At 41.5% G+C, this 62111-nt stretch overlaps 1 protein-coding gene across 1 annotated transcript; it reads left to right on the top strand.

Annotated features, from left to right (window-relative positions):
- Nucleotides 1-26440: 26440 nt before the first annotated feature.
- On the top strand, nt 26441-54505 carry PTPRJ (protein tyrosine phosphatase receptor type J). The gene is made up of 24 exons (XM_085063806.1): nt 26441-26494; nt 27698-27716; nt 28740-28904; nt 29665-29922; nt 30468-30734; nt 33133-33399; nt 33983-34249; nt 35346-35612; nt 36818-37084; nt 37833-38099; nt 39874-40164; nt 40416-40550; nt 43105-43315; nt 43468-43583; nt 44135-44222; nt 45481-45522; nt 46465-46552; nt 47628-47718; nt 48537-48610; nt 48753-48887; nt 49296-49415; nt 49764-49924; nt 50386-50521; nt 51227-54505. Exons 1-24 carry the CDS (start codon nt 26441-26443, stop codon nt 51383-51385), a joined length of 3945 nt encoding a protein of 1314 aa, XP_084919932.1. The 3' UTR covers nt 51386-54505.
- The last annotated feature ends 7606 nt before the right edge of the window (nt 54506-62111 follow it).

Below are 62111 nucleotides of genomic sequence, written 5' to 3'. Positions count from 1 at the left end.
ATCCATCATTGAGTATCGAGCCATACTGCTGTTGTAGGATGCATCTCTTGAGTGATTTTGGTGGTTCTAAGCCTATCATTTGCTTTGTTTGTTTCTTGGTGTGGATGGGGAAACAGCAGAGTTTGTCTCTCTTGTATTGTCTGGTTAGTGTGTGTGAAAGTTAATGAGTAGCTAAGAGCAGCAGAGGCAAATTGTGCTGTAACACAGCAAGTTCACTTGGTGTTTGCTTTTCTTCCTTGACTTTTCAGTTGTGGATGGGAGGAGGAAGGCCTATTACTCATTAAACAAAACCAGTTCTTTACAGCTTTGAGCATTTCCCCCAAATACCCAACTGCCTGCCCTTAGTCTTTGAAAGTAGCACCTGTCATGCAGTACTCTGTAAAAGGAATTATAATAACCAGGGATTGCAATGCATACACGCTGCAATGAGCCACATTTCCTTACAAATCTTTATGAAATAAAACCTAAATTTGAGATTAAGGCATGGTCTGCTCTCACTGTGCCATTCATCCTGGGATATGTGCTCTAGCTTTCAGTATTGATGTGTTGCTTATGAATGTTTAGTAAACTTTCCTTCCTTTTTGGATATATAAATATATACTCTAAGTTCTTCTCCATTTCACTTTCTGCTTCACTTTTCCACACTGGTCTTGAGAGGTTTGTTTAATACAAGTGTGTATATAGGAAGAAGAAATGAAGGTATTGGTGGCTGTTGTAACCCTTTATCTTTTTGTAGAAAGGCTGGATCCATGTCAGAAAAATTTCATCTTCTGGGGGTTAAAAATGGCCACTTAATGTAGTCTGCTGGGCATTCTCTGAGGAAGGTTTAGGCAGTAAATTATCCTAAATTCTTCTAGCACCTAATCCAGCAGATATGATGAAGTTGTGAAACAGCAGCTCTTCTGCTTTTGTTGTTTTTTGAATGACACTTTTCTGCTGCTGAGACCCATAATATGATGACTGCTGGAAATTTCTTAAAAAGCAAAACCAGCCCCAAAATGATCATCCTTTTTTTGTTCATCCTGCAGCTTTTGATGGTACTTTGGACAGGTCAGTGTTTCTTTTGTTCTCGGTTTTCGGTCCTGTTGCATGTGGCAGACACAAAACAGGGAAGGAAAAGGTACTGTAGGTGAACAGTAATATGTGTCTGTAAACCCAGAAGTCTTCCTAGGTTTCAGGAACTGTGCTTATCCCTAAAAAATACCTTCAACTGATAAAAACCAGAGGAAAAAAAAATCTAATTAACAGTGCAACCTTTAAGTTAAAATTCTGGTAATGCTGAGCTCAGTGACTCACACTAACTTGCGTTTTTCCTTTATCAGTAGAGAGAATTAAAGGCAATGTTGATAGAAGGATTACAGTAGTACGATTTGTTTGGCATGTACAGCAACAGAAATTCTGCTTTTCTCCTGCTGCTCATCAGAAAAGCTCGGTGCACAGGTAGTGCATTGTTTTGCACTGAGCTATCTGTCTAATCTTTCAATGAATATGTGGCATTTTGCATTGCTTGAACATATTCTGTGATTATACATAATGGGTTTCATTATATGCAAAAAGCACACCTTAATGGTGGTTCTTGCAATTGTTTTGAGCATCCTGACTTTTATGCAGCTTTCTTGTATGACTTCTTTATATTTTTTAAACTCACTTTATTGAAACAATAAGGAAAATATTCTCAATCTCACTAAGGAAATCATGTTACACATTTTTGACTGGCTGTGTAGACTTCAGTCACCATTCCATAAAATGCCACTCCAAGCTGTGAAGGGCTCCAGGGTCATTATTTCTCCCACCCTCTTGTTCTGACTCCCTTGTAGATTCCTCTTGGAATCTGTTCTTCCTCTTGGAATTTATATTTTTTCAGCATCACCACTTGCCCCAACTGAAAATTCCTCCCCTTCCAAAGGAAGATGGGAGGTCTGGTTGTCTAGTGAAGTGAACCTTTATGCCTTTTGCTTGTTGATGATGGGAAGTGGAGCCAATGACCACTTAACTCTTCTCACATCTCACTTGCCTGTTCCCTTTCTATGCCAAAGGAAATGAATTTTTTTTTTTGTGCTGCTGGCTTTGCATTTCTGCATGTGACCTAATTTTCTTTTTTTGCTAAGTTGGAGGTTTTTAATTCTCAACCTTGGTCCATTGGATTTTAGTAACTTTCTTGAGTTTCCTTGCCAAAGAAGCAGAAGTTTGGAAATAATTTATCCCTCCCTGTTTTAGAATTTATCTCAATCATTCCTACAGTTTGTGCCTTCCATGTGCAGCACAAAAGGTGATTATCTGGCTGAGTCTTTTCTGGATCATGAAGTAGTTACACTGGGTGAGTGCTGTAGATTCATCTTTCAAAACACATGTTGTGGCAAATAGAATTAATGTTTTGTGCTGGGGGAAAGGGATAAATCCTTGGCAATTACAGACTGCTCTAAACACCCTCCTGTATGGCTGTTGTTGGGTTGAAATGACAATGGGCAGGAGCTGGTTTTGCCAGATGTGAGCAGAGTTCTTAGCAGAATGGTGTCCTGGTTGCTGTTTCTAGGTGTTACTGGAGTGCAAATATATGTGATTTGCATGAAGAGGCAAAATAAAGGGTGGTAAATTTCCCCCTACTTTCTTCAAGTTCTGCTATTTCAAGCTGCTGTGTTTGTGTTCTCCACTAATATTGCACAGAGGAAGGAGAACAGTTTATTTAAAAACAAGCATTTCATAGCAGTTAATTTGTTCAGTATTTATAGTAATTACTTGGAGAGCACATGGTGCCTCTTCTGCTGTGAATAAAAACTGTACTAACCTCTGCTAGGGAGTAGTGCAGGTTATCTAATGAACACTGTTGCATTGGGGCTCCCAACTGCTTCATTCATTTCATTGTTGGTGCTGGCTGAAAGATGATTTGTTCCTGCTGTGTGAGAATAATCCCTCTGCAAGTGCCTTGTGCATCTCAGTAATGGCAGTGATAAAGTAGCGTGCCTGGAATAGAGAGTGCTTTTGAAAACAGCCTTTCTAAAAGGATGTTCTCATGTCCAGAAATGTACTCTGTTAAGGCAGAAGGACCTTAATCTGTGTGTTTTTACTGAAGGAGTCACTTGCCTGTGTTGTGTCTTTCAACTAGTTCACGTGGGCAAAAGACAGGAAAGTGAGGCAGGCAGGGAACGAGTGGATTGTAGAAGAGATACTTTTGAGATTCCTGTTCGGAAGAGAACATCCCTTATTTTGTAGGCTGCCAGTAGAGCTTTCAGCAGGAAGAATGATAGGCAAATGATTATTTGTTTTACATAACTGAAATATGTCACCGCTGTGAAATATCTGTTGTTGGCAGAAGGTGAACATTTTCTTGCCTCAAATGCCATTGAGATGGGTGTTAGATCTTTATGTCTGAAAGAGGGTGAGGCCTTATGAAACAGCTGAGCCAATCTAATGGCCATCTACTTCCCTGTGCCACCCAGTGACGTGAGCTGCTCCCTTTCGCTCTGCTGGCCCGTGTCTGACCTCGTGTTGGGCTGGGTGAGATAGCTAAACTAGCAGAAAGTTATTCCCCTTATTCTGGAAGAGAAGTTCTCTGCCAAATGAGATGCTTTAACAAATTCATGGTGCAGTCAGGTGGGTGACCATGCCTCAGTGAGGGCAGCCTGAGGTGAGGAGGAATGGGCAGAGTTGGGTAGGGTCAGCTACATACTGCAGCAGCAGTAGTAAAAGTTATATTTGTATTTTAGTTTCTTATGCAGTATCATCATCCATCTCTGTAAACCTCAAATCAAATGCCAATTTCAGAGCTAAATGTGTGAACCATTTTAATGGAGCAAACCAAAGCCCAGCGTGATGGTAATGGCAATATGCTGATGGTTGATGAGGTTGTTTCAGCATTCAATTTCTTCTATGGCTGCAGAGACAATGTCTTCCAAACATAAAAATAAGTTTTTCTTTTTAAAATAATTTCTGAACCTGTTTTTTTCAAGAAAATTGGAAGTAATGTGGTAGTAATGTTGCACACTGCTGTAGCAGAAGCAAGTTATTTTCTATCAGCCAAAACAAAATAAACTTATGAGCTTTGTCTGCTGCAAGCCATGGGATATGAGAAAGAAGGCATTAGTGTATGTCTGCGCCTTGCTGAACCTGAGGTTAGTGACAAAGGTTAATTTCTTCATTACTTAGGAATAATCCTCTTTTAATAAAAATATGCAGTGTAATATAGACACTGTAATCTTACCTTACTCCCATATTTCTGCCACTTTTAAGACCAGCTTGTCCACACTAATTTGAGTAGTTACTGCTTGTTAACACTATGTGAGGGCAAAACACCTACTTTGCTGAAGATCTGTAACTTTTCTGCTGTGTTCAGTGGGTGCAGTTGGGCTTTGTTACTTATTTCATCATCAGCGTAAAAAATTCTCATGTTCAGGTCCCCTAAAATAGTTTGAATATTTGTCTGTCAATGCACTATCTTTTGGAGTAGATACAGATGGTTACACTAACACTAACTAAGCTGGGGAATCATTAGCACTGGGTTGTGATAGATTATCCAGTATGTTGCAGTTCAGAATCAAGCTGTTTTTACCTTGAACTGATAATGTAGCTAACCCCCAAGGCATACATGGATTTTGGGAAAAAACTTGCAGCTGGGCCTTGGTCCCCAAGGCATGTATAGGTAAGTCTGTGACTTGCAGTGTTCCACCTATAATGGTTGCAGTGAAGTATTTTGGTGATTTGCAACAAAATGCTGCAGCTTTATGCAGTGTAAGTTTGGGGTTTTCTTCTTGGGTTGACTTGTGTCCTGCTTGCTTAGCAAAAGTTGGAAGGACTGGGATCCTTCAGTATCTTCCTATGCACTTTCCTTTCTTGTTGCTGTTAGAAATTGCAGACTGGTTACTTAGAGTTCATGCAGAGGTCAGAACATGGGAATCTACTGGCAAATATTTTTTCTTCCTCCTCCAGTTTACATTAGGGAATTAATTTTTGTTTCTTAGTTGTTTATTTTAGCCAAAGGCTCTTATCTGTTTCCCCAAACACATTTTATTTCATTTGAGGCTTAATATTCATATTGTGTAAGATGCTTTTTACACTTTTTAACAAGAAAGGTGATTTTTAGACTTTTCTTGTAGTCATGCTGGTAAGGAATTACTTCTGCTTAGAAGATTGAGTCTAAAGCCTATTAGTTGTTACCAGGAAAAGCTCCAAAGCAGGCTGAAGTCCTCTCTACAGCTCTGTCAGTTTTGAGCTACTGTTGCCAGATGTTTTCACTTGTGAATGTTATGCCCCTATGTGTGCACTCCACCTTTATTTTGTGTTTATTTGTACTTATGAACAAGTCTCAGTGAAAATGGTGATGTGAAAATAGATAGAAATACTGCGGACTTTACTAAATTCGATTTTTTTTTTGTGCCTTTGAATTTTTCTTTTTGCTTCCATTGGCAGCATGACACTAACTGTTTGAACAAAAGTGGTAGGGAAAACCCACCATGGGTTTTGGGTCTTGTTTTCGTGGGAGATGGTTAGAGAGATACTAGGTGAGGTGAACCTGGAGCACTTTTTGTGGTGCAGTTTCTGCTCTCAGGTTGTTGCAGGTGACTCCTGAGCTGGGACTCATGTTTGGGCTACATTGGTCAGAGGAGTCCAAATCTCTTAAGGGTTCAAAAGGTCCTTTGACAAAATTTACCCTGAAAACTTATTACCTGCCTTGCCTGGCAGGAACTGGATTGCTAGCTTGACTCAGTGATGTTTCAGATTTCCATAGTGTAACTTGCCACTTGTCATCTTGCCTGCATCCTGCACCTGAAAAAGAGCAGCAATCAGCAGAGCAGAGGTTTGCAAAGGGCACCGTGTGGGTGGGCAGGAATTTGGACATGGCTGCTGGAGCACCAGGCTGTTGGATAACGGCGATTGTAGAAGTGTAGGACTGTAGGATTGTGATCAGGAAAGGGAGGAAAGCTTTCCCCTTGTCTGTAGTTCCCCACAGAGTGAGGATCTTCTTTCATTCACCCAGAGCAGACCTCAGAATTCGGACTTGGTCCTTTTAGAGAGGATCAAAATAATAATCACAGGTTGGAGTGGAAAGAGCAAAGCTAAACAAAAGTTCTTTTTTCCCATTGTCACTTGGTACCTCTTCCTGCTCTAAGTGCTCAGCGAAAGCATTAGTACTGAGCTGCTGCAGAGAAGGGCTGTGTACAGTTGTTCAAAATATAAGCAGGCTCTTTTTATGCAGTTGTATGGATGTAGGTTACCTGTTTTCAGCTATTTGAGGTGTTGATCATATTTCATTTGAGTTTCCACGTGCAAAAAGTAATCAGAGAATAAAATAGTCTATGCCCCATATTTTTTAGGCTTCCAAAATAAAAGAGAATTTTAAAAAAAGCAGCAAAACCCTCTCTAAGTATATGCAGATGAAATGTTCTGATATAAGCAAGTTTACACGCAAATCTAATGATGAGGATCAGTTAGTCATACAAATGTTTGGATGTTTACCCACAACCAGGGAAGCAAGCAGCAAACAGTTCCCAGCTCTGCTGCAGCTCTTTTCTTATCTAACTCTTCCTCTTGTTTGCTGTTGCCTTATGGTGCTTTGGGAAGAAAGAGAGAGCTTGGCATTCCTTGGTGTATTTTGGGAATTCTTGTGCTAAAACTACTGGTGTTCTGTTCCATGTCATCTCTGTCACCCACCCTCCTCTTTTTTTTTTTTTTTCCCTCTCTCCTCTGTCATTGCCGCTCTTAAATTCATAATTATTTTGAAAGTGCTGAGCTCCCATCCTCACTTTGCAGCAGAGACAATGAAAAAGGCAGGATTGTGTCTAATGACCCATGAAATCAATAATCCTTGTAAGCAGTTGGTTGGGAAAATGAGTCACATGTTTTTATTTTCAATGTCTGGAGTGTTTCAGAAAGCAGGCAATAGAAGAAAGTCTGTCAAGACAGGACTTGCTGACACCCATGTGTGCATCAGAACCTGAGCAGCTGATCTGAGAAAATGTTTGGAAGCTACTGTCAGATCTGTTCTTCAGTTTCTGTGGGGTTGCAGTAACTCCCCACAATGTGCAGTAATTATCCTTCAGCTTTTTTATTAGTGTGAAGTTTTCTTTTTCAGTGTGAAAGTTTTCCCAAGCTGTATGTTCAGTAAAGTACTCCAAGCTCAGTAATAGTTTTACAACTGGTGTATTGTGTGGCTTTCTTGCTGATCTTGGAGCTTGTCAGGAAAAATAAAAGGAAAATGTTACAAGTGCTGCTCCTGATGTCGTTCATTTCCATAACTTGTCAAGGTATGAAGGCATATTGATTTGTGGTTGCTGATTAGAGTGGACAAACAGGTTTTAAGTTGTTAAATTGAAAGGTCAGAGCAATTAATATATATGGATGTATTTTCAGAGGCTTTTTTTGTATTTGCAAAGATAAGTTTTGCGTGTTTCTGTACCAGCAGCGATAGAAATCTTGCTTAAATAAACTGAAATAAAATACAATGAAGCCTTTAAAAACAAAGCATGGAAGGAAGGGGCAGCAATTTATTGGCTCATTATGTTGATGACATGCTAAATACACAACTTGAGAGGGCTTAGCTCAGAGTCTAGTTCAAAATCTTTTAATTTGTGTGTTATGGTGTCCTTGAGGAGAAGAAGTTCTTATGTCTGGAGACTGGCTTGGAGACCTTAGTGCTAAGAACCATTCTTTATCTGGTTAAACACAGTTGAAACTGAAAGTTTTTAAAATAGTGCGAGGTGGTTTTACCACGATGTTAACTGAAGCTGCTTTGCATAAGGATCTCCGTGGCTTCAGTATGTGGCTGTGGTCAGCAGGCCAGTTAAATATATTTCTGCTTAATGCATTTGCTGCTGTGCTTATTTTGAGTAATCCCTTCTTCCTGCACTAGAACTGTAATATTTCTTCATGTAATTTCTAACAAGTTATGCTTTTGTAGGCAAGAAGATGAGAAGTGTTCCTAAAAGCAGTCCAGTGGAACTGTTAAGTGAGTTCAAATTGCAGATCTGAAGTCATTAATTAAAAAGCAAAGCAAGACAGAAAACCACAACCAAGTGAGGTTGAATAGAGTAACACTGGCAACTTGTCTTGCGAACTCAAGACGCAATAAGGTAGAAGCTGTTGCACCATTTGTAGCAGCCTTAAAGACCTTTGTACTCAGGGCTGTACAGTAAATCCTGCATCTTTATCACAGGGAAATATTTTCCTTTTACTATGAGATGTTGCTGTGTTGTGTTTCAAATAATATGTGTACTCTAAATCTTCCTGTGTTAAACACAGGCTGCAAAGCTTTTTTAGATTTCAAAATTGAAAATAATTTGATATAGTCCGTTGCAAAAAGCCACTAAATTAGCAGATCAAATAAAGAGGAAATAGTGTTGGCAGGTTCCTTTTCCTTACCAAAATGATTAAAAATACTGGCTTGTAAAAAGGTCTGTAAGAAATTATTATAAAATGCAGCAAGAGAACTTGTGAAAGAAAATCTTCATCTGTCCTCTTGGTTATTATGTGCACCTGGTCAGGGACTGAGTGGAAAATCCTTCTACAATAAGCTCTGAATTATAAGGGAAATTAATTGTATTAGAGAATATACAGGTTTTGGGAAAGGGAAAACAGAAACAATACTTGAAATATGACTAAACTCAGGGTCCCAGAATTTCAGGCGCTTTATTCCTGGTGCAGTCTTCTATATGCACCTTATTTCATTTTAAATTTTTTTAAATTTTTAGGTCTTGTCTAACATCGTCATAGTTCCATGGGCCTACTACTGGCTGCCTGCTGTGCCTCATTCCTTACTCAGTGCAACAAAAACTTCACTAACTCCCACTCATACAGTGCCTGTATGTGTTCAGCACTGCAGTTACTGCCTCCATTCCTTTGGTTCTCAGGCATCATAAGGAGGATGAAATGTTTCTAGTGTGTAGTACTTTCAGCTGGTTATTTTATTATCATGTTGCTTTGCTCCTCGCTCAGAGGGATAATATATTCCCAGGTCCCAGTGGATCAGGGTTGCTTTAAGGCAGGCTGTTCCTTTAAGCCAGACTTCTTATTGCTACTGTCCAAAGATATAACCCTTAGAATTACAGTCTGTGTGATATTGTGTTCAATACTGAAACTGAGGATCAGGGATGTCCTTTGCAGAAGGATTCCAGAAAATGCCACTTTTGCATGGTTCCCTCTCTTGCCCCTGCGAAACTGAAACTTGCTTTAAGAGCTGCTTTTGTCCCCATAGTAGAAATACTACAGAGAGCTTTAAGGGAGTTTTTAGTATTTTCTGCAGAAATATGCACAGTGAAGAGTTTTGGTGCCTAGTCCAGTCCTATCACAGAGATGTTTTTTTTTTAAGGGATGATGTTTGCAACAGTGTAAGACTGAAATAAGTGTACACTTCCGTATCTTGTAACATTTGTTGAGACTTACGGTTTGGCCCACAGGTCATCTTGTGAAGATGAGTTAGGATTTACATGTTCTTTTACTGGTAAAAAGAAATGGTGACTTTAAAAAAGAATGCACTTTTTTAATGCTGAATCCAAGCTTGACTTGGACTCAACTGTGTGGGAATCAAAGCCCCTGCTTGGCCCTTATCCACCCTCCTTGTTGCTCTCCCTAGTTCAGAGCCACTTCTGGCCAACTTCAAAGAATTCACTTCAAAGGCTTTGGGCAGACACAGAGCAGCCAGGCTGAGGTTGGAGTTTGCACTGCTGCAGGGTGAGCAGAGTCTCTGCTTCTCAGGGAGTCCTGTTCCCTTTTGCTGTTCTTCACTCAGGGCACAGCACAACGTGAGCTGCTTTTGTGGGGGGCATGGAGGCTGCATTCACCCCTCACTTAAATTGTGCAGCAGGAGGGGAAAGTGCCAGTGAAAGGTAGATACTTCCAGCTCTGGCAGGAAAAAGGAACCTCATATTCACCTATGGAGAGAGATTCCAGGTTAGTTCTCAACCTCCTCTGAACGCAGAATTTGCATTGTAACTGAATTGCAAGGTTTAATCCTGCCCTTAAGAAATCCATTTTTTTCTGTTTTAGCAATCTTATTGCAACTCTTCCGATTCTTGTTAGTCCCCCAAAGATCTGGTTCCTCTTCTCAGCTTCCTGAGATCTTCTCGGCAACTTCCTATAACTATAATGAAAATGTGCTCCACAAAAATAGTGCACATTGCCTGGAAATTTGCATTTTCTGTTGGGCAGTGTGGGACCTTCTGGGTGTCCAGTGTGCAGTTGCATGAGGGGACACTGCAGGTCCTGCTGGTGCAATTGCTCTGGAGACCTGGAGCAAGGTGGAGGCTGAGGCAGCCACGTCCCTCTTGGTTTGGAGTGAACCCCTCTGCAGCAGCCTGGTCATGCAGTAAGATGTACATCTTCCTGCCTTAACATCCTGAAAATCTGTGTATTGGCTTTTGGAGGGGATCCCTCTCCCCTCCAAACCCCAGAGCATGTGTTCTGTTAGCCACTGTTCTTGATTAAAAGCTGTCATGGCTTCAGGAGGAGCCAAGTAACAGTGGGGCTGGGAGAGCTGCCCATGAAAAATAAAAGGAGGGTGTGGGGAGAGCACCTGGTACAACATTTTCATGTGAGGTACTTGGTGTTCTTCAAAAGTAGATACAGAAATATGTCAAGTGCAACCCTTATCAACTTCTCCATGTCCCATTCTGAAAATTAATTGTTTTCTTTAAGACAGGGGCCCTGAGATGGTGTGTGGTTTATACTACAGACTTGCCAGGTTATTTATATTTTTAAAGCCTTGCTCTTGCTAGTGGGGGTTAGAACTGTGGAAAATGCTAATTTTTTTTTTTTCTTCCCCTATTTTAAAGCAATTGTCTTGCATATGGAGAAACAAGACATCCATAAAAAAGAGAGGTTTGTTGCTTGGATCAGAACACTAATCCAGAATCAATACTAGAAAAGATCTCTCAAATACTGATTTTTTTCTTTTGGTTAAACCATACAAATCCCTTCTATACGTAGATAGTAAACATATATATGTATATAAAAAATACTTCTCCACACATGCTTCTTTCTGCAGTAGCTGTTTCGAGAGTGGAAATTGGGAAATAAGACTCTTGGTACTGCCAGGCACTGGGTGTCCTTCCAGTTAGAGCTGTGAATGCCTGGAGCTCTCCACCCCAGCCTGGCATGTGCCACTGGCTGGGAGTTGTGTGCTGGAAGACATTATCAGACAGGAACTTTTGATTCATTTGTGTGCACATTAAAAAAAAAAAAGGCAATTTTGGCTCCCATCATATCACTGAGATCTTTCATTGTCTTGATCTTGTTTTTAGAAAACTTGAGGCTGAGTGGTGATTGAAAAAGCTGTGCCGCAGGGTGGAGGCTTTCCTCTGCCTCTGTCTGATCTCCTGTGCCAAGTGGCTACTGCAGCAGCCGCTTAGGACTGGCAAGTGGGGCTGGGAAGAAGGTCCTGCCAGTGTGGCCAGGTGTCAGAGCAGCAGGTAGGAAAAGCAGTTCACAGAAGCTGTTCTATGGGAGAAATGCAAAACTCGGTTTGACCTCAGCACCTAGCCTCTCTTTCATATTTATTTCCTTTTTATTATCATCAGGAGAGACTAAAGTTGCAGATTAATCATAAAGATGCAAGAGATGGGCACGCTTGGGTAAATGGGGCAGCACTTCCAGCTGACTGCAAGTTGTGTCCAAAGCCATAGAGCTGGAAGCATCCCATCCCTTGAGTAATCACTAAGGGGCATCCCTGCTGGGACTCAATTTGGTATAATGCCTCATTAAAGCTGTGTGGGTACTAAAAGAGTAGTTTTGTGTATGAATGGCCACTTTCTAGGTTCGCCTGCAACACAGTACTTTTTCTCCAGTAAAGATACCATAATCAAAGGAGCTGTTTGGGCCTAATTCAGAAGGCTGGAATGCTGCAATTACAGCATGTATTAGAACACAGATGCCCAAAATACCCCAGGCAGGAGAATCTTGCTTTGCTGTGCATACATGGTGTGAGTCAGAGCATTGCATTATGATTTCACTGCGGCCACTTCATAATGTTGTCCTGCTTATAATTAGATGACTTTTGGGTCTAAGTTTCTACTATTTTTGCCTATCAACAAAGCTGGGATTAAATGTTTCAGATCCTTCCTTCCCTAGGCTTTTAATTTTGGTGGATGTGTTTTAGATGTCTCTATACAGGCTTGTTGAGGAGATTTAGTCCCACCCTGAGCAGGAGAAAATAACTAATATTATTCTTACCATTGTGCTCTAACTGCATTTGAATGAGTGGCCTCTGAGTGAGGAATTTAATGCTGTTCCCCAAATTACTGCTATTTAGAGGGATTATGCAGAAAGCTAAACAGAAAAGAAAAAGAATAATTTATGTCATTAGTGCTCTGCTGCCGCCCCACCCTGGCGTGCAAACAAATGCCTTTCCCCTGTGCTTCTTTTTAATGTTTATTTATTGTTTTTACAGAATTTTCTGCTCCCAGAGCTGTTGGCTTCTAGGTGCTTATAAAATGTGAATGTGTCCCAGACTCACCCTCACTGAAGTGCACACAGTTCTGCAGTGGCCAGGTTTTTTTTTTAGTACAATATGAAAAAAAATCTACATCTTTATTTCTGCATTTGATGGCGTAGATATAGGAAAATATCTTTCCCCCCAAAACAACCATTTTCAAAGGGAAAACTTGTGGCTATTCAACTATATAGTGGGGATGGGGGTGGAGGCTGGGAGCAAGGGGGAAACTCTTAGAGCAACACAAACCCACAATTTGTGTAGTTTAGAGTAATTTGACTGTTTGGTGTGACCTCGTGTTAGAGTGGTTTACCTTGGGCTTCTTTTTTGCCTGTGTGGTTTGTATTTAAACCCAAGAGCCCCAGGGGAAGGAGTTGAGGGAAAAACAGCGGGAGAAAAGGGGTAGCCCGTGTTTTTCCCCGTGGCACATCCCTGTGTGTGTTTTATTGAAGCTTTTTTCCTTCATTAGGGCTTGACCTCGGGTCTCCCTCGAGCAGGAATGTGTTCCAAGCTCGCCAGTAATTAAGGACAACTGGGCACACGGTGAGGGCAAGTCTGAGTCCGGCTGGCAGCTCTTAGAGCGGGAGCTGTTCCCCCATTCCCACTTTGCCCTTCCCTCTGTGCCCAGGAGGAGATTCCAACCTGGGGATGCTGTGTGCCAGCTGGGTGCTGTGACCATTTGGCTACTGGGAACCACTTTCACCGTATTGTGGCTGAATGTGGCCCTTTGTTGCCGTGGCTTTTGTTCTCTGTGCTCAGCATCTGAAGGTTTTTGTCAGGATCGAAATAGTTTGTTTCGATCTCCCGCCTTGGTTTCAATGCAAGTCGGAGGGGGTTGTCCTCGAGTGAACCCTTCTGTAGATTCAGCCCAAATTCATGAATAGTTTAGTCTTCCCTGAAACTGTGTTTCTTAATGAATAAATGATTGAGCAAGGGAAAAAACCTCTTTCCATCCAGAAGCAGCAATATTAAAATTTGCTAGGCCTGTTTCTTTATTGTTATATAGACTTAGGGTTGTTGTGAGCAGTGTAGATCCAGTTCAGCTGATAAGCAAACCTGACTCCTGAAATCAGGGGAAAGCTTTTATTTTACTGGGGTTTCTTTTGGTTTTTCTTACAAGGCTATAACTTTAAAGAGAGAACTTTGCAGCCAAAGCTCTTGTACTGCAGTAGAAGGAACCAGCTTATATGGTTAGACAAACAAGGTATCTAAGAGGCAACATAAACTCTATATAAAGAGAGGAAACTATGATGTGTTTTAATCTCCTTTTTCAAAGGTTTTCTGTATCTTGGATGTCTGATCAGTGTTTGAAATAAGGAAGAAGCTCTGGTGCTTTACTGGGAAGGTTTTTTCTGCAGAAGATGAGCTCTGTTGGAAGATGATGTTTTGGGTCTATTTTGGGTTGTGTAGCTATGCAGATACTCTGTTTCTGGGGTGACTGAGCCACCATGTACACCCAGCTTTTCTGATGGCTGCTATAAATACACTGTGCTATGTCGATGGAATTGCAATAAAATTTATACTAATGAATTAATTGAAAACTTGAAGGGTTGCATATTATAGGGGATAAGAATTGATAGATGCATGAAGTGTTCCTGTGACATGGGAGGGGTATGTGAAAGAACAATGTAAGAACTTAAAATGTTACTGTGATAATAGCTGGGAGTGGGGGATCTTCATACAGTATGTTTTGAAATGGGATAAGAGGGATATTAGGAAAATACCTTTCAGGATGCAATTCCAGATCAATCAGGATAAAGAGTAGAAAGAATAATGTTCTGTCCCCTTCTTCAGATTTTTCAATCTCCAGTTTCCAGTGTGGGTAGTTTGAATCTAGGATATAAAGAATGTAAATCAGATGAGACAGTTTTGGTTAACCTGTAATATGAATGCTTTGAGTTAAAAATACCATAACTCCAGTTCATTTTCTTTCTTTTAAGTATGAAGGTTAAATTCTGATAAGTCATGCCATCTAGCATAAGTTTTTGAGAAATTGGCTAGGAAATACCCAGTAGTAGGTGATGAATCAAAAAATTCACAGATGTTACCGTAGAATTTCCTGTTTAATTATTGTCTTTTATCGTAGTACTTGCTCCTTTCAGTGTAGGATTACCCCTGGGCTGACCTCTCTCAGTAAAAAGGCAATTCTTTTGGTTTCTTCTGTGCTTGGGTTGTCTCTGCTAGTGCTGCATTCCTGGCACCAGAGTAGTAGTGTTTGAATGAATAAAAGTAGGTAACTTCATGTTCTCTTAGTCAATAATGAAACATGGTTGTTTGAAGTACATTCAGTGCAAAATTTTGTGGTTTTTTTTTTTTTTTTGGCAGCTACAAACTCTACCTTTTGCTTCTTCTAGAAGGCTTTAACCTTGAAATATTTCTGTAAGCATTTTTGATTTTAGAGCTGTGCCTGATAAGACATTATAGTTGGTTGAGGGTTTTTTTTTGGGTAGTTTTGTTCAGTGTGTTGTTTTGTTTTTTTAACCCATGATCTTGAGACATAATTGATGCTGTGTCTTCCCTCTTACCTGCAATAATGTCCTACATGATCAGAGCTCTTCATTTTGGCTGCCTGCATCTGAACCCCCTGGGTGTCACTGCGGGAGCACACGCTTGCTGGTCTCTCCTGTATTTTCAAACAAGAAGGAAACCCCTTATCCAAAGTTATCCAAACACTTTTCTGTTTGGCTTGCTTGTAAGGAATGTGCTTTAAGTGTCTTCGAGAGGCAGAGCAGGGACTGGGCTCTAAATCTTAAAGTCTGCATTTAAAGTGGGCTCTGAACACAGACTTCACAATGTGCAGTTGTTAGAGGCAGCATAGATGTAAAAACCACTGTATGGCAGGGGAAAAAGTGCTATAACAGTGGTTTTTAAAAGGTTCTGAGTCATGCAGACTGGATATATCACTAGAAAAAAAAAGGAGAAAATGTCTTATTAGAGATATTCAGCCCTTAGGGGTTGTCTAGACATCTGCCTTCTTGCCTTTTGGCATCTGGAGGCTCATGTGTCCCAATACATGACAGGAAAAAAGTCTGTGGGTACATTTTCATTTTCATAGCTGTAGTCAGGTGGTAGATAAGGCATCTTTCTAAACTAGGGCTTTGTGTGCACCAGTGTATTCAAGCTGATGTGTTTCTCAGTCCTTTGAAAAGTGTTTTAGCTTTGCAGGGGCAGTCTGGGTGCAGTAAACAGTGGTCTTTAGTCTCACTTGGCTTGGTGTGCCCTCAGGCTCATTTGTATGTGTCTTCTTAGCCCAGTCTTCCCTCTTGATGAAACTCTTCCTGGTTAGTATCTGTAAGATTCCTTCTCACTGCTGCTGAAGCACAGAGTGGAGGTGCTGCCATGCAGGGCAGGGATCAAACCCTGCAGGAGTGTGGATCAAACTCTGCTGTCACCTCTCGCCGATAAGGCAAATTGTTCCAAAGTACTTTTTCTTATTAGTTTGTTTTCTGCAGTTGAACTGTAAGGAGGAATAAAGCAGTACCTTCTAGAGCTGGGAGAGGCTGCCATAGCCTGTGAAGGATGCACTACTTTGTTCTGGTATGTAATCATTCTTATAAATGTTTTACATTCTATATTCAAACCTGTTCTTCAGGTAGTCACGTTTCTGTCAGCATTATATAACTGTGACATTTTGACTGCCTCTGTTAGAGGTGCAAAGGAATCCAGCTTGTGAATCACTCTCGGTTTAACCCTTGTTGGAAGGTGGGGAAAGAGCCTGAGGCCACTTGAGGAGCAGTTCAGGAAAGGTGATGCGGAAGGCTGCAAAACCACATCAATTAAAAGGTACAAAGTTAAGGAGGTTTTAGCAGCTGGAATGCAATTAACTTCCTCTTCACTCTTATCTTTCTCTCCTACCTTCACATTTCATGCAGGTAAACAGCCATGTGGTGGGTAGCAAAGGTCAGTTGTTTATGTCATCTGATATGAGGCTTTGACTTGTGACTCAGCACCCTCAGTTTGCATGTAATTTTTATTGTGCTAAGTTTACAGATACACCAAGATCCCACCAGCATGGTGGTGCAGAGCACTCAAGGTTTGTGTTATTTCTGCTTTCCAGGTTTTGCTGTTGGCAAGCAGCAGTTTATAGGTAGTTACAAATATGTATGTCATCCCCCTAATCTGAGGGAAATCTGGCTATTGTATGAGCAAAGACCGTAAATGATTTAGCCTTCTGTGACTTGCACATAAAACATGATGCAAGGCATGGAGGAGTCAGTTCCATCTTTGTCTTAGAGCTGGTTTAACGTGGCTTGAGTATTTGAGTGGGAGGATGAAGCTTTGCCCCATGTGTGCATGGTGAAAATGCATCACAGTGAACTGAAGGGTTTCCTCTCTAAACTTCCCCAAAGCTCTTGCTCCAGACATAGACATATTTATGTGGGTTTTTTATTCAGAGCTTTGGTGCTTGTCAGCCTTAAACGCACCGATGAGAAACTTCAGAAGCCTATTTTTAGCAGATAATTCAGAGTTCTGTTGACTAGGTGTGTTTTAATGCAATACTTGAGCATTATTTTTCACAGTCTTACCTGTTTGTGAACTTTGTTTGTTTTGTGGGTTTTTTTTTTTGGTGCAGTGGGCATTGTTTTGGTGATTTGGGTTTTTTTGTTTGCTTGTTTGGGGGTCCTTTTGGTTTTGGGGGGTTTTTTTGCAAATAAATGATAGCAGTGAATGTGTTTTAGCTAGCTGGTTTTGGCTATGTCCTTGTTTCCTCCCTGAATAAGTTTGAGCTGTTATGCTGTAGTTACTGCAAAGTATAAAAAATTGAACAATAAACATCAGGCCAGAATGAAATGTGACTGGAAATGATGAAGTTCTTGTCATTCAGGGTTTTCCAGGCCTTTTGCAGTGGTGCAGGGAAAATCTTTCTATAGTTTAGCTCAAGGTTAGAAACTTTCTAGAGAAGCAGTGATACTTTTCAGCTTTTGTGTTTGTGGTCTTTTGAGTGCAGAGGAGCAAAAGAGAACACATCTACTGTTTCAAAGATACTGAATATTTAATCTTGGTGAAATAAAACAAATCTACTCTTTTGACTTTCAATTTGAGTCAAAGAATAATTAATTGAAGCAAGTGTTAATGTGTTGTTCAAGAGCAGCAAATATGAAGAGGAAGGATGCAGAGTTGTGACTGCTAGTAGTACCTGCTACTCATCTTTCACACTAGTATTTTGTATGGACATACTAAGAGACACTAAAATACATAGAGGATACCTTAGGGACATCCTTCCAGTTGAATTTCTAACTGTCCCAAATATGCTTTAAAAAATGATTAGACTTAAAGGGTTAATAGCATAGGTAGGAAAAAGGGAAATACTGATTAAGTCCTCTCTTCCCCCTGTCTCTTTTGCAGAGTCAGTGCCTGACTAGTGTTAGTACTTTTTAATGTCTGACTTTTCTTCCCTTGGCCATAGTTGAGGCAATAGTTGCTACTACGGACTGTGCCAAAGAGAGAACCTGCCAAAGTGCTTGGAGGGTGGTACTGCACTTGTTGCTGCCCCTTTCTGCTTTTCTGTTAGGGTAACACTCGGATGCCACGGAGGCCTGTGTGACACAATTATTCTTAATAGTGCTTAACCTGTGCTTCTAATAAAACTTCAAAGTGCATTTAATGCATTTTGTCAAGGCAGTCTGTGAAACAGAAGGCTGCCTGTATAAAATATGTATGTATGTGTCTTCAGAAAGAGAACTTGTATAGAGATTTTAAAATCTTGCATGTTTAAAATTTGCAAGAGCCATCATCAACTGGAAGGGGAGTTTCTGATTGAAATAGTTGTGCTTCATCATTAAACTCACTGGTAGTGGATCTTCATTCAGTGGTGATACAAGAAGTTTGGGTAAATTCAATGAATTTTGTCTTTTATCTTGTTTGTCTTTCACTTAATTGCAGCTTTTAAAAGGTTGTTTTTGGTAGCCTTTTATAAAGACTTTGGACTTGTCTGCCAAGACTATGCAATAGAAAGGGTATGTTTTTGTATTCTGGGTTGTAGTGTAGGTAGAAGAAAATCTGTAAGTGTATGGAGATAGCAGAATCTATGGGAAGCCATATCAGTGGTACTATTTCTCTAAGCAAAGGATGACCAAAATGTTGGGGAAATTGCCTCTTAGTTTTAAAAGCTTTCTATGTTTGGTTTCTTTTTTGAAGTGGTATACAAGGCTAGGCAAACACTGCACAGTGTTAAAATGTGCAATTTACTTGTAATGAGCATGTTTCAAGACTAGTAATAACACAAACATCTTCCTCTTAAAATAAGAGTTTGAAATGAACTGCTAGCTGTTTGATCTGTACCAGAGCTATGCCAAATATACAGATCAGCAGGAACTCAGCAACTCCTTCATGTGTCTTGGAAGGAGAGAGAAGCCATGGATATTAATTTCGTAGAACAAAAAGATTGCAGCTGGTCAGGCTGCAGTGTCAGTTTGATCTCTGGTTGTGACCCTGCACCATCCAGCCTTTTTCCACCATAGCCAGTCCTCCCAGATGGCCATGAAGTTGACCTTTGATAGACATGTCTGTTGGCTGGTAAATGAGAGAGAGCCCATGTTGTTGTCAGTGAATAACTTCTCATGCAGCCTCAATGTATTCATAGAGGCGAGTCTGGCGATGGGGTGATGGCAGAGCCAGTTCTCATTCCAGCTTCTATTCAGCTTCTGTTCAAAGAGGAGGAAAAGAGAGGCTCTACCAGAGCCCCAGATGAACTTAGTGGAGCTGTACAATGACATCTTTTGTTCCCTCCCAGGAGTACTACTACATGTTTTGAACGCTTGCAGTCCATTTGTCTTTTGCTACAGTTTAAATTCATTAAAGGATTAAGTGGGCTGACAGTTGCAGGCAAACCCCAAGGGTATCCCTGCAGCCCCATGGTGCTGCATGTGAAAACAGCATACGGGAAAACATTGTTGAATTAAATTGTTTGTGTTTGTGATAGTCTGATCCTTGTAGATCAGCCAGATCTCTGGCATGTTTTGGAACTCGACAATGTTTAACATCACATTTTTTGCTATGAGGCAATTTGCATTTGTTTTGAGGGAGTCAGGCTACTTTGCTTCTAGGTCCAATCAAAAAATGTAGATTCACTTCAAACCAGTGCAGGTGAACATGTGATATGTTGTAAATAAGCGCTGTGAAGAAAGTCTAAGGTCCAGCCAGTACTTTATTGCATGAAATTGCTTTCCTTGTGACAGGTTTATGATGCTTGAAGATGCACTGGGCCTGTGCAAGCCAGCTTGGCATGGTGTCATTATCTCCCACAATCTGCGTCTGAGGCGGTGCTGACATCTGCATCCCCATTTTACACTCTTAATGTGGTCATCCTTAGCCTTGTGCTTTCCAGAATGTCAGCTTTTATGGGAATTCAGGCATATTTCCCTGCTGTTAGTCACTTGGGCTGAAGTTAGATGGTTTTACTGGGGCCTCTAGTGGTCTCAAACTGCATTACTCCTCCAAAGCTGCTGTTCGGGGATGGAGAGGAAGAATTGCAATCCTCCCTCCCTTTGGATGGATTTACCCAGCTACAGGGCAAGGGCAGTGCCATACAGAGAATTTATTTGGATTCTAGTGGAGCGTTTCACATAGAGTTAGAACTGAATGTGCTGAAGGAGCATAAATGAATGGTAATAAACAGTAACAGAGCGTGAAGGAGGAGATGAAGGTTAGCCTAAGAAGGCTGTGTTGGGCACAGGCTGGTTTCTCCCACCTGCACAACTCACAGATTTTGGGATTAGGAAGTTTTCAGAACCGTAGTAAGGGCAAAAAGGTAAATTTTACTAAGAAAAGTGTAGATGTAAGGCACAAAAGAGCAAAACATTCATGTACCAGCATCAAGACTGCCACAAAAAAAAGTGTGTGTACAAGACAGTTTTGAGCTCTGAGTGAACAAGCTTGAAGGCTTTCACAGACCATGTTTCTGCCACCAGACAGGGTGTCATAGATAAAAAATCTGGTCCTTTTTGTCAGTATAAATAATCTTTCTTGATGTAGTCTTTGAGCTTTAGTGTAAGTTTTAAAATCCCTTTACAACTAGTTTTACTTGGAAAACTCTCAAACCAAGTCCAGCTCAGTGTTATTTTCCTTGTAAAGTATTTTTTAACACTTCCCTGAGCAAAAGCTCTGCAGCATCCAAAGTGTCTGGCACAGGAAAGTGAAATCTACTTGTGATAAGAAAAACTTGAGAGTCCTGACTGCACTCAGCTAAGCAGATCTGAAACAGGGCTCTGTCAGGAAATGCTGCTCCTTTTCGTGCCTGTGCTGCAAAGGCTGGGCAGCTGCTGGCTCTGGTGAGCGTTTTCCATGGTGCCTGGGTGGCCAACCCTGCTGACTTGGCGACAGTGAGAGTTGTGTCATTGCCACCCGGGTATTTTTTTTTCTTTCTCCTTTTTTTCATTCTATCCTAGTTCTTCCAGGGTGTGCCTGAGTAATGACTCAGAGTGAAAAAATAGTGCTCTTGAGCTGCACGCAGGAATGCGGCTTGTTCACATAAAATAAAGGTTGATGCTTCCTCAGTTTTGAAAAAAAAAAAGACTGGCAGTGTTAACTGGAAGTTCCTCTTAGAAGAGGAGGTTTTTTTCAATTCAGGCATTGCTCTTGCACATCCAGCTGCAGTTCCACCCATGTCAGTAAGTGTTGTGCTTTAACCCCAGCCAGCAACTAAGTACCAAATCCAAAACATAGCCCCACGCCAGCTACTGTGGAAAAAGTTAACTCTGCCCCAATTAAACCAGCACAGTGTGACATGGAACTTGAGTAGGATAACAATTTGGGGTTTAGTAAGTAGTTGTTTTAAGTATTACTCTTTGTCATTGTCAAATAAGCACACTGTTCTCTTTATCAACTCCTTCAGCAGGATCAGCTCTGAGAACACATTACATGTACAACTTACTGGGTTATGTGAATTATCCAAGCTTGTTGAAGTTTTTCAGCCTTTCTTTGGGCTGAAGTTTTGCTGTTTCCTCAGTTGGAAGGGTGATCCTACTAAACTGTGAGGTGGTCTGCAGCACTTTAATCAGGACCAGGGGTTTTGGGTGAAACAGAAGTGCTACTGGACTGCATGGAAACATTTTAAACTAAAGTTCCATCTGGAAGCCATTGGAATTAAGTCTAATGGTGTACTCTGGGATCAGTGGTAAGAGAGCTACCAGTTGTGATGCAGTCATGGGTGGGTTTTGGTGTCTATATTTTTTTTTTGGATATGTTGCCCAGAAAATTCCTTGCTCCTAGGCTAGCCATCTGAAAAGCAGTTACAGGTAAAACTTGGAGAAGAATCTGGAGAGGAAGAAAGAACTTGATCCCGTATGTGTCATCACAAATTTTTATTTGGTGTCTCATCTTGGTTTTCTTACAAGGCTTTGTCTTCTGCAGCATTTTCAGTTCATTGGAGGTGCTGCACAAACCACAATGTCCTCATATGTTTTCATAAAAGCCAGTGGGGGAAAAAATTATATTTGGTCTCTCTTTGCAGAAAATCTTGCTTCAGGGAAGTCAGAATTTAGAAATGTCAGGGGGCAAAATATAAATACATGCAAAATGGAAATAGTCTTTCCTCTTTCACATAACAGCATAACAGCTCAAAATAGCCTGTGCATGGTTGTGTATGGCTGTTTCAGGGTTCTGCATAGCTTCCTAATACAACAGGGTGGCCTAGGACAATCCAGCCCCTCCCAGTTCATAACAAACATCAGCTCATGTTTTCTTTCTTCCAAGTTCTGCATCTCCATCTGGTCCTGTGCATGCTCATTAGCAGAGCTGCTAATTTAGGGTTAAAAGAAGAGGAGACTCCAAACATCTCCAAAAAACTTAGTGCACTGTTTCCAAAATTAGAGCTTTTTTTACTCCAGGGAAAATGCACTTATAGAAAACATTCTATGAAATGGTGTTTTGTGTATGGGCTGTGAGTACCTGTATAAGATAGCAGAGGGAAAACAGGTGGGACTGACAGTTGCCACAGCATATTTTCCATTTTTCACTGGAAGTGAATGCATCATATTATTGAGATCATCTGGAATTAATTTGAATGAAAAAACCAACAACTATTGCAGACTACAGTTAAAGTGAATTTCAGAGTAAATGCACACTAGAAAAGGGGGTAAATAAGAATCAACCCCAGATGCTAGCACTGAATCCAGAAAGTAATCAATCTTCAACGATACTATATAACATAATTAAATGTTAGCTTCTGTCTTAGCCTCCTGTTGATTATTTCCTCCTTCAAGTAGTAAGGACATGATACTGGATGGCTGAGTGTTCACAAATTACACTGGAATTGATAACTGAACTGTTATCTTAGCAGTCCTTCAGCACACAGGCTTTATCCACATTGTCTTTTTTTCTTGCTGGACAATAAGCACGGGGAAAACACCTGCTTTTCTTGGCTTGGCATATCTTTGTGTAAATTAAAGGCTGTCTGGATGCTTTCAAGACGTGTCTGGATGTAGCACTTGGGGATATGGTTTAGGGGTGATTATGGTGCTGGCTGGGCAGTTGTAACTGAATGATCTTGAAGATCTCTTCCAACCTTGATGATTGTGTGTTTTGTAATAGTGTAATGACTTGCACTTGAAGTTTTCTGCTTAAATGCAGAGAAATACTTTGCAGTTGAAAATTTGACATTTTATAAAGAAATTAGAAAATAGGCAGTGTTACTCAAGTATATTTAACTTATTTTCCAGTATGATATTTTTTCCACCCCAGAACCCAGACATTGTCCAGATAGGGCATGTTACTTGAACTAGTTTCATACAGGTTTAAACACATAGCTTTATGCCCCAATTCAGGTAATCTCATTCTTCTTGCCCAGTGCTGTAAGCCTACCAACTTCATTAGTTTGGAAATAATATGGAAATGAATGAGATGGAACAGCCCTAAGATGGGTTTCAGGAGATGGAAACATTACATCTTTCCAAAACCCACCTTGGTCTTCCTGCAGGACAACAGTCTCCAGCAGAAAGGTGTCACTCTCTGCTGATTTAAACCTTGCACTCCCAGGGAAGTAGAAAGATATCCCCAGGGGGAATAGCAGTCAATGCCCTAAAAGTCCTAGAAAGTCAGCAAGTGTTGGAAAGTTTTATCAGTCTGTGGATGCAATACCTGGGCAACCCCATTTCCATTTCTGTGGGGCTTCCTAATGGCATTTCTGGGTTTGATTTTCCCTTACTCTGTGTGGCCTTAAGTAAAAGCTTTCTTTGGGAGTGCTTCCTGAGTAAATCTATGCTAAGTACAAAATCTCAGAGGTGGTAGAGAGGTCTGTAAGTGGCCAAGTCACTGCATCTTTGCTGGTTAATACTTGTTGGCTGAGTGGTGGTGACTGTCAGCATCAGCAAAACCAAGATTGTAGTCTTAAAACCATCATGATGGTGCTGTGTGGTGGCTTGTTGTGAAACCCATAGTTATGTATGTGGGATACCTAATGGTAGGTGGACATAGAGGGGCAAAAAAAAAAGATGTGAGGTCAGGGTTGCTGCCTAGTGTGGGGCAGTGATCTTAGTTATGCTGCCTCTTTGGTGAAAGGGCATTGAGAAGCAATTTGGAGACCTCTGTGATAGCTTGGTGGTATTGTGGAACTTCTCCAAACATGAGAGGATGAGTGGGTGGAGAAGGTAAGGTCTGAAGGCACACACTTAGAAGTTCATTGGCTTTGAGAGGGGTGCAATTAATTCCCTGGCTTTTTGCAGCTGAGTCACAAGGCACACACTGGTGAGCACACCAGTAAGCAGCAACCTCAAGAGGTGTTTTTGGAAAGGATTTGTGGTTAAGGGGTTTTATGGCTAAGATTTTTTTGGTTTGCTCACTTGTACTGTTTAGCCAGCTTTTGACCTTATATTTACATGAACCAAACCATGCTGTTTGTTTTGAAAACTGGAGCAGGTAGGTCAGCTACTGTCTGCAAGGGTTTTCCCCAGAGCAGGAACCCCAGCTTCATTAGAGGGCACAGTTTGGCAGCAGAGCAAAGCTGAGTTTTGCAGCTGGCAGAAGGGAGGCACACTGTGTTTGCGGTGGCTCCCCCAGTGCGTGTGTACTGCTGGCATGTTTTAAATCCTGCTCCTGAAAATATCTTACTCTGATTTATCAATCACCAGTGGGATTTGGGCTTCTCACTCACTATTTTTGTAGTTTTCCTGCAGCATGTCTTAATTCTTCTTGGATAAGATTACTTGTGAGACTAATACTAACTCCTCAGTTAGGTAACCCAGTGTGTGCTTGAGGAGGACTGATCTGAATTCTACATGTATCACACACCACCACTCCTGGTCAGTAATAAACTGCTCACATAAGGAGCATAGGACAGACCTTGTGCGAGTGCAGATGAGTTCCTCAGCTCTTCTGGAATGTGCAGCCTTTGATCAGGCCCTAAGCATGGCTGTGTGACACATGAGAAAGTTCGTTTGCCATAGCTGATGACAGTGATGGGTTTGTGTATACATTTCTCTCCTGTTTTCAGATGAAATGGTCAGTATTTGGGATTTTGCTGTCTTTTCTTGGTTAGGGATGTTCCGCCCCTACCCAAAGTTCCACAAAAGTTAAAAAAATTACCTAACTGTATATATGAATAATAGGGATTTGTGTCATTGAAAAAGAAAAGCAGACATGGCAGGGCTCATGATATATTAGATGCAAACACAAGGAGAATCAGGTGTTCAGTGCAAATATCCTCTGATATCATGAACAAATGTTTTCTGTAAATTCTCACTAAGTAATAGCATCAGGTTGGAGAGCATTTTGGTTCAGGGCTGATGTTGAAAAATACAGCACAGAATGACTGAGTCAGGCAGGCTGATGCTTGGGAATGGTATCATTTGTTTTGTGTGGTTTTGGGTTTCAGAAGGAGGCCTGCCTCCTGCCAGTGGGATGTGCTTTTGTTTAAAATTTGATTTGCACATAGGGTTCTGGAGAGTCAAAAGGGTGTTGTGAGGGAGTATTGCCAGGGTGTGATAAGCAAATGGAATGATGGGGTGCAGTTCATTAATCATGTGACAGGAATTTTAGTGTAACTTTCCTTTTTGAGGTTGTTTAAGCATCCTTAATAAAACCCACATGTGACAGTACAAACAAATTTCTAGCAGCTTGGTCATTATTTGCCATTAGATCAGATGCCCATGAAACAGGAATCAACATATTCCTTGTTTGAGCTGGCAGGGAAGAAATGCGATGGTAAAAAGGAGGGATTCAGGGTACTTGATAGTGGCATACCTGTTTCACAGTCATATAATATCTATTGTTCCTGTTGCTCAGGAAGGATATCGTGCCCCTAAACTCAAAATTTGTGGAAAAGGGGATGAGAAAGTTAATTTTCAGGAGAAAATAACTGAAGGATGATGGATTGTCAGTGATATCAGGCTCTTGATTCTTTGTCTGTAGGGTTGAAGAAATCACTGTAGCTTAGCCCTGTGGCATTTCTTGTTGATTTTGTTCTTTTTGTGGGTTCCCTTTCTTAATAAGCTTAACATCCCTTTTGCTTTGCTTGTAGATTGCCTCGCATTTCAGGGCATCTCACCCCTTGCTCACCATTCAGCAGCTGTTTCCACACAGCTTAGCTCTTCTGCTCTGGACACTGCACAGTAGTGTGTTCCTGCCTTCAGAGTGGCTGTTTCCTTCTTGAGCTCCTCTTCCTCAGACGCTTTGTGAAGGAATGCAGAAGTACTCTTGACCTGGGTGAAGGGAAATGTTTCCTCACTTCCTAAATAGCCTTGCAGTTTGGCTGAGCTCTCAAAAACTCAGGTTGAAGAGGAGCCTCATGCTTGTATGTAGGACATCTGCATCCTATATCATGTCTGTTGTGTGCTGCATTCTCTGCTAGAGAAGACCAGGCACTAGGTCTTTGATGCTTACAAGTGCTTTTTTTGCCTAGGAAGGGTGCCTAAATTCTTCTTGTTGTGGCACTGAAACCATCATGGGAATAAGATTAAATGGTATTTTCTGGCTACTTTTTGAGGATGTGTCTGCTTGGAGCTTGACTGGTGCAAGGAGCTTCTGCTGCTGGAGCTGCTTGTGGCAGCTGGGGGAGTGAGTGATTCAGGCATTGCATCCGGTTGTTGTGAGATGGCAGCTGCTTATTTTGAGTTAGCTCATGGAATTGCACAAGCAGCTAAGAAAGTAAATGGGGGTAGAGAAAATGCAGGTTGCAAGTGCTTTAGATAAGACTGCTTCTGCCTCTACTCACTCTTGTGCCAAAAACCAGACCCAGAAGTGCATGGGCAGAAACTTCCCATGTTTACGGGACTCCCTGGCATGAGGCACTGTGTCCTACCACATGGGAACCTGCCTGTCCTTGGGAGGATTACCTCTGCATGCCTGGTTTTGCCTTGTCATGTCATGTCCCTGGCTTTGCAAGGGGAAAGTTGTGTTTAATCCTTGATACAATAGCTGAAGTAATTTGTTTGTTACATGACGAAAGTGGCTGCTGCAGTCAGCTGGTGTCAGCTGGCTACCAGATTCCCAGAAAATCAGGGTTTTCCTCTCAAGCACCTGCAGATCTCAGTCTGGGGCTTTTACTTCGCTCCTTTGAGGAGCATTCTGTGGTGCCACCTGGAGGGACATGAATATGACATGAATATGACGATTTATGGACCAACAGGAAGGGAAAGGGCTATTTAGAAGTAAAGTGCAAAGTGTGAAGACTAAAATTTGTCCTCAAAGCAAAATTCTGGTGTGTTTCTCAGTATTACCAGCACAGGAGTTTCAGGCTGCAGTTCAATGGCAATTGCTGATATGTTATGGATGTGTGCACATGTATAAACTGGATTTCAGAGCATGTAATCAAGTGTTTTGAATTTTAACTACCGTGAGTTCACTTCAGAAAATGCAAAACACTCATTTGTGAGAAGTAATAAGAACGTTTATACAGAAAAAGGATGAAAGGAAAAGATCTTTTTATTAATAAAAAAGACCTAATTGACATCTGCTATTTTTTTGTGGGATGGTATCAAGGATACTAACTAAAGTGTCTTTTGGCTAAGATCTTATAGACCTGCTTTATAAGTTTATGTGTGCAAAATAACTAGCTTATGTTATTCGAACTATTTTTTGGGGGGGAGGGGGGACAAAATAGACTAGGTTTTTTAGAATGTGGAAGCTAACATTTTACCAGCATGGCTAGATTTTTTTTTTTTTTTTCTCTACTAGTTTGGTATATTTTTTGGTGTTATTTTTGTCAGTAGAACTTTATGTATGTCTTTTGCACATTGAAAAATCTGGACTTTTAAAAAAGATTTCCTCCCCCCTCATGTTAACCAGCCGTTATTTTATTTGAGCTTAGTTTTAAAGTTTTAATTTCTGTTATTTGTTTTTGTTTTCCAGGTCAGATGTACAATTGCTTGTAAGTATAATTCTGTTGCTTGCTTTTTATTTTTTATGTAACTCTCATTATCTTAATTTCTTTTAAGAAAGATCAAACAATATCCACAAAGTATTAAAAAAATTTCCTGGAAAGGATTTTTAGGAATAGCAGTTAAAAATACAGACTCAGTTATTTTAGTGACTGTACTTCCTGCAATGCATTTAAGGATATTTAAAGATATAAATCTGTACTTTAATCCATTTGCTTTTCAGTCTGTTAAGAGTTCTGGTAAAATCAAATACGGGTGTAATGTGCTTAAAAAGATGGGAAAATATACTTAATAAAAACCAAACAAACCCCCAAAACAAGACATATGCAAAGTGATGCTTTTAAAGAATTTCTGAGGTGAGTCTAGAACTGCTGAACTGGCCAGGACAAGAAGTTTTCATGTGGCAGAAATTCCTGAAAATGTGTACAAATAAGTTCTGCCTTAATATTGAACATCAGACTTAGATGAGTTAGCCTTTAAATTTTAGGGCCTGAATCAACTCTTTCTAAATTTTGGGCTGTGCTACATCAATGTATAACTTTTGGCTCTAGATGTAGAGCCATGTCTCTTCTGTACTTGTGGGAACATGAGAGGGAAATAGGGGAATATGCTGAGGGGAAGGGACAAAATGGCTATGCCAGGTTAAACAAAACTTCTAATAATGCATGAAGAAAACACACACAGAATGTGGCTACAAGTTGTTTTAACTCCTTTCAAACAAAACTCTGCTGAAAAAAGCAGGTCATGTCAGCTTTCATCCAGACTGTGTGTAGAGTCAGGGGATGGCTGAAATAATGGGGCAATCACTTGAATCTAATTCAAATCATCTCACAGAAGTTAAGAGGTGAAACCAGGAAAAGTGGTAAAACCAGGAAATGGGCAGTGATGTTTCTGCAGAACTGGGAAAACAGAAGTGACTGCAGGTCTGTGCTTGATATCTGCAACTAACTTTACTTCTGCAAATGGGGAGTCCAGATGTTTTGTAAAGACACAGTTTTGTGTTCTTCTTTCAGGCACTGAAGATTGCAGCTCAAACAGTGTAACTGCAGAACCAACAGCCAGTAGTAATGATGGTGTATCAGTAAGCTCTGCAAGTGGGAGCACAACCTCTGCTGGTGGAAGAGTGACCGGGGCTGTGTCACCATCTGATGGAACAAGTTATTTAACCACTGCAACACGTATGTGGTTTGGAATGTGACTGGGATATGAATCTTGGGTGTTTTGCTCTTTTATATTGTGATAACATTTTAAGCCTGAACTCTAGTTTAGAGTACAAGGAGCATGGCACAGGCATGGAGCCAACTGCTTTACTACAGAAGAGAATGAAGCCAAGAAAAGTACCTGCACACCTGACTGGGAGTGCAGTTTCATGCTGTGATTGGTGCATGACCTTGGAATACTTTTATCGGTGTTAGACCCAGGCTCCCTTCCCTGCTTATTATGGCTTTTTGGCTTACAAGTCCATAGTTCAACTCACTGTGAAATACAGATTTGAAATGCATAAGTGGCAGGGTACAGCTGAAGTCCCCTACCTAGTACAGAGCATTTTGTGTCATGTATCTACAGGAGAGGTATGTGAATCTTGCAGCTAGAAAGTCTTCTCTCTTTGGGATATCCAGTTTAGGAAAAAATGACAGCAGGTTATATGTTCCAGTCTTCCTCAGCAGCCTGCATAAAACTCACAGCTGAATCAGCAGCACAGAAATCACTGCTGCACCTAGGCAGCTTTACTCCTTGAGATGAATTGAAGCTTGAGGAATTGGAGTAGATGGCAGAGCTATAAAGTATGCCTTGCAGTAGAGAAAGATGGCTTGATTGTTTTCCAGGCTGATTTCTGTTTTACAGAGCCTGAGTAGGACAGGGAGGAGAGTGCTGTATGTGTTTGTCAGCAAATATTCTTGCAGGTTAAAAGATTTTTATGTTTATCTCTTTTTGTAGAATCCACCCCTGTTCTTCATCTCAGGGCAGAATATGTTGGTGTGACTTCTGTCAACTTAACATGGTCAGTGGAAAATGCTGCTGAACCCTACACGTACAGGATACAGGTTGTAAATGGCACATCTTTGATGGAACTGACATTCAATGGCACCAAAGCAGAAATTACTGACTTACTCCCTGGGACACTGTACAGCTTCACAGTATTTGCTGTAGCAGCTGATCATAACATAGAGGGAAGTTCCATACACCTGTACACAAGTAAGTCACAGTTTCTTGCAACCATATTTCTTGTGGTCTGTACTTTTCTGTGCAGCTTGGGGGTCTGCCTACGTATGTGAATACTGCAGTTCAATGCTATTGTCTATAAGACATGATATTTTAGTCCTGGAGGCTGACCTGGACAGTGTGCAAAGAATGGGATGTTGTTGTACAGCACAAACGTAGACCTGATGGTTTTGTTTTCTTGTTTTAAATTATCTTCCCCTCCATCCTGGTCTCTTGCCTGCACACCTGTCTGGATTTCTGAGGGAAGCCCTGGGAGTTCTGTCATCAGTGATGGCCTGTGCTTCTCCTTTTCAATGTCAAAGGGAGATGAATGCCACTCAGCATAGTTTGTCTTCAGTTCTCTCTCTTAGCTGCCCACTGGTACAATAGCCTCCAGGAGTGCCTGGTGATGATGTTGGGGTGCTCCTGCACTCTGGACTGTGAGTGGTGTGAAGCACTGGTGTGTCTGTGTTGCTTGTTTCCATGTCTGTGAGCAGCTGTTCTTGCAGCTTAACAGGTCGTTGTCTTGCCTTTCACAGAGCCCAGCCCAGTTCTTGATGTCAAGGCAGAATATGTTGGTGTGACTTCTGTCAACTTAACATGGGTGGTGAAGGACAATGCTTCTGACAGCTACACGTACAGGATAGAGGTTGTAAATGACACATCTGTGAAGAGTGTGACATCCAGTGGCACCAAAGCAGAAATTACTGACTTACTCCCTGGGACAATGTACATCTTCACAGTATTTGCTGTAGCAGCTGATCATAAGACAGAGGGAGAAGGAAATTCTACGGGCCTATATACAAGTAAGTCACAGTTTCTCACTGCTCTGTTCCTGGTGGGCAGCTCAAAGCTCTTCCCAGCTGCCTGAGGGCTAAAATGTATAGCTGTCATGTATAGATCTGATGTTTCATTCCTGTGACCTAATCTGGGATGTCCACTAAGCAATGGGGTCTTTAAGTGTGGAAGAAATAAATCCTTGCTTTTAAAAAGAAAAGCCAGGCAAACATAATCCACCTTGCTTCCTCTCCATCTCTGTCTTCATATCTCTTCATGTGGGAGATAATTTCTTGTCACAAGTACTCAGTGAACCAACTTGGAAAGATGTCCTAGAGTTGCTGTTTGTGAATAGAGGACTCATGGGAGATGGTGGGTGGCTGACTTAGCTACAGTGATCATTAAATGACTGAGTTTCAAATTTACAGTGTAATTAGTAAAAAGAGGCAGCAGAGTTGCTACCCTGGACTCCAGGAGAGCAAAGTTTAATCTGTTCAGGGCACTACTTGGTAGCCTAACCTGGGAATCTGCTTTTGAGGCCTTAGGAATCCACGAGTGCTGTATAGTTTTTAAGGACTGCCTTTAAGAAGCACAAGAAGAGGCAATTTCATTGTATCAAAAGTCAAGCAATTGGGGCAGAAAACCAGCTTTGCTGAACAGGGAACTCCCTGTGGAGCTCAAGAGGAAGAAGAAACTGTGTGAGCTCTGAAAGTGAGGTCAGGCTTGTCAGGAGGATTACAGAGCTGTGGTTTGTCTGTGCAGGGAGAAGACACCAAGGGCCAGAGCTCAATTACAGCTGAAACTGGCCAGTGCTGTTTCAGATAACAAGAGAGGCTTTTTGAAGTACATTAATAGCAAGAGGAGGTCTAAAGAACGCATTGGACTGACCCTTGTTGCAGATGGTCACCTGCCTAATAGGGAGGAAGAAAAAGCCAAGGCATTCAATGTATATTTTGTCTCAGTTTTTGGTGATACTGATAGGCCTTGGTTTGCCTGATCCCCAGAGCTGGAGGACCATGAGTGCTGGCAGTTTGCAGTTGTGGACACTGAAAATGTAGGGACCACCTGTATCAGCTAAATGTTCACAAGTCCAAGGGGCCTGTTGGGATTCATCCCTGAGTACAGAAGGATCTTGCTGATCTATGGCAAGATCTCCCTCCATCAGCTACTTGGGAGCCCAGGGAGGTCTCTGCCAGCCAGTGTTATTCCTGTTCCTGTGGAGGGCATTAGGAAAGACACAGGAACCTGCAGACCTGTTAGACCAACCTCAGTTCCTAGCAAAATCACAGAGAAAATTGCACTGGGTACTGTTGAAAGGTGTTTAAAGAACCATGCAGTCATCTGGAGTCATTAAGATGAGTTCACAGAAGCCAAGCCCCCTTTAACTAATTTGATCTTTCAGTGTAAGGTCACCCACCCAGCAGGGAAGGGAAGGTGGTGGATGTAGTTTTTCTGCATTTTAGAAAGGTTTTTGGTACTATCCCTCACAGCATCCTTCTGGACAAGCTCTCCAGCTGTGGGATGAGGGGGTTCATGGTGTGCTGGGTGAGGAGCTGGCTGAAGGGCTCACAGGGTTCCATTGAGTGGGGCTGTGTCTGGCTGGTGAGCGGTCACCAGCACTGTCCTCAGGGCTCAGTCCTAGGACTGCTCAATGTATTTATCAAAGGGATGGATGCAGGAGTTGAATGCCTACTGGGTGCAGTTCTTCGCCCCACAATTTAAGAAGGATGTGAAGGTCCTGGAATGCCTGCTAAGGAGGGCAAGAAGGCTGATAAAAGGGCTGGAAATCCTGTCCTCTGCGGAGCAGCTGAGGGCTTTGGGCTTACTAGTTTGGAGAAAAGGAGGCTGAGGGGTGACCTCATTGCTCTCCTCAGCTTCCTGAGGAAGGGAAATGCAGAGGGAGGGGCTACCTCTATTCTCTGCTGTCCAGGGATATGATGAGTGGGGATAGTTCAAAGCTGCCTCAGAGGAGATTCAGACTTGATGTTAGGAAGCATTTCTTTGCTGACAGGGGGTCAAATGCTGGAATAGGCTTCCTAGAGATGTTCTCAGTGCCCCAAGCCCTTCTGTGTTTTAGACATTGGGAAAATACTCTCTGTAATATGCTTTAAGTTTTGATGAGGCCTGAGGTGGTCAGGCAGTTGGACTAGGATAGTTATAGGTTCCTTCTAAGTAAATATTCCATTCTACTCTATCAATTTCCTGCCCACCTTGGGATTCCCAAGGGAAGTCCTAAGAGCTCAATCACTGTGATGGCCTGTGCTTATGTTTTGGGGTGTCAAAGGGAGATGAATGCCACTCAGAATGATTTCTCTTCAGTCCTCTTTTAGCTGCCCAGTGAAGCACTGGTGTGTCTGTGTTGCTTGTTTCCATGTCTGTGAGCAGCTGTTCTTGCAGCTTAACAGGTCGTTGTCTTGCCTTTCACAGAGCCCAGCCCAGTTCTTGATGTCAAGGCAGAATATGTTGGTGTGACTTCTGTCAACTTAACATGGGTGGTGAAGGACAATGCTTCTGACAGCTACACGTACAGGATAGAGGTTGTAAATGACACACCTGTGAGGAGTGTGACATCCACTGACACCAAAGCAGAAATTACTGACTTACTCCCTGGGACAATGTACATCTTCACAGTATTTGCTGTAGCAGCTGATCATAGGACAGAGGGAGAAGGAAATTCCACAGGCCTATATACAAGTAAGTCACAGTTTCTTGCATTTCTGTTGCTCTTGGTCTATGTTTGGCTGTGCAGCACAATGCTCTGTCCACCTGCCCAGGGGTCATAATTTAATAGAAGTCTTACCTGGGCCAGATGCTAGGAATGACTGTTTAATGTGTAGAAGAAACATAGCCTTTATTTATTATTAAACACCAAACTCCCTTGAACCCCCACACCATGGAACAAAAAATCCTCCACAACAACAACTAAAGCAAAAACCAACCAACAAACCAAACCGAAATTGCCTGCATTGCCAACCATAACCATTCTTTTCCTGTCCACCTTTCTGGATTCCCTGGGAACTCTGCTTCAGTTGTGCCCAAAGCATCCCCTTTAAAATTTGAAAGGGAGATGAATGCCACTCAGAAAACTTTGTCTTCAGTTCTCTCTTAGCTGCCCACTGGTACAACACCCTCCAGGACTGCCTGGTGATGATGTTGGGGTGCTCCTGCACTCTGGACCGTGAGTGGTGTGAAGCACTGGTGTGTCTGTGTTGCTTGTTTCCATGTCTGTGAGCAGCTGTTCTTAGAGCTTAACAGGCTGTTGTCTTGCCTTTCACAGAGCCCAGCCCAGTTCTTGATGTCAAGGCAGAATATGTTGGTGTGACTTCTGCCAACTTAACATGGGTGGTGAAGGACAATGCTTCTGACAGCTACACGTACAGGATAGAGGTTGTAAATGACACATCTGTGAAGAGTGTGACATCCAGTGGCACCAAAGCAGAAATTACTGACTTACTCCCTGGGACAATGTACAACTTCACAGTATTTGCTGTAGCAGCTGATCACAGGACAGAGGGAGAAGGAAATTCCACAGGCCTGTACACAAGTAAGGCAATGGTGTCTCTCAGTTGCAAGTAACCATGCTGTTTGTACCAAATTGCTCGGCTTTCTTACTTTGGGTTTCCAACTTTGTCCTATTTCTTGTTGTGACATTGCTTTCTTTGCTCCAGGTGTTGCGTGAATACAAGGAACTGTTTGGCAAAAGCACTGAATTTGTCTCTGTGCTTGCATGTGCCGCCTGTAGATCAGTTATTTTATCAGTATGTCTGCTGAAGACTATAGAGATCCAGCTGCTACCACAGCATGACTTTTCCTAGACGCTTGAGGGCTGAATAGACCCCTCACAACACTTTTGGGAGGAGGTTATCACAGCTCATACCAAAAGATGTGGTATGCAGGGATGTGGTACCAGGGTCATGGAGGCTTTTTGTTCTTCAAGATTGTTTTGAGCTCTTTGCACAGGCTGTGGCCTGATTTTCCTGGGGGCTCTGACTGTCCCACTTCTAGGGTTGCATTTTCAAGTGTGGTGCCAATCTTGTTGGTTTTGTGCCAGATCAGATAAATAGGCTAGGAGAAGACAGTACTTTCGTGTATAGTTCAGAAGTGCTAGGAGAACAGGCTATTTGAAGGGGTGTATCCTGGAGTTGCTACTGAGTCAATAAGCTTGTCTAAGCTGCCTGAGGTGAGCTTTATCTGTCTGGGGTTGATTCTGAGTCAGGCTTACAGACACAGCTCCCTAGGGTATGTCAGCTGCTGGATCTGCTCAAGCAGCCTGTTTCTTCTGATTTTGAGGAGAGTTTGGGCTGAAGGTCTCAAATTGAGACTCATAGGCACAAATTTGAGACCAAAATCAGCTTGCTCTATTTGCTTGATTTCCATCTGTTTCTCTGTCTGGAAAACCACTGTGGAAACAAGGAATTGTTGCAAATGAAATTAAATAGAATATCCCCCTCTGTGACCTTTCCAGAGATGCCTCAGCATGAATGCCTGAAACAGGGCATTGGTACAGTGGTACCAATGATGCTCATTCTTGTGGAGTGAGCTACAAATGATGCTCATTTTATGTGGAAAAGGGAAATGTGGCTGTGGCTCTTTTTTCTGTACTTCTCTATCTTGACAGGTTGTTGTCTTGCCTTTCACAGAGCCCAACCCAGTTCTTGATGTCAAGGCAGAATATGTTGGTGTGACTTCTGTCAACTTAACATGGGTGGTGAAGGACAATGCTTCTGACAGCTACACGTACAGGATAGAGGTTGTAAATGACACATCTGTGAGGAGTGTGACATCCAGTGACACCAAAGCAGAAATTACTGACTTAATCCCTGGGACAATGTACAACTTCACAGTATTTGCTGTAGCAGCTGATAATGAGACAGAAGCAGAAGGAAATTCCACTGATCTGTATACAAGTAAGCCACAGTTTCTTGCATTTCTGTTGCTGTTGGCCTGTGTTTGGCTGTGCAGCAGAAGGCTCTGCCCATGTGCCTCAAGGGTTGTAATTTAAACTTGCAGGCAGAGGTGATGATTCTGTCCTGGAGCTGGAGATGGCCAATATCCAAGCATGGGATGTTAGTGTAGAAGTGGAATTGCCCTGGTAGAAAGCTGTTGGTAAAGTTTGCCCAAAGGCTGTCAGCAAGAGAAGACACTATTCCCTGAGGACTAAACTCTTCCAAATTTGGGAAAGGGGTATTTGCATGTCTTTCCTAGAGTATGGGGACCTGAGATTCTCAGTTTAAGGGGCTCCCACAAAGAGCATGTTGCCCCAGGTGAACTTCTGTGATCTGGGGACCTACAGCTGCCATCAGGGTGCAGCCAGAAGAGAGATCCAGGTAGTGCTAGTTTAGGAAGACTCCTTTGGTCATCCAGCACCTTGCCATGTTGAGTATTAAAAGTCTAGACATGTGGTGTTGAAGGGGCCATTGTGGAGCTGGCCTGCAAGGCAATAGCCCAGCCTAATCATTCTACGGAGTGCATTTGAAGGAAAATTGGTGACTGTTCTTGTCATTTGTGTTTTCCTGAAATGTTCCTGCATGTATGATCCTAGCTAACCACTCAATGCCCAAAAGTCTCACCTGTGCTGGCTGTCTGTAATGGCTAGTTGCCCTCTTTTGAAGATGCGTAGAGAATAGAGTGCTGGAGAGAGGGTTTTTGGATATGATCTCACTGCTATGGGAGTGAAGTGCAGGGCAGAACTGGAGAAGGGTGTCTGGGTCATCACCTCTGTTCCTTTTCTGTTGATATTTCATCTTCCTTGTTTCTTGCTGTATGAAGTTGCACCACCACTGTCTTTCCCTTCTATTCTTCTCTCCTTCCTGCCTACATTTTTTGGATTGCCAGGAGAAATTCTGCAAGTGCTGGCACCAGGGTGGCCTGTGCCCCTCTTGCCATTGCCTGTGAAAGGAAGATGGGTTATGCTTGAGATTGCTTATTCTCAATTTCCTGTTACACAGCTGTAAATGCAAAAGCCTCCAGGAGTGCCTGGTGATGATGTTGGGGTGCTCCTGCACTCTGGACTGTGAGTGGTGTGAAGCACTGGTGTGTCTGTGTTGCTTGTTTCCATGTCTGTGAGCAGCTGTTCTTGCAGCTTAACAGGCTGTTGTCTTGCCTTTCACAGAGCCCAGCCCAGTTCTTGATGTCAAGGCAGAATATGTTGGTGTGACTTCTGTCAACTTAACATGGGTGGTGAAGGACAATGCTTCTGACAGCTACACGTACAGGATAGAGTTTGTAAATGACACACCTGTGAGGAGTGTGACATCCAGTGACACCAAAGCAGAAATTACTGACTTACTCCCTGGGACAATGTACATCTTCACAGTATTTGCTGTAGCAGCTGATAATAGGACAGAGGGAGAAGGAAATTCCACAGGCCTGTATACAAGTAAGTCACAGTTTCTTGCATTTCTGTTCCTGGTGGTCTGTGTTTGGCTGTGCAGCACAATGCTCTGCCCACCTGCCCAGGTGTTGAAATTTAATAGTGTTGCAGGCAGAGGTAATGTGCTTTGCCTACTTGCAGTCAGAGATCTTGTGTGTAAGACACATAGCCTTCTTTGAAAAACCAGAGTAAAACAAACACCTCAAAAACAATCATTGTTGAAGTCAATTACCAAAGCCTATGATGGAATGATCTCTTCCCAGGAACTTCCTCTCTTCTGGGATTTGTGTGGGCACATCTGTTGCATTCACTTCTTGGAGGATCAGGGCCTCAGAACATTCTTTTAAAGGGCTCACATATAAAGATACTGTGACTTGGGGCTTTGTGGGTAGAGCAGGAGAATGAGCTTTAGGTAACACTGGCTCAGGAGTGCATTCATGGCATGACCCAGACAACCTGCTCCTTTGCCACCTTTCATCCCCTCTATTCCTCTTTCAGTGATACTTGAAGTTCCTTACCTTTTTCTGTGCACTGATAGACCACTGTCTCCTTTCTCCAATCCCCCTGCAACCCTCTGTCTTTCCTGACCATATCTCTGAATATCCAGGCAAAATTCTGGTGATGCTGTTGGGGTGCTTCTGCACTCTGGACCATGAGTGGTGTGAGGGAAGTGAAGCACTGGTGTGTCATGGTTGTCCATGTCTGTGAGCAGCTGTTCTTACAGCTTAACAGGCTGTTGTCTTGCCTTTTACAGAGCCTAGCCCAGTTCTTGATCTCAAGGCAGAATATGTTGGTGTGACTTCTGTCAACTTAACATGGGTGGTGAAGGACAATGCTTCTGACAGCTACACGTACAGGATAGAGGTTGTAAATGACACATCTGTGAAGCATGTGACATCCAGTGACACCAAAGCAGAAATTACTGACTTACTCCCTGGGACAATGTACAACTTCACAGTATTTGCTGTAGCAGCTGATAATGAGACAGAGGGAGAAGGAAGTTCCATAGACCTGTACACAAGTAAGTCAGTTTCTTGCATTTCTGTTGCTCTTGGTCTGTGTTTGGCTGTGCAACACAATGCTCTGCCCATGTGCCCAGGTGTTGAAATACAATTTTATGTTAGGCAGAGGTGCTGCACACAACCTTTCTGGAGTCAGCAATGGTAATGTGTGAAAGGGGGTTCTGTGTAGGGGGGTTTGTTGCCCTGTCTTTCCTCTGGATGAGGCCCTCAGGTCCTTACTTGGAAGGACTTGCAGATGGTACATGTTGTGCCTGGGGAACTTTTCCCTCTGGAGGGGCTGTGGATGCAGCTGGGCTTGAGCAGCACCAGGCTGTGTGTGGAAGTCAGCCCTGCTGCTTTGCTGAGCTCATCAGCAGACAGGAGAAGGCTGAGTTCCTTAATTCCGTATGTTATGCATTGTGACTGTTTCCCTTCTTGTGATCATGTGCTGCTTTGTTTCTTCCTTAGTTTTGTCCCATTTGGACTGAGATGAAATGAATCTGTTCCAGGGCTCCTGATTGGGTTTTCTAAAGGGGCTCTGGAATGAACTTGTTACGATTTGCTGGTACTGTGAAAGTCCTACTTGGCTACTCAAAAATGCTCAGTCTGTCTAAAGCATGGAAGTGTGGTTGTGCCTCTGCTTTTTTGGTCTGTTTGTCGCAAAATATTCCTGAGAGTTTCCGGAGTCTCCTTGTGGCTTTCACAGAGCCCAGCTCTGTTTTCCATATCAGGGCAAGTATGCTGCTCTGACTGTTCCCATGGGGCATAGATGATAGTTCTAACTATGCCTATAGGATAGAGATCAAAAATCATGATTCGTCCTCTAGAAACCATACATCCAGTGTCAGAGGTATTGTTCGAGGGTTTGTCGGTAATCTCCTATAATTTCATCGTATTTGTAGAAGTAGCTGACAGTGTTACTGAAAAAAAAATAAACATAAAATTAAGTAGAAGTTCCAGTCACTCACATCTGTTTTTACTAAATCTATTTCTTCAGGTACATAAGAAGAATTCTCCTTAGTTTCTTAAATACCCCTTCTAATAACAAAATAATTTAATACATGAGTCTATAACCCTTGTATTTGAAGGTACCCAATACCTCCTTACCAAGAGAGGAAATAAATTTGGTGTGTGTTGTAATTGTAGAGTTATAAGTGTTTTGGTCTTGAAGGCCAAGTTGTACAACATGTTTTGTTTAGAGGCACCTTTCTTACCAGTGTTACTGCTACATTAACTTTTCAAGTATCTTTCAGTATCTGGTCATAAGGTTGAAGTTTTTATATTGTGTCCTAGAAGACTCTCAAGCAGACTGACTTGTTATAGTTGCTGCTTTTAAGGATGGCTGCTACTGTGCTCTTAATGGTCTGAGGTTATACTAATTTTCTTATTTGTTGGCCACTAAGAGTTTTACATAATTACCGAGGGATTTAGTGTCAGTTTATGTATTACTCTAAAAGTGTTCAAGTGGTGTGTTAAAGGGTTGAACAGTATTTTGAAAATGTTGCTAGTCTTGACAGATAGCCTAAATTTTCCCTGTAACCCTGTCTGTAGCGGAGTTAATGAGCACAGAGTAAGTCTGTGTACTTAGTGTGTTAAATACTTGTCTTCCTCATAGAGTAATAAATCCTTGTGTAGGCAGTACATGCCATGTAGGCCTCTTTTTAAAAGGGGAAAGGAATACTCAAGTTTCATAAGCATTTATACACCTACAAGTAGACAGCTTTTTCTGTTAAGGACAATACTTGATTTCTTACTCTTTTTTTTTTTTTTTGTTACTCTTTCTTCTTTTGGCAGTACCTCTCTCAGTGAATTCATTTAAGTGTGAACCAGTGGCCAAGAAGCCTTTCCTAAGGCTGAAGTGGAAATGTCCTTCTGGTAACAACTCTGGCTTCAAAATTAAAATATCTAATATAAATACTTCAAGGGAAGAATGGGCTCCACCCTGCAGCATGGTAGAAGACTTTGACCAAACCTTCCAAACAGCACCTTTAAATTTTTTTAGGACCTATAATGTTACTATCATAACTCTTTCAAATGGTCCTGAAAGCTCTCCAGTGGATGAATTGTGTCACACCAGCATTACTGGTAAGCATTAAGATCTGAGAATGAAAGATATTTGTAGGACAAAAATACTGACTTCATGATTGCAGAATACCACACTTGGTGTGCACTACATTATCAGCCTGCAGATTATGAATAAAGCACTACAGTAATGCATAGTCGAATGTGATGCACAATAAATATGCATTATGTGAACAGTGTCAGTATCACAGCCTTTTCTTGTCTGGAAAACTTTTGTCAGTCCTTAATGTACTAAAAAATGTTTTTATTGATAGACCCACCTCCTCCAAGCGAAATTCCTTCAGTCAAGGCCATCAGTCACAGCTCGTTGTCTGTTGAATTCTCTGATTTTGATGCACTGAATGGTCCATTAGAAGCCTATGCAGTAATGATTACAACAGAAGAACAAGGTGAGGTGTTTATGATAATTTCTTGTAGCTGAAACAATTTAATAGACAGCATTATGTTTTACACTCTAAACAGGTGTTAAATGGATAGAGAAAAAGCAGATTCAGCGTTTTCAATCACCTTTCAGAAATCATGAGGCAAATACCTTGCTTGGAGTCAGATCACTCCTTGTTTTCAGAAGCCCTCTGTTTGCACTCAGTCTTTTCCTGCCTGACTTATCTTTGTGCATAAATCTTGTATGTTTTGCCCCTGTGCTGTTGCTATCTTGATTTGCCAGTGATTCCCTTCCCCAAGATTGCATAGTATCCTTTCTTTCCCCTCACAGAATCATTTTCAGAGCAGCTAATAGAAGCAGCTTTGGAATGTGGAATGTTTTTCTCCCTCCCTTCTTCAGCTAGAGGATGCCTGCAGTAAAGTCTTAAAAGGAAAAGAGCTTTCTTCCTGTTTTTACTCAAAACACCTTAACTAAGAGAGATGGGATGCAGGTTGAAGGCTTAAATACCATTGACAGCATTAATAGGAGTTTAAATGCCACAGAGAACTAGAGGGTAGCCTATCAGACTAGTCTATTTGAAGTATCAAAGCTGAGAAATGTCTCTGTTAGGTGAAAGTCTAGTGATAAATCATTACATTAAGGAATTTAGTTTTGCAGCATAGGTTCCATTTGAAAAATGTGTTTCTCCCAGTGCACTGGAGGAATAAAGCACCTGATGGAGACAGATTCTGTTCAAGTGGGAGTTGACGTTCATGCTTATCCTTTGCTACAACACTGGAAATTCATTTTGCAGAATTTTGACTGTAGATCTTCCTTCTGTGGTTTTCCATGCAATACACATCCAAGAAATGTGTGTGTGTGCATATATATATAGATGTGTATATATACATCACATCAGTGCAGAAAATTCCTGTTTTTCACATGCCTACTCTGCAGCCCCAGAGTTGCTGGTTTGAATGTCAGTCTCTTGCATGCAGCTCTGCTTGCACTTGATTAGTCACAAGGAGATTTGGTGCATTCTTCTGTGTGGTTTTGATTGGAAGGTATTCAAGAAGGAGGACTTGCAGGATGTGACCAAGACAAATAAGGGAGGAAGTTTGCCCACATTTGTAATGTGGAGTGAGTGCTTTGATGAAAGCAGAAAACAGCCTCACAGCCAAGCATCCCTTCAGTTCTATCATGTTGAAATAGCACAAATGTTCTTGAGATGTGTTGCTCTGTTCTAAAATAGACATGGTTGCCTTTAGGATAGACAGAGGGGACTTAATTCTGTTGTGTAAGAAATGGTGTCTAAGGCTGTTTGAAATGTCCTAGGGTGATATCCAAGGCACCCAAAAGGAGCTGCTGGTATAAGCTGGGATGTACATCCTGTTGGAATGGAAACTAGGGGGAAGACAGGACATAGGTAGTATTGAACACCCAGGTCTAGGCAGCTGAGTTAATTGCAGCCTCAGCTGCTTTTATGAGACCAAGTTAGTGCTTTAGAAGAGTTGTCTTGCAGTCTGTTGCTGCAGAGTTACAGCTGAGGACAGCTTTGCCACTGGTGCTAGGTCACCCCTTGTCTGCACAGCACTAGAAAACTTTATGGAGCTTTCCCACCTTTTAGAGTCTCCCGCAAGGCTTCTCCTTTGCAAAGGTGAATTCAGTATTATACCTGCTATTAGAAGGAACTTTTAGCTTTATAAAGACAGTCAGTAGAGAGTCATGTATGCAAAATTCTGTCAAATGAGAGAGATTCTTCATTCTCCCTCAGCACTGGGAAGAGTTGTCAGTTTGCTTGCTCTTGAGTTGTTGGACAGCTGGTAGGTTGAGTTTGTTTATTACCTCTTAGGTCACGTGTGTTTTAACTGTATAATTGCCTAAGTTTCTAGGGTTGATCTGCTATAACAGGCACTGTAAAGTGGTGCAGTTCTGAAATTATGTCCTCTTGGTCACTGCTCTGTGGTAGCCTGTTCTTACTGTTCTGAAGAGAAAACTGTTCTGATCACTGTTTTGTCCAGTGCTTGTGTATGTCAAGGGAAGACAGAAATTACCTCTTTCCTCTCCTATGTTTTAGGTGTGAGACTTCTTGTAGGATAGGACAAGGAACAAGGTCAGGACAAGTTTAGTGTCACCCTGAATGAGGCCTGATGCTGTATGGGTAGCGCAATATTACCAAACTGATTGACTTTTTCTGCACCGTTTGCATTTTGCTCTGTATGTATAATAGTTGATAGAACACGTATGGATATAGCTGACTTGGCTAGTGAAGCCTGTCCATGAGGCATACAGGTACCACCACAACTGTACCTTTGGAGGTATAGAAGCTCCGCTATAAATGGTAGAAGGAAAACCAAAAGCAAATTAAACCAAATAACACTGGGGAATAGGGAGGTAATGCAATAGATTGCACTGCAGTAGAAGAGGTTTCTGAGATTATTTGTTGCACTCAGCCTTTCATTTCAGGCAGTGCTTATAGAATAATGACAACTGTGGTTCATGTGACCATCTCAGCCACTGTACCAATTGATACAAAATCAGGGGATGAATGATATCACCTATATCCTTGTTTTTTCCTGAAGGTTCTGAGTCTTTGAAGTCTAAATTGAACAACACATACAAAGATTTCAAGAAGAAGAAGACAACTGCATATGTTACGTATGTCATAAAAACAGAGCAGTCAGAATCACCTTCTACCCATTCTCAGGATGGTAGAAACATCATTAATGTAGGCAAGGGAAACACAATGTATGGCTATGAAAATGGACCACTGATCCCTCTTCGTTCATACAGGTATGTATTTCAAACCACTGTTCTGTTAAGGAATCTTTTCTGCTGTAGAAGTCTTAAAAGATCATCTAATGGAAAGATTACAGATCTTGCTAAACACTGTTAAAACCCTCTAATGTACCTGGTTTTGTTTTTTTCTTATTCCTTTTCAACAGGGCATGTGTTGCAGGTTTCACTAATATAACCTTTATGGCCAACATGATTGAGGGGGAAGATAGCTATGTATCATTTTCACCCTGTTCTGAACCGGTTTTACTACCCCAGGATCCAGGTATAGTTAATGTCAAATATAGGACTGACGGCTTGGCACATACACAGCGTGTGGGGATTCCTTAATTATGGCAAGTTTCATAATATCAAAACACCCACTGGTTTCTCTGTATGAACTGTTTCTTTCTAGCTTTGCAGTGGCACTGCTCTGTAAATTCATCTCTTGCTAGTTCTGCGGGTGATCCCTTTTTCCCATGTAAGATTCTACTGCAGGAAAAGCTGTGCTACTCATGGTATGCTGAAAGGGATTGGATGACACAGTGAGACTTTGGTATGGCAACAAGTGGCAAATAGTAACTGGTGTTCTCACAGTTCTGTTAAACTAGGAGCAGGTCCATTGGTCCTTTGATCCCAATTTGATATTAATTTAACATTTTCTGGTTATTACTCTTAATGAGGTGTCAGTATTGGTACTGCCAAAGGACACAGTAAAGACGACATTTAGTAGAGTGGAGCATGCTCTGTCACTTGCAAGGTTCTGCTATAGCATGTTGATTGACTTAGATAATTTCTGAAGAGGTAAGTGAGTAATACTTAACTCTCTTTTATCAGGTGTTATTGCTGGAGTGGTTATTGGATGCCTTTTGGCTATCTTTGCTGTGGTCGCTGTAGGAGGGTTCATATTCTGGAGAAGGAGAAGGTAATGCGTGTTTGTATTGGTTGTGTTGAGGTGCACCAGTATTTCACTTTGAATCTTTCTCCTAAAAAGGGCTCTCTCTCATGACACACAGGTATCAAGGTGTTTTAAAATATGTTGTATTAAAAATGTTGTCTGTATGTTACAGATTACAATTCAAGTATCAAACCAGTTGTTAAATAACTGTTTAACCACATGGTTGCACACTAATGAGTTCAGAAGAGCTAAACAAAATGAATCTTGATTCATAGAACAAAGTTATAGAGTCATAGAATGGCTTGGTTTGAAAGGTATCTTAAAGATCATCCAATTCCAATCCCACTGCTGTGGACAGGGACACCTTTCACTAGACCAGGTTGCTCAGAGCTCCATCCAACCTGGCCTTGAACACTTCCAGGGATGGGGCATCCACAGCTTCTCTGGGCAACCTGTGGACATGTCTCACCATTCATGGATTGTGATGAAGTCATTCAGTCAGAAGTGAGCAAACATCTCAAATTATGGTGCTAAAAGTAATTGTGTGTGATTGGACCTTAGATGGTTTGATTTTAAATTATCCATTAGTCATTCTATTTAATTGCTTGATGGCCTGTCATATCAAACTTCTATTCTGGAATTTCCAGAAGCTGATGAGTTTGAGCTGGTCTCTCAGTTTCCAGTATTGTCCAAATAATCTGGGACTTAAGTGCACAAAGGCTTTTTCCTGTTTCTGATCATGTAGCAGGATCCTTTCTCTAGAGTTAACTGTAGGGCCCTCAGTCCAGTTTTCATAGTTTCTTTGATTAACTGCTGTTATTTTCACAATTGTATCTAATACCTGTGTAGAGCAATGGGAAGAGCTTCCTTTAAAGTAGCAACATTTCTTTTCATTCACCTACCACTGACACATCACTGTTGAACACTTCCTGTAGGGATTCTGGCATTAGTAGCAGTTCTCCTGAGATACTAGCTAGTGGTGCAGATCCCTCAGGTGTACATCTTCCACCAAAATATGTGCTTTGTGTTCAGGCTTTATACTCTGGTTCCAGCAGAAAGAAGCAGTCCCACTGCACAACATCTCCAAAAGAAGGATGAAGTTGGGGTTCTTTTATTCCAGGTGTAAAAGTTTGCCTCAGGAGTTTGGGGGTTTTTTTCCCAGAATGAGATGTTTTAATAGAAATTGTTCTCAACAGGCAGAGGAAATAGCTGTCATAAGAAACCTCATATATATTCCATTGAATTCTACTGTGAACCTATTGTGTTGTTTTCTTTCACATTATAGGAAAGATAAAAGAAATACTGAAGTGTCCTTTTCTCCAATTAAGTAAGTTCATATAGTTTCTCATGTTTTCCGAGCTCAAGTGATACTTGCAAAAATTACTAGGAACTCAGATACTTATTTTCTGTGCTGTTTTATAGAGAATTTTGAAGTATTAACTCCTCATGAACCTTAAAGACTCCAGCATGCAGACTAAAAATAATGTTGATTGTGACTTCTAAAGCCACCTCAGGGGTTTGAGTGTTCACTTAATGAATCACTTGTGGACACACAAATGCTCCATGCGGTTTTGAAAAACAGGATGTTTAAATGAAACACAGGCTTTGTCCACATTGAGGAAACAATCCAAATTGTTGATAAAAGTGCACATAGGCAAAGTAGGCTCTGTGACCTGAATTTTTTTTCTTTTAATGACTACTTTGTGCTGAACCATTAATTCAGATAATGTTGTGATTGTAAAAGCTGGCTTTGGAGGGGGTAATCACAATGCATTGCAAGTCACGGGCACTGCAAGTGAATCATGTTATTGGTTCTGGTGCCAGTTTTTGTGCTGATGGAAAGACAGAGCATCCCATGAAATCCCACCTCTGTAGACTCTGATAATTAGCGTAAAAGACACTAGGGAATGGGGTCTGCCCCGTGGGAGTAACGAGCTGACTGATACTTTGATGTTCCTCTCCTGAAGGAAGCACTGTTCTCTCCTTGATTTAACAGAGCAGTTAAATGCTATGCTTGATATCCTATCCCCTATAAATGCATTGTTTTGTGGCTGCAACTAACAGTCATGCTTTCAGTCTTAGATTCACATAATGAAAAATACAACTGCATGTGTCTAATCAGCCTTTTTTTCTTCCCCTCACCCCCTACCGAAGAATCAAGAAGTAAGTAAAGCATACTTTCTAACACATTAACTGAATTTATTCGTGGCTTATTTACCTAATACCAGTTGCTGACACATGGCTTTTCTCATGCCTTTTTTTTTTTTAGATCAAAAATGATTAAAGTGGAGAACTTTGAGTCGTACTTTAAGAAGCAGCAAGCTGACTCCAACTGTGGTTTTGCTGAAGAGTATGAGGTATGTTCCCTCAGTTGAGAGAGCTTTATGACAAATATTTTTGGAAAGACAAATCATCTTTCCTATGGAGCATGCACAAGGCTTTCTGAGGGAAAGAGAAGGATCCTTTTTTATAGAGATGATTAAGCTGTATGTGTATCCCTCCCTTCCCTTATGCAGCTCCAAATGTAGTTGAAGTGCATGATAAATATTTCCTGTCCTGAATTATTATCTCTGCGTTTAGGCTTGTAGCATGGCCTGCTTGTCAGAGCTCTCACCAGAGACAGATGTCCCAAATCTTTGCCCTAGTCATATGCAGAGTTAGCCTGGGGGATGCTATATAATTTCTCTTTACTTCAATTTTCTCATCTTGGGTTGTTTTGGGGTTTTTTTATACATATCAAGACAGATCTGTTGCTAATCTCAGTGCGTGGGTGTGATTTGCAAACCACACCTGTGAATAGCTCAGTTGGAGAAACAGCAATTATGATTTGCTTACTGATCATAAGACTTTTTCTATGAAATTGCTAAAGCTCAATTGTTGTGAGGTACAAAGGACAGGAAGGAAGTGTCAGGGAGGATTCTTTGTTGTCATGTCTGCTGTTAGAGTCTCATTCTTTTGCTTTTCTCTTTGAAGCTATTAATTGACTTTCTTCTTCAAATTCTGGCTCTTCATACTTCACAAGCTGATGCTCCACCTTCATTTCCTCTCAGATTTTGCTTCCTTCAGTCACTTCATTATGTGCTTGCTCTCTCCCTGTAATATATGCAGAGTTTATGCAGTAGTTCCCTGCCTTGGGGACAGAAGGAGCTGCCACTGATACCAGTGTCTGTTTCCACAAAACTCTTTCCAGGCTTTGAAAGCCCATTTGTGTGTTTTAAACATGCTGCTATTGCTACATTCTGTATTAATCCCTTCTGTCTTAGATTTGACACTGACACTCTCCCACTCTGATTTTAATTGTCATTTATCCCAGCTAAACATGCCTATTTTACAGCACAGGACACGAATGTTTGGCCTGTTTTTCTGTTTGTGATATTTCTGTTTGATTGCTAAACCAGGACCAAGTGGTCATGAATCCTCCTTTTATTGCAGGAACTCAAGTCTGCTGGTGTTCATCAGCCCAAATTTGCTGCTGAACTTCCTGAGAACAGGGGAAAAAATAGATACAACAATGTCTTACCATGTGAGTTACACTCTTTGGGTTTTCATCTTCTACTGGTTGAGTTTTTCCATGAAAAACCTTGGGTTTGACTAATCTGGCTTTAATAGTACCCAGAGGTTTCAAATGTCATTTTCTAAATGAGTGAATTTGGGCTGCTGCTTTTCCAAAGTCACTGCATAAGAAAACCTGAAAGAGCCTTCCCTCAAGGATGTTTCTTCAGAAAGCTTCTTTAGAGAACTTTTCCTTAACTAAATAACTTCCTATTTGTGAGAAATGTGCAGTCCAGTTTGAAAACACAAGAGGATAACAGTTGACCACAGCCAAATAGATGTGCAGAGCTATGAGAAACACTAAGGCCCTGCTGGCCAGCTTTACAGATGAAGTAAGAGTTTAAGCCCTTTCAAGCTGCCTCTGGGCATCCCACAGGCAATGTAGCAGAGTGTCAGAAGGAATTGAAAGGTGAACAGTGACAGGTACTTAAGGATGCTTTGGAGGAAAAAGATCATCTGCCATGGCAGCAAGTGACAAATCACTTTTTTTTAATGCAGTAATTAAAACTGTATGAAGTTTTTCTGTTGGATTAAAATGTAAACAGGCAAAATTAAACCATGTTTAAAACCAAAATAATCTGTGTTGAGTATTTTGAGTGTTTATCCTGGCCACTCATTTTTCTGAAGGCTACTGCTATTTATAATTCCTGAAGTTATATTCTTAGTCTTAAAATGCACATTGTTCTGGAACACCTTTTGTTTAGAAACCATGCATTAGACAAACAATATTTTGCTGAAGGGTTCCAGTTCTAAAATTCATGATTGTCTTTTCCTTTTTTTCTTTTTCAGATGATATTTCTCGTGTTAAACTTTCAAATCAAAGCTCTGGAACTGGCGATTATATTAATGCAAACTATATGCCTGTAAGTTGCTTTATTAGCTGAAATGAAATATGATGTGTATTTTTCTGATGTAGGCATAAGAGTTCTTAATGGTGTTTAAAATCGGCTTTTATTTCTCACTAACGTGTGTGTGTATATGTATATTTTGGTTTTTTCTTCTTAGGGTTATAATTCAAAGAAGGCATTTATTGCTGCACAGGGTCCATTACCCAATACTATAGAAGACTTCTGGCAAATGGTTTGGGAAAAGAATATTTACTCTATTGTTATGTTGACAAAATGTGTGGAACAAGCCCGGGTACGTTGTTATCAAAACTAAAGTGTCTCTTGAAGGCAGCTGCATCTCTTCTTATTTTGTTCTTACCTTGGTGGTTTGGAGACTGACCACTTTCTTTTAACAATCATCCCATTGGTGGAAGACTGTTTTCCAAATTAAAAAAGTACAATTTTTTTTTTCTTTTGCTTTTGCCTATTTTTTATCTGCTGACTATCAAAACAGGTTGTCTCAGGAGGGTTGTGGAATCAGTGTCATTGAGGGTAGGTTCTTCTCTCTAAAGAATGATTTTGGTAGAGCTTCACTTGCCCTAGAAGAGCTCTTTAAAAGGGTGATGTGATTTCCATCCCTGCTTCAGGAGGTGTGTTATTTAAAAGAGTGCATTGCTTCATTGCTGTGTGTGATGCGTCTCTTTTGTAACTCTTATCTTAGACAAAATGTGAGCAATACTGGCCAGACAAACAACCCAAGAGCTATGGTGACATTATTGTGACAAAGGTCTCAGAACTTACCCTTCCAGAATGGACAATAAGGGACTTCACTGTAGAAAAGGTAAGGGACTGCCTTGACTGTTAGTTGTTAGTCTGTTAATAACCTTGTGCTTATGCAGATACCTGTAATATGTGCTGCACTGAACAATTAGCCCTATCAGCAAATACAGTGCAGCAGATATGAGCTTGGAGTAAAGTAAAAGGACAAGGAAATAATTTCCAAGTATTCTCTACCACAGCAGAAGGAAGACGGAAACTGGAATATTATTGGTCAAATCACTGCACAGTTTGTATCAGGCATCTTTGATGAGGCTGAGCTTGGCCCAGTACATGTGTCAGGAAACCCAACTGTTACTCCTCTGAAGCCAGTTTTTATAGGGTGGGGTTTTTTTAATGTCTTTTCCTGCAGTCCAACACCCCTGAGAGCCACACAGTACGCCAGTTCCATTTCACCTCCTGGCCAGATCACGGAGTGCCAGAGACAACAGACCTTCTCATCAACTTCAGACACCTTGTTCATGAGTACAACAGCCAAAATCCAATGGACTCTCCCACTCTGGTGCACTGCAGGTAGGAAGAAGGTGTTTCTGTTAGACACACTTCCATCTTGTGGTTTTTAGTCAATTTAGAATAGTCAATTCTATTTCAATGGGATTAAAACCAAATTAAGTCTCTTTGCCAAAGGACATGGGCTATTTACCCTGCCAAATTAAAGCCTTTGCCCTGTGTTTCAGAAACTAGCAGTGCCGTGTAGGTAGCAAAGGAAGTGATACAAAATGTCATTAGAACAGAGCTTCCCCCCCTACCCTGGAAAAATTGTCCTTTCAAGCACTTGTAGATAGAGTCTTGTGCAGTGTAAGGCTGAGAAGCCCCTCTTGCTGGTGCTAAGAGACACCCCTCTGTGCTGCCAAGCCTTTTCTTACCCGTGCCACTGAAATAGTGGGAAGCATCATCCTGGCTTTTCATCAGGCCAGCAGTGAGCAGGTGGCTGGCTGAGAGGAAGCACCAACAGCCTGTCCATGTCATTGCAGCGCTGGCGTGGGGAGGACAGGGACGTTCATCGCCATCGACCGCCTGATCCAGCAGATGGAGATGGAGAACACTGTGGATGTGTATGGAGTGGTGTACGATCTCCGCATGCACCGACCACTCATGGTGCAGACTGAGGTGAGGCTCCCTCCCTCCCATCCAGCAGCACTTGTCTTAAATGTGCATAATCATCCAGGTGTGCCCCTGAATTACAGGAAGATGAGGTAGTAAGGAGTCAAAATTGCTCTTAATTTAACTTCCCTCCTTCCTGCCTCATCTCTTCCCACAAAAGTGGTTGCAGCCAGGGACCACAGTACATCCAAACAATCTCTTTACAGAATACTTTGTAGGACTGGCATTTGCCACTGGAGAGAATCAAATCCTGAAGCAGCTTTTTTTTGCTGCTTGTTTTACCCATGTAGGTTTTATCCTTTAGCTGTGAGCCAGAATTATCTGGAGCCAAGTGGTCTTGGTGTGCATCTTTTCTTTAATGTTCTGCAGGGATACAAACATTCATGCTGAAGTGAATCACTTTGATCCAAAAAGGTGTGGGGGCTAACTCCAGGTGATATGAAAAAGGGTGTAAAATCTCCATAATGAAAGTCTGTTAGGATAGCACTAGGCATGACAGGTCCTAGTCCTAGACAGCAAAACTTTATGGGGGGGTTGATCAGATGACATCATGAGGTCCTTTGCAGCTCTATTTTCTATAACTATGCATACAAATTCTAAAACGTGGTCTGTGATAACAGTGCAGTGCCCAAACCTCTGTTCAGGAGCAGAAATACTTCGCAATTCAGGTTTTTTTTAGAAATGCATTACCTTATCTTTTTCTCCTAACAGGACCAGTATGTCTTCCTAAACCAGTGTGTCATGGATATCATTAGATCCCAGAGAGAGAGGAAAACTGACCTTATCTACCAAAACATGACAGCAATGGCAATCTATGAAAACTTCACACCTGGGCCAGCCTTTGGGAAGGCTAATGGCTACCATGCATAGTACAGAAGGAGCCCAGTGCCTCCAGGAGGTGTTAGCTGCCTATAGGAAAGAGGTGTTGGACTCATGTTTTCTGGGATTGTGTGCAGTGTCTCATGTCTGCCTTCTCCAGTTCTGTCAGCATTCAAAGACATCATCTACAGGAGGAAAAACACAATGCTGGCAGGAGCTGCAGATTGATGTTAAGAAAAACCCCAAACAACAAAACCCAAGCAAAACTATTTAAGTTAACAGAGGAATCTTGCTTTTTCTTGGGAATTTAACAGTACTGATAGGTGAAATAGCATTTGCAGTATGAACAGTGAACTAGAATTTAAATATTAAAATAATAACAAGCTTTTTTTTTACAATTTTATATGATTTCATTTACAGACACCAGGCTTGTGGGCTGTTTTAATATATTTAATTATAAGTTTCAGGAACATATTTTATCTACTGTATCTGGTTACTTAGTTAATAGATATGTGCCTCTGTGATCTATTTTTTTCTGTGTTCCTTTTTATTTAAAAAAGGAGTGCGAATGGCTCCTTCAAATGGACATTTATACTTGGAAATTGTGCCTTTTCTAGTTGCTATTCTAGGAAAAAAGAAACAGCAGAGATTCTATTTTTGTACTGAAACTCTTAATGAGAACACAGATTTTTAAATAAGGCTTATGTTGAACTTAACTGTAGTTGCACTGTTGGCAGGACTCTCCAGAAGTTTGGAGGTGAGCTTTGTTTTTGCATTTCACCACAAATATCCCCTGCCTTAATGTTTCGGTGCCTCTGCCAGAGGAAAAGGAGTGTGGTTTGTCACTCCGAGCTTTAACTGTAGTTAAAAACAGAGCAAGTGAATCTGTGAATGTGTGTGCAGGGGGGGTGTGTGGGGGTGTGGATGAAGGACAGAATAGCTCCTCCCTGTTCCTGGCTGGTATTTCTGTTTTTATACAATTTATAATGATTTATTTAAAGGTGCAATATATGATTTACTGAATAATGCTCACTCTAATAGAGTTTTTCTCAGGTTGGTGTCTTTTTATCATTGTTGTTGTTTTTCCTCAAACGTATAAATCTGTGAAAATGTTGAAACTAAGGTTCCAAGTATTCAAGCACTCCCAAATGGATCGACTGGCTTTACTGTTTCTACCAAAACACATTGCACAAAATTCTGCTGTAAAGACAAATTTCTTGGTTGTTTTAGCCATTCAAAACTGAGACACATCTTACCTGCTTGCATCTCACTGATCCAGTGTAATTGTTTTGTAATTATTTGCAATATACTGCTGCTTTTGTTTTGACTGGTCCTTTCAGAAACAGAAAGAACAAGCAGAAATCCCCCATTTGCTGATTTCACAAGTCAAGGATCAGATTGGATTTATTTTGCTGGTACATAACTGTTAGACTTAGGAAGGCATTACCAATGAAGGACTTAGGTAGTTTGGGGTGGGGGGAGGGTGTGTTTTTTGGTCTTTGGATCATTGCACTGGTTGCATTGCAGATGAATATGATGTTTGTGAATAATGCTATAGAATAGCTATAAAGCAGGGAAAAAATCTTATGAAGGTTTAATAACCAGAGTCCCTGGAATTCTGCTGCTTTTTTGTTGTCATTGTTTTAGGGGGTTTTCTTTGTTTTAGTAGAGTTTTCAGAAAAAGCTACAGATGCTAGGAGTATATGTGGCTTTGTGGTGGAACCTGGCAACCTCACAAGGTCCAATGTCAGCTGAAGGAGAACATAGGAATTCCTGGTGCACAACTGTAACTTTTCAAATACCCTGAGGAATTTTTTACAACCTGGTGGGAAACTGTGGTGTGCTATGTGAGCAAAACTGGAGGACAAACCACAGTTCACTTTTGGTTGTTAGTTTTGGGATTTGGTTTGGTTGGTTGTTGTTTGGTTTTTGTTTTTGTGATTTTTTTTTTTTTTTTTTTTGTCGCAGCCACTTATGTGTTCTTGAATATAATTTTGTTTCTCTTTCTCTGAAATACTTTAAAAAACCCTCATCATGAGGTTCATGATCCTGCCCAGCTCCATCCAAACTGGCAGCCCACTAAGTGGATCTCTCACCTGCATTCTTCCTAAGCTGCTGTCAGATGACAAAGATAAACCACTTGGACCAAACAGAACCATTCCAAAGGAACTGGGAGGGAGGAAAGTCTGCCCTTTACAGTCATATTATTTTCTTTGACTCTTTTAATTACTGCACGTCTGTGTAGAGCACAGAGCCAGTATTCATTTTTCCAGGTTTCCCAATAACTTGCTCCTTATGGTGGCAAGTGTTCTTTTGCTTCAGAAGGCCCTTTTTTTTATAGCCTAGAGGAGAGGGAGATGAGTCTTCCATGCTAGATCATGTTGTTTCTGTTCTATTGCAGTAGAACATCAGAAGATGAGCTAGGATGGTATGTGTTTCTGCCTAAGCACTGCCCAGATCCTCTTACAGAAAACAAATGGATCTGTCCCATTATTTTGGTGTTGGAAGCAGGCATCAAATTCTCACTTGTGCCATCATCTAATGAGTATCCATTTTTAAAGAGTTGTATACAGGTGTTTTCCCAAAACATTGTGAGAAGAGCCTGAAGGTTGAAGTAAATGACCTGTTGATTCCATGTATAGGTGGAAAAAGTTGGTAAGGCTTAAAATGTTGTAAACATGAAGTTGGGTGTAGTGTTGATGTGGACAAGTAGAACATTTTTTATAGGATGTCTCTGCAGGAAGAGGAGGACTACAGGTAATGCTCCACTACTTTGTGGATCTGTCTTGGTCAAGATGGCTTGAGTTCTTGCAAATGTTTTCTCCCTGCCCTCTGATGTTCTCTGTGTTATAATTGCTAAGATCTGTCTCTGGTCAGTGTTTTCTCTCCCTTGTTGCTTATTGAAAGCTGTCCACTGAAAGCTCCACTGTATAACAGTTGCATCTCTTGCATTTCTGTTCTACTTTTTTTTCCTATTTGGGGCCTGCTTAAGAAGGGAAAAGTTGATGTGTTTCAAATAAGTGACTGTTGAATATCTTGAAATGATGTACAAATTTTATTGTTTTCATATTTGTTGTACAGGAAATTTCAGTACATGTCTGTAATATTTTTAATGGTTTGATTTGTTTTTAAAAATATAAAAATAACAATTAAAAAGCATCATCCTAGAGTCCTTTCTGTCTTATTCTTTCTTTCTTGGTATTTTCTTTTGAGATTTTGTTTTGGATAAGACTAATTTGTTAAAATACCCATGCAATTTAGAAGGGCTTTATAATGGATAAGGAAAGTAGGCTCCCATACTCTGGGATGGCATGTGAGTCAGTTGTGTATTGCAGGTACTGGAGCTCTCTGGGAGGGTGTTCATCTGTTATTCAGACTTGCCTGGCAGAACCTGGATCTGATTTTCATGTGTTGTAGCAGTCGGTAGTTTCTCTAAATGAAGAGCTTGTTACCAGGTAAAGAAACAGGACCATCACCCAAGGTCCATCAAAAGATTTCCATTCGCTGAAATAGCCCTGGGGGAGGACCAGTGTTTCTAGCACTTGTTTGTCTCCAGAGAAACAAGAGTGAGGACTTTTTCTTCACTTGAAGACATTGTGTTGTTGGGATGTGATGCTAGAAGGGGATGCAAAAATATCTTTGTAATGTTGTAGCTGGCTGCTGGATTACAGATCACCTGTCTATAGATGCAGAGAAAAGTATCTCAGTTAAGTCCCTTTCTCCTAAAATTCTTAGTTGCCATTCCTGGCTGCTGTGTGAATCACTTCCAAGGAGGATCACATGCCTGGAGGGTGATACTGGCACTCAGCAGCTCTCCAGTTCATCACGGGATGCTGACACTAAACTAAAATCTTGTGATCCTCCATGACAACTGGTATATTTTCTGAAATGACTGGATGGTGAGGTGAGAAGAGCCAAGTGTGATTGTCTGTCCTTGTTCAGTGGGACCATGTGCCAGCCACATGATGGTTGGTCTTATCCTTGCAATATTAGAACTTCAGGAAAGCCAGCTGTTTTGACTGTCATTGGGAGCCTTAGTCTGTTCGGGTGGGTAGAGTTGAACCTGAATATCTGGGAATCACGTTCTGTACCTGGTCCTGGCATGTATTAGTTTTACTGCCTTAGAGATTAAAGAGCTGGAGGTAAGAGAGGAGAGGATGTAATGTTTCTGTCCTGGTTTTGGCTTGATAAATGGGTGGTATTGATACTGCCCTTGCATGCCCTGCCTGGCTGGGTGTTACCAGGCAGCAAATGGCGTTTGGAGATGAACATGTGGGTGGTTTTGTGGAAGAGGGTGAGAAATGGGGGTTTGGGAGGGAAAAGCGCCTGAAAACTTTAAACAGTGTGGTTTTCTGAGGCAAAAAAAGAGAGAGCCTGAGTTTTAACAACTCCTGGGTGTTCTGAGTAAAAACTAATTTAAAAATGCCTATGTGATCACTTTGGTCAAGAGGTAGCATGAGGGGCAAGCAAAGATCAACAGTTGCTTCTGAAGTGGGCAGGTACAGTGTTCTCCGCTTCCTGTACTCACCAGAGAAGTTACTGTACTTCCTTCTTTTACTGTAGCACTGCTTCAGGGAGTCCTTTTCAACTCTTCATGTAAGAGCTTGTGATGTTGAAAACCTGTGCCTGCAAAGTGTTCCATTTTCAGCACTTTGCAGAAGTGTTTTTGGTGTTGATACTAAACAGTGCCTCTCTCCAATCTTGTGCTTTGTTACATTTTCCTCACCCTTGGACTCAGCAAACCCTTTGGCCATGACAGCCTCCTGCCTGTGAGGGAGGAGGAGGCAAATGAAGCAGGAAACCTGAGTTGGAAGCACCAGGAGGAGCTGCTTCCTGCTGCCTACGTTGTTGGCTGAAGGGAAGGAGCTGTTAGTACATATCGTGTAGGGGAGAAGCTGGGAGCTCTTCTCAAGCTATTTATTAGATCTGAAGAAAAAAATTACTGATCCAGGCCTGTTCTTCTTTATCCCTGTTACTTAGCAGAACCCCATTTATTCATTCAAGTTGTTTTCCCTGTGTTTATTTCATTTTAAATTAATATGCATAATTTCCCAACAACCAAAGGCAAAGCTAGCAAATAATCCCCTCTCCCTGAGAACAGATAGTCTAGTTTGGTCCCAAGTGAGTTACTTGAATTCACATTTTATCTCCAACTTCCAAAGTAATCAGAGAAAAGCCAGATTGTTTGGAGCAATGTTCCAAGTGCAGTGCTGATGTCTCATGGACATCCCTGGTATATTAATAGTGCTGACAAGAAGCTTTCAAGGGACACACAAGAGCCATGTGCTCAGTGTGTGAGGGACAGAGTGCTCTTCACACACCGTGCTAGTCTGTGCCCTTGTTTCCCTGCAGGGCAGGATGGACAGGAAATCATGTATCCTCTCTAAGGGGTTTCTAGACTTATTTTTTTTTTTCTGTCTGGCAGATTTTGATGTAGTGCTTCCAGAGTCAGGAATATGCAATCAGAAGGAAAACTGGCTTTGTGATGATGGTCTAATGTCAGCTCTGATTACTACTTAAAAGGTAGATCGTTGTCACTCCAGAAAGGAAATGCATCCTTTCCAGGATACATTTCTGGTTTAAGCCTCCAGATGGCACATGGCACCACTGGTCTTTCCAGGGAAGGCTTTCCCTATCAGGCTGCTCCTTTTTCACTTCCTTCCCAGATTATGATAACCCCCTTCTACTCCTTGTGCTGTTTCCCCTTCCTTTTCCTTTAAGCCCAGGCCACTGTGCCTGTGTATAGCTGTCTGCCTGCTCCACAGGGATATGTAGAGTGTTGTATACCTGATCAGATTACTTTTTTTCAGAAACTCCTAAGCTCAGCAATGGCCTGATAATGCCAAATAATCCTTTGCTACCTTGGGAAGTGCTTTGCCCTTCAGTGTTGCTGATACCTAGACATTTTCTGATGGTGAGTGTATTCCAACGTGTAAGGGCTCTGGCTGGGACCAGCTTGGAGCTGGTTATTCAGCATTACCAGCTGTGTGCTTATTTCCCAGCTTATCAGTCTGCTCCACAGCTGTTCCCAGCAATAACAAATTTATGGGATTGCTGAACACAGTGCAGATACATCAATAAAGACAGCAAACAATGACGTGCTTGCTCGTACTACTCGATACAAAAAACAGTTAAAAGGCTGTTTCATTTAATAGATCTGTTTGTGTATGTGTGTGTGTAACACTAAACATGACTTTCCCCTGATTTTTCTTTTATGCAGGTCCTTGGGGGGATTTTAAATACAGTTTTTAAGGCATCTGGCAACATCTGCTGAGTTACTTTGGCTTCCTCTGTCTCCCACTTGAAATGCAGTGAGATTTCAATAAGAAGCTCTAGTGATAGATACATTTTTCACAAACAAGGCAATAATGGAGATGGGTGTGTGAGAGAGCTCTAAATCTTCTGGAAGATCTATCTGCAACTTCCCAGCAGTTTACAAACTCTTCAGCCTTTGAGCAGGAAATAAATCAAACCTAGAAATAATGTTTCACATCTGAACTTCGCATGCTCTTGTATCAGCACGGATCCTGTGGAGGATCTGCTCTGAGCAGGATTTAGCTGGGCTGAACAGCTCTCAGATGCTACCTCCTGGCCTGAGTGATGCTCCTGTGCTGATGGTGACAGGCCAGGCTGGCATGTGCTGAAGGAAAGCTGAGCTCTAGAGGCCACTTACCAAAAATTTGTGACCAAGAAGGATCAGTCAAACCTTTAAACTCATTGTAATTTAATTATAAACCAGGTCTGAAGCTACTGAATTGCTTTTCCTCTGCAAGAGGCTCTCTTAAACTGTGACTGAGATGTCAGAAAATACATTTCATAGTGTTTGCTGCAATCTGTTTTTTCATGTGTCAAGCTCATTGTCAGTACATTAGTACTGGTCATGCTTTTTCTGTGAAGACACTTGATGTTGCCACTTGGTATTTTGAAAATGAACTTTTTATGGTTTTAGAAAGTGTTGCCTTTAAAAAATGCCACTAAAGATTTGAACAGTTCCACCTGAAAAAAGAATCTTTCTTGGGAATTTCTATTTTATTTATTCACCATTTGGGCTTATTTTTAAAGCAATTGAAGGTAAAGAACATGGCTGTTTCAATCATGATTGAGCAATATATTCCATGTTTGTTTCCTAAAATGTGTTTTATAGTCGAAGGGACTGAAATACTGAGAAATCCAAAGAAAGCACTGGTTCCTGTCACATGTGGGACATGACCTTATCTCATCTTCCCTGCCCTTGCAAGTCAGAGAAGAGAGAGAATGTAGGCATATGCAGAGCAGGCAATTTGCAAACCAAGGGCCTTGGCGAACCAAGCTTATTTTTTTGTTTGAGGGTTTTTTGTTTGTTTGTTTGTTTTGGTTTTTTTTTTTTTTTTTGAGCGATGTTAAGCACACAGAAAAGGATGGGACAGAGAAAAGGGAATCTGAAGGTATATGTATGTCAATCAGTAATATAATTTTAAACTTTCTGCAGATGGCATTTTGAGCTATGAAGAACTGAAGACAAGTTAGCCTAACCCAAATAGCTCTCCTGTACGTAGATTTTGGTCTTCTATTTGTTTACCTATTTCAAGATATTTTTTACACAGTATTCTCTTAACTGATTTATAGATTTGATCTTATTCTAAAGGGCTGTAGAAAATATATGCTCTTTCTTGAATAGCATTGCACTGAGCCATCCATTACATATATTTAGGTTATTCACTTCCCATTTTACAGACAGAAGTTAGATATCTTTTTACTTTTAAATTTTTCTTGCCTCTTGCTACATTATTTTATTGCAATGAAATTTTATAAGTCAGCCTGAGGAAGGCAAAATGTTATTACCAAACCAGAGCCTTACAGCTGTCTCAAAGTCTTTGGCTTTAAATGATATTAGAAGTACATGGAAGTATTATTCAAGAACTACCATCAATTGGCTCCAGGTGAAACACTGTTGTAGTTGCAATTTATTACATAAAGTGATCAATATGTTGTAAATGCTTCTACAGTGTAGAGCCAGAATCTCTGTGAAAAGACAACCAGCAGCACCACAGTCTGCAGAGACTGCTCTCTGCACCCAGAAAAAACACAACACTGCAATTCTTCTTGGGATTGAGCTTTCACTCAGTGAACATTTCAACTTCCAAGGACTTTGCTCTTTAGTTTGTTTTGGAAACAGCAGGATGGCTCTGGAGGACTTAGGTGGCTGCATCCTCTGGGCTGAGGACAGAGCTGCCAAAGAGGGATTTCCTGATTACAGTTTGCTATCAGTGATATGGCCAGAGGCAAGAGATAAACACAACCAGCAGCTGAGGCATGAGACAGCAGTGTGATGACCATGGTCACCCTAATAAGCAACATTTTCAATTGTCTACCATTTTTCAGACTTCTTAGATATAAAATTTTTCAGCACCCTTTCAGCAAAATGGTAGAGTAGGAATATAATCAGAGGGCTTTGTAGGCAATTCAATGTTGGTGTCATTAACAAAGACAAACAATAATCTATTAAATACCCCAAAAAGAATTTGAAAAATTAACTGATGTCTTTGCTAGCAGCTGCATTGTGGGGAAGAATTGCTTTCCTTAGGCTGGGGGAAGCACAAAGCACACTTGCTGTGCCTAGGAGCTGTGGTGGGGAAAGCCTGTTTCATTGCAGGTGTATACTGAAAATATTTGCAGAAGTGAAGTTGTGGTGCTTCTTCTTATTTCACACAACAGAGAAAGGAAAAAATAAATAATTTCTGCAGAGTTAAGAACTTCCATTGCAAAAGACATAACCTCTCAAAAACCTGTGACTGTACCAGAAACCAGCAGGCAAGCAGCAGGGAGGGATTAGTGTGAAGCCTCTCATCAGCCTCCATAGGAAAGGCATCATGTTCCAAGCTGACAGGGGCCTTTTAACTTTGCTGGTGTGTAAGGAAAATTCTTACATGCTAATAGTCAAATTATGATTTCTCATGATTGAAAGGCAGGAGCTACTAAGCATAACAAAGTGAGTTTCCCCTGCTCACTAGGACATCTGCCAGCACTGTGATCAAATTATGGCTTTCCTTGGCCCACAGTCAGGAGCAAACTGCATATCCTTGATCAAAAGCGCAGTCTGCTTGGGTGGAGACGCTTTAATTATTGGTGACAAACCTGACAAAAGCCCTTTGAAGTGACAGTCTCAGGATGGCTCAGTGTTCACATATGGGGGAATCAATTGACTAATTACAGCAAGAAATAACCTCAACAATGAAACTGAAACATGAGGTGGGGGTCTGAGCTGCACTGAGTCACAGGCAGCAGGTGTGAGGGTGGCCAGGCAAGCAGGAGCTGCTGGGGCTGAAGACTGTGGGTGGGGGATGAGATGTTTGGGGTAGATTGGTTGCTGTAGGATGTGTCTGGCTTTATGATCTGGTTCTTTCCATGCAAAACAAGTAGAGGGGCCAGCCCAAGAAGCTACAGTGTACAGAGCAGCATTTCACTGTTATGCCTTGCAAAGGCTTTGTCTCCATCATGGGCCAGTCCCCAGCAGTAGCCCAGAGCCCTCTGTGCCAAGCAGAGCGACAGCACGGGAAACCAATTCCATAGTGCTCTAAGGGATGGAAAAACCCAAAATAACCTCTACAGTTAAATGAATTGCTGCCTTTCCCCCTAACTAACTTCACAGCAAAGGCAGAAAGCAAAAGGAAAGGACAATAATTGGGGTCTTGCTACACCTGGGCAAATCCTCCCACTCTGCAAGATTTACCTTGCAAGGAAGGATTTGTCACTAGGCTAAGAATGCCTTAGCCTCTCCAATCATCCCTGCTTCCCTGGTAAACCAAAACCAGGTTGCCACAGGCCTGTCTGTTAATGGGTGTGGAGAGGACCCATTTCAAAGGATGGAAGTCACAGCACCCAGATGGATTCCCCTTTGGCAGCAGATGAAAGCTGTGTGGTTTCAGAACAAAGAGCTTGAGTTTTGCATGGAGGAAATTAGGAGATCAGCAATGTTATACAAGCCAGAGGGGAAGCCTTAAAAGTTAAAAAAAAAAAAAAGGCACATTATACTTGATGCATTCACTGGTGGTGCTGACTGAGGCATTGTGAAATAAATGAAATTGCAATACAGTGCAGGTGAGGGTGCTGGCCCAGGACAGCAGTGCTGACAGCAGATTATACCTGTTCTATACTGCAGGACATCACTGTTACTAAAAAGAGAAAAAAGGTGTTCTGCTCTTTTTTAAAACTCAAATCTATTTGTAGCTGTTTAGAAATGCTGGAATAAAATGAAAGCAATGGCATCTGGCACTTATGTTACAGAAATCAGTAATAATTTTGTACTTTTTCTCAGTTTGCTGGACTTGTGTGCTGGGAGCTGACTTGGAAGGATTGGGCTGGAGTCAGGCATTTTCTTGTGCTTCATGGCTTCCATGCATGGTGCTGTTGAGAACACTCCTGAGTCAAACCAAGATTCCCATGGCACTGGCAGCTGAGAACAGCTTTAAGGTCCTGGCTCTCAGAAAAAGCTGCTGTGCTGTGTGTAATCCCTCATTCCCCAGGTTTATAATATTCTTCCCTCTGCCTCACCTCTGTTCAGCCTTGCTGTCAGGGCTGCTCCTCACCCTGAGCCCCTCGCTCCTCGCTGCTGGAGAGGGTTGTGCCCTCACTGGAGCACATTTTCCCAGAGGCACCACCAGTTTTAGGGACAGGCTGGGCAGTGCATGGTGGTGTGGCAGGCAAGGAGTGGGCTGGACGTGTGTGGATCCATCCCAGGGCAGTCCCTGGCTCCTCTCCTCTCCGCTGGCACCAGCACCAGCCATGGATCATCCCCGGC

Source organism: Lichenostomus cassidix, chromosome 5, assembly GCF_008360975.1.
Source record: "Lichenostomus cassidix isolate B80296 chromosome 5, HeHo_3.0, whole genome shotgun sequence".
Lineage (NCBI taxonomy): Eukaryota > Metazoa > Chordata > Aves > Passeriformes > Meliphagidae > Lichenostomus > Lichenostomus cassidix.
The sequence above is the reverse complement of the archived record's forward strand: the minus strand, read 5'-3'. Positions and strand labels throughout refer to the sequence as shown.

What these genes read in the sequence shown, in the direction of transcription:
- PTPRJ (XM_085063806.1), top strand. Translation starts at nt 26,441, where the DNA reads ATGGCAGCTGCTTATTTTGAGTTAGCTCATGGAATTGCACAAGCAGCT. An exon ending in GTGTCCTTTTCTCCAATTAA is followed by an intron (nt 45,523 to 46,464) that starts GTAAGTTCATAT and finishes TTTTTTTTTTAG; the next exon opens with ATCAAAAATGATTAAAGTGG. An exon ending in CACTCATGGTGCAGACTGAG is followed by an intron (nt 50,522 to 51,226) that starts GTGAGGCTCCCT and finishes TTCTCCTAACAG; the next exon opens with GACCAGTATGTCTTCCTAAA.